Raw genomic sequence first — 60,068 nt, 5'->3', positions numbered from 1 at the left:
AAACCCGGTCCTCTCCTGTCTTCGTGACTGCCCGGTGCGCCTCATCTCCTCTCTCGATCCTCTTGTATGCGATACGGATAAATGAGCAAATTAACCGCCAAAAGGAGCACTCCAGAAAGTTCCCCGCCGACGCAGGCAAGGACAAGTCTCCTGGGCCGCCTTTGGCTTAGAGCCGCCTTCACGTGAGGCAGGGACTTCTGGGTAATGGAGTTGGACCCAGGTAGCCAGAAGAGAGTGGTTTGCCACTCTCTGAGGAAAGGAGGCTGTAAATAGGGGTGGCTTGGAGGGAAGCTCAGTATTCCACTTTCCAGCAAGGTCAGTTTGAAATATCTGTAAGACCACACATTGTGTCACATAGGCACTTTCACCCATGTCTGAACATTAGGAGAGGGTTCATGCCTGAGTATATAAATTTAGGAGTTGTTAGTGCATGCTTTTATTCCAAGTCATGATACCAACAAAAGAATGAGAATAGATGGAGAAAGGAAAGGACGGGTAAACCCCGAACCAATCATTAACTAGTGGCAGACAAGAAACCAACAAAGTCATGTTAGGAATTCTAACATTCCTTCTAGAATTATATTGCCCAAAGTCTTGGAAGTCAACCTCAGTGACTTCTTGTTTTCTTCTCATGACAATGAAAATCAGGTAATAAAATCCAGCTTCTAATGTGTAGAGAATACATGCGGTTATGAAAATGGAACTCAAGAGATTTAATTTTTTTATTATTATTATTGGGGAAGGGGAACAGGACTTTATTGGGGAACAGTGTGTACTTCCAGGACTTTTTTTCCAAGTCAAGTTGTTGTCCTTTCAGTCTTAGTTGTGGAGGGCGCAGCTCAGCTCCAGGTCCAGTTGCCGTTTCTAGGGGGCACTGCCCACCATCCTTTGCGGGAATCGAGGATTTGAACTGGCAACCTTGTGGTTGAGAGCCCACTGGCCCATGTGGGAATCGAACTGGAAGCCTTCGGAGTTAGGAGCATAGAGCTCTAACTGCCTGAGCCACCAGGCCAGCCCCAAGAGATTTAATTTTTAAATTGGAGAAATGCATAGTGACAGGATTTTAATTGAATCAAGGATTAAGGTGGAGTTAATTTCCTAGAAGATGCTGCTGCTCATAAAAGGAGGTTGTAGACAAATTCTGCTTAATTAGCGCATAAGGAACAATGTCATCCATCATTGGAGACAGTAATTTGCCCATATTGAAAGAGAGACATAATTCTCCTTTTCACATGTGGTAAACCCTTTGGTTAAATGAAATTATTTTGAGTTGGGACATAAAACAGATATTAAAGCTAAGATTTTTATATTTTCTGCGTCATGGGAGGCAGAATGTCTAAAATCAGTGCAGGTGAGGAAAGCTATATACCTATTGGAGAACTTTGAAATCCCTACTGTAAAGCATGTCAGAGTTTTCATTATTTGAATACATATCATCTACTAGTCAATGTTGAGGCACTAGTTTGACTTTTCTTTCCTTCTCTACTGTCCAAAATGTGCCCACTGATGAGTTTATCCAACACCAGAAATTAGTAATATTGCATGTGTATGCACTAATTATTAGGAATTTCCAGGTGTTTAATTGAAATATTAAGTCAAGAGAACTGATAGAGAGGATGAAGCTAGAAAGCAGAGATGTGAACACTGAAGGTGTGGGTGAAAAACCATGAGCCAATGTCTCATAACATTTCAATGATAGCTCTGCAGGGCTGGGGCTGTGCATCCGAGAGTGGAGTGGCTGAATTATTTATATTTAATGAGTGAGTCTGGTCATCACAGAGACGTGCTCCTGCATCTGCTGGACAGTTCACATTGAGAATGTATAGAATATGGTGGTGGGAGTAATATTACTGGGGGAAACTCCATGTTTTTAGTCAAGAGACAGTGTGGTTATGATGCCTGCCATGAGCAGAATACATGTTTGAGCTCTCAGCTGAGTCTAGATGTTTACTCTGGTACAGTCAGCTAATCAGGAATGGAGCAACTGCCACATGAAAGAAAGTTAGAACACTCCCTAAATTGCTGCAAGCCGAGGATGTGATTTCATAAGAGGTGATGCTACATTTATTATTTGAGATGATTTATTCTGATGCAATCAGATGACACATCACTGTCATCTAGACACATCACTGACACTAGAGGTGCTAGTGAAATCATTTGAGAATTGGGTGGCACTGATGTGCAGTGAGACATTTTATCTAGAAGACAGCTGCATGTTGGATGTCAATAGAAACTGAATCTGGGTTGATCAGGGTCCTGTTTTATAAATGGCATACTCCTGAAAACATGGGAAATAGAAGGTTGAGTCTAGGAACCACTGTGACAGGTGGGAGGTTATGCACCACTGGGATGGTTATCGGCAGGAAGTAGTCACTAGTGTTCAAAGAGAAAACCAGTCACCAACCCTGGTGGCCAGGAGAAGCATCATTTTGGGCCCCTCTCATGGGAAAAAGTTCTACAAGAAATAAAGATTCTACACAATTACATACCAACTTCACAACTATAAAGACCTGGTACAAAATGATTCAGCTTTTATTAATTAGCATCTTGCATTTTAAAAGAGAAGAAACAAAAGGCAGATGAGATAGTGGAGCCAGGGGAGCTCTCTGAACAAACACAAAGGTACAGGGTGGAAAGGGCTCAGGAAGCCATTTGAGTAGATGGAGGGAGCACCCTCCGAGAGTGGGCTCGAACCCAGGAGTGCTGCAGGATATGGGCCAAAGGCAGCCGCTCCGAGGGCTGGTATCTGAGAAGCTTGCCGATCAAGTCCTGGGCCCCCAAAGGTATTGATGGAGGAAACCTTAGATCAACCTAATGAGGCCAGAAAAGAAGAGGAGTATGGTTAATTTCTGTTCCACGTTCTCTCTGTTTTTGAATCCCATCAAGGCAATGTTTTCAACCTCTGTGTGTGCCTCAGGCTCTGCAGGCCCACCAGCCACCACTGACTGGCTCCCCCATGAATTCTCAGAATGTGGCCATCTCACCTTAAGGATGCGTCTGTAGGTCTCAGAATAGGAGGTGCTCTCGAAGGGTGGATTTCCCACCAGCAGCTCGTAGCAGAGCACCCCAATGCACCACAGATCCACCTTCTCATTGTATGTTCTCCCCTCAATCATTTCTGGGGGCAAGTAGTCCAGAGTCCCACACATTGTCTTTCTCCTAGAGGAGGGCAGAGAAGTGAGCACTGCGCAGAGATCCAGAGCAAGTGAAACCCTTCTTCCCCAGCCTCTAGTGAGATGGGAGACCTAGGAAGTCCTGAGAAGTCCCCTCCCCAGCATGGACTTTGGAAACACCAAATTTTAATATTTGGCATGGACTTTGGAAACACCAAATTTTAATATGGATCAAGGTTCAGACAAAGCAAGTAGTGGGACCTACCATTTCCATACTTTAGAATTATTCATACGGAAGGGAGGGAGGGAGGGACGGAGAAGGAAGGAAGGAAGGAAGGAAGGAAGGAAGGAAGGAAGGAAGGAAGGAAGGAAGGAAGGAAGGAAGGAAGAAAGGAAAACTAGAATTATTCATACAATTATTTAACTCATGATCCAGGGTGTTTTCACAAGAATATTCTGGGCATCAAGAAAGATCAAGTAAATGGATTATGGTTTATTCATACAGTAAACTTCCTGGAATTACAGAGCAATGGTTGTTTATTTACATGGAAACTGGTTGGTAACATTAACAGAGATCAAAAAATGTATGGTTGAACCGCATTCTTTCAGTCTCCAAACAAATATTAAATATGTGCATTTGAAAAAGGCAGTACAGTTACGTGCTACTTAATGATGTGGACAGATGCATCTGAAAAATGCATCATTAAGCAATTTCATCATTGTCCAAACATCATAGTGCACTTACACACACCTAGATGGTCTAGCCTACTACACACCTAGGCTTTGTGGTACAGCCTATTCTCCTAAGCTACAAACCTGTACAATATCTTACTATACTGAATATTGTAGGCGATTGTAACACAATGGTATTTGTGTATCTAAACATAAAAAAGATAAAAGATAAAAACAATGGCACACCTGTACAGGGCACTTACCATGTGTGGAGCTTGCAGGAGTGGAAGTTGCTCTGGGTGAGTCAGTGAGTGAGTGGTGAGTGAATGTGAAAGCCTAGGACATTACTATACACTACTGTAGGCTTTATAAACACTGTACACTTAGTGGGGCCACTCACCAGTCAGCCAATATTCTATTGTTCCTTTGCTATTTTAAAAAGGAAAAAAAAAAGATAGTCTCTTGACTTCCACAATTCTGCTGATGTGTGAGTAGCGTAATGCCTGGCTCCCAATCAAATTTATTTTGTCTTTTTATGAGAATGACCTGTCCTCATCTATACACGTATGTTTGGATGGAGTACTTGAAAATGTAGAGTAGGCATTATAATTACCATATGGATATCATCTCTGTGACTTTGAAGTAAAAAGTAGAATAAGTTATACTGTACTCTGCATTAGATAAAATACTGTACACAGGCTACACTAAAGTTAGTTTTTAAATATTTTTCTTTAATATTAAGTTAACCTTAGGGTACTGTAATTTTTTTACTTTATAAACTTAATTTTTTACAACTTTTTGACTGTTGTAATACCACTTAGCTAAAAACACAAACACATTGTATAGCTGTACAAAAATATTTTCTTTATATCCTTGTTCTATAGTTTTTTCTATTTTTAAATTTTTTTTATATTATTCTTTTTCAACTTTTTTCTTAAAAACTAAGACACAAACACACACATTAGCCTAGGCCTACACAGAGTCAGGTTGATCAGCATCACTGACTTCCACGTCCACATCTTGTCCCACTGGAAGGGGCAATAACACATGTGGAGCTGTTGTCTGTGGTAACAATGCTTTCTTCTGGAACGCCTCCTGAAGGACTTGCCTGAGGCTCTTCTTGAGGTGTCCCTCTTTTCTGCAATATGTCCTTAATTTATTTCATCATAGGTTTTTTTGCTTAATTTCATCATAGGTGATGAAATTTCATCATAGGCGATTTGCTTAATCTATTTCATCATAGATTTGCTCGTAAGCAGACAATACACCATGAATATCCCTTTCTATTAATGAAAACCTTTTGGTGTTGGGATCCATGTTTTCAGATTTTTTAAGGAGCTTGTTGAGGTCTGCAAAACCTTCTGCTAAATGCTTCACTGTGAGTCTTCTTGGTTCTTCTTTTGCTTCCCCTGCAGTTTCCTTTGTCCTTGCCTCCTCTTCAGCTATGCGTTCCTGTCCAATTCCAACAACTCCTCATTAGTCAGTCCCTCAGGAACCACCTCTAGGAGCTCCCCAATGTCACCTTCATCCACACCCAGGTTAAAGTCCTGGGTTTGCCGTCTCAACCACAGCCTTGTTGATTTTTGCAACCTCCTCACCCTTGGCAAATCCTTTGAAGTCATGGACAACCTCCTGACTGTCTTCTTGGGACTACGTCTGATGCCATTATACACTCCTTGGTGACATCACCCCAAGCCCAAGCAAGGTTCTTGATGCAGTCATAGATGCTGTAGTCCTTCTAGAACTGCATCAGTATAGTATAGTAAATATATAAACCAGTAACATAGTCATTTACTATAATTATCAAGTATTATGTATGGTACATAATTATATGTGCTGTACTTTTAGATGACTGGCAGTGCGGTAAGCTTGTTTACACCAGCATCACTACAAACACGTGAGTAATGCGTTGTGCTGGAACATTATGTTGGCTACATCACTAAGCGATAGGAAGTTTTCAGCTCCATTATAATCTTATGGGACCACCGTCATATATGTGATCCATCATGACCAAAATGTCGTTAGGTAGCACATGACTGTATTCAAACACCAACTCAGGTTTGTATCTGGGTCTTACATATGGAACGTATTAAATTGGATCATTCCTAACCAGCACCCAGGGCCCATCCCACCACCAGCTCACCTACCTCAGCGAGGGGGTGTGCACAGACCAGCCAAAGTCTGCAATCTTCACCTCACCCCTGAACCCCAGCAGCAGGTTCTCCGGCTTAATATCCCTGTGAATCACCTTATTCTCATGGCAGTAAGTCAGAGCATCTGCTAACTCCTCCATTATCTGTGTGAGCAAAGAAAAAGCAGTCTGAAGTCAAAGCCTGTCACAACTACCTGATGTAAAATACTCATCATACATTTTATAACTGTTGTGGAATCTTTTATTTCCTCGTTACCAACTTCATTGCCTCCTTAATAGTACCATGACTATTGGTGGGGGAAGATTTCCTCTTCCCCGTTTTTATTGTTTAATATATATGTATATATATTTATATATATTTATTGAAGAATATTGGGGAAGAGTGTGTTTTTCCAGGACCCATCAGCTCCAAGTCAAGTCATTGTTCTTCAGCCTAGTTTGGAGGGCGCAGCTCAGCTCCAAGTCCAGTTGCCGTTTTCAATCTTAGTTGCAGGGGGCACAGCCCACCATCCCATGCAGGAATTGAACCGGCAACCTTGTTGTTAAGAGCTCGCACACCAGGCCGCCCAGTGGCTCAGGTGGTTGGAGAACCGTGCTCCTAATGCGGAGGTCACCGGTTACCAGTTCGATTCCCACATGGGCCAGTGAGCTGTGCCTTCAGCTGGAGGCATGAGTGGCTGGCAGCTGGGGAGAGCTGCTGGAGTTGGGGGGGTGGGAGGGGGAAAGGAGCTCGCGCTCTAACCAAATGAACCATCTGACCGCCCCCCTCCTCCCCGTTTTATGTGGTCTTATAGGATGAATGCTAAAGTGGACACATGCTCCCTTTTGCCATAGCACAGCAAGTAGCCAGACACAGGACCTATGCTGAGCCAATCAGATGATCTTCCACAGGACTTGAGACCTGAGGACATGATACGAAAACAGGAGAAAAATTGGAAGATCATTCATTCTGGCAGTAGGATGACCCAACTATTCCTGCCGGGATGATTGTTGCTCTGCTCCCCCATGTGGAGCCCTCTAGAAACCTCTTGTTTCCTATTTCTAAGCCAGATTCCACTCATTTATTCAGCCAACTCCCTCATAGCCTTTCAATATGTTTCTTTGCATAAGGCAATGGAGTTATCTTCTATGCTTGCAACCAAAGAATCCAAACTTAGACACACTACTTATTAATATTCTGGGGGCAATGAGGATATCCAAATGTGAAATTGTAAGATATATATATGTCATTATATAAATTTTACAGAATAAAATTCAGAGATAAAGAAAAAAGTAATCTGGACACTTATGACAGCCGCAAGCAGTGACCACCCCCCCTACCAGCCCACAGTAAACTCATGGACCCCAGAGCCCCCAGTCCCCCCACACCTCACCGTGGCTGTACGTTGTTCATCCAATGTGTGGCTCTTTTGCAGCTCCTTGTAGAGCTCACCCCGTGGAGCATATTCCAGAATCAAGTACACGCGGTGTGCATCGTGGAAGTAGTTGTACAGACGTAGGATATTGGGGTGTCTGGAGGAGAGATGGAGGAAAAGTCAGACTCCTCCCTGAGGCCAAATTCATGATGTTATTACAAGTGATTGGTCACACAAGAAGCAAATTGTGCTGGGACCAGAATAATAACAGCCTGAGGAAGGAGTGCATAAGGGGAGAACAGGGAATAGGCATTTGGTGTGTGACACAGGGAGCTTTACCTGGTGTAATGTAATGAATTGAAGAGAAAAATCTTCAAGTTGGAAGCAACGGCCTATTTGGGGTTAGTATTGGGGGAAATGCTGGGTTTAGATGTCAAAGATGGAAGAGGATACAGAAGAACAAGAGTTAAGAACCAGTGTGGGAATCTCATGCAGACTGTCCTTACTGTAGATGCGACTGTATTTCAATTTCTCTGCGCAGCTGGTGCTCCAGTCCTTCCTTCTCTAGCTGGGACTTGAAGAGGACTTTCAGGGCCACAATGAAATGGCTTTCCTTGAGCCGAGCCAGGTACACATTCCCAAATTTTCCCTTGCCCAGAGGACGCCCGATTTCAAAGTCATCAATTGTGAGGCACCGCCTGACAGGAGAGGAAGAAAAAAGCTTCAGTTTGGGAGTTACCGTAGGTGGAGGGGGAGAGTCAAGAACCGCAAACGCTCACCTTCCTCTTCTACTTTAACCCCCCCTCCCCCTTTCCCTTTCCTTTCTCAAGGACCCTATCAGGGTCTGTGGTCAGTAGCTCTCAGTCCCATGAGCCAACACTTCACATGCAGCTTGCTCTTCATCCCTCCGTCCCACTTCCATTCCTTTCCCAGATACAAAGTCAAAGGCACTCACGAAGTGGGCACGCTGGGCAGCGTTTGACCCTCTGCAGCTGCTGAAAAAGAAGAGCTGTCAACATTTCCTTCTGTGTACCCCCCACTCCCCAGAACAGATACCAGGCCTTTCTTCTCAACCCTCTTCCTCTGTTCCTGGTTCTTGTGCCTCTTACCTGTGGGCTGAGCAACGCCCGAATTAACCACAGCTGGTGGGTGACTCATGAATAGAAAAGATGGTGGCGAGAGGACGTCTTCCTGAGGCCGGTCCCGGTGATCCTGAAAAGCGTTGCTTCCGCGGCGGCCTCGCTGCACAGCCTGGAGATCCCTCAACAACTCAACGCCCGAAACACCCGCGGAGTCTGAAGAAATGCGCAGCAACGCTGGCCCGGCCTTTCATAGTACGCGCCCCGACCCGGTTGGCTGACAGGTAGTTCTTTACCGATTCCCATTGGTTGCAATTTCTGAGGCTTAGTCTGCGTGTCCAATAGAAGAGACAGAAATGGGAGCTTCCGTTCCGGAGGACTGAGGGCTATGGGCCAATGAGGCGGCAGCCAACGGAGACCAGAAGGAGGTGGGACCTGGGGTGGAAGTAGGGGTGGGCTGGACGCTGGAAGGGAAAGCCCAGAACGGTGCGCAGAGGCTATGATGGAAACGGTGCTGAATAAATAATAACGTACATAAATGCATGAGTGAGTGAACACATTCAGGACGCACATGTGAATGAACATAAACCAACCATAGAAAGCTGCTGGGGTACCTTGGGCAGTTGGAAAACTCCAAAACTATGTGCGCGCCCAAATGCCCCCTGCTTGGCGTGTGTTTCCAGTTCAGGCCACTACCCAGGATGCTACTCAATCATGCAAATATGTGAGGGCCCTACCCCAACAGGCAGTTATCACAGGGTTTTGATCTGAACAGTAATGTGACCTGATTCATGTGTTAAAGACAGCCTGGGTGCTGCATGGAAATCATAGCGTATAGAAGGGCCAAGAGAGGAGGAAGGAGGGATCTGTTAGGAAGTTCTTACTGCTTTCCATATGTGTGAGGATAATGGCTTAAACTAACATAATGACAGGGGAGGTGGTTTATCACAAATTACAATTGATCAAAGAGCATGAGTAATCAAATTAGTACAAAACTATGGATAACGACTTTATAGGATGAATTGGGTGTTTCTTTAAATCTATCCATACCCCATACTGCCTCTTTCAAATGTTAGCCATATTCTTGATAATACTGTGGTGTATCTTACAAGTACATGCTCAGGCGAACATGATTGTTTTGCTGTAACAGAGCCTAGGCCAAGTACCAGGGGTGAAGGCTGGACTGTGCAGGAAACTCTTAACTGAACAGGTTTCTCAAATGCTACACATTGCAAAGAAAGGCCTTGCACTTGACCAGCTCCAGGAAAACTTCTTTTCTTTTTTTCTGAAGTTTCTTTTTTTTTTTTTTACAGTGTGTCTATATATATATGTGTGTGTGTGTATATATATATATATATGTATATATATAGTTTGTTTGTTTGTTTCAAGCCATTGTTTCTCAGTCTAGTTGTGTAGGACACAGCTCCCTGGCCCATGCTGGTATTGTGAGCCTTGTGCTCCCCCCCATCCCCCACCCCTGCCCAGGCAGTCAGTCGCCAGTCATCGGTCAGCCACTCACAGCAGCTCATGGCAGTTCTCACCGGCTGCCGGCCACTCACCCTGGCTGCCGGCCACTCATGCTGGCCACCAGCCACTCATGGCAGTACACGGTAGCCCATAGCAGCACACAGCAGCCAGTGGCAGCTCACACCAACCTCCAGCTGCTCCCAGCAGCCCAGCTCCACGGAGAGCTGTTGTTCACAATCCTAGCGGTAGACGGCGCAGCTCACAGGCTCATGTGGGAATTGAACTGGCGACCTCAGCGTTAGGAGCTCGGTGCTCCAACCACCTGAATTACCGGGCTGGCCCTGAAAACTTATTTCTGATTCCTTGAAATATCTTGCGTCGTAAGAGTGATTTTTCTGCCTGAGTGTATCAGCCCCACTCTATCAGTTTGACCAGATAATTCATGCTAACGTGTGACTCATGGTGAATGGTGGGCTTTGTATACTTGAGGGCCTGGACTACATTTTAATCTTCACCTTCTGTAGATATTGGAGACAACGTCCATGGTCAGTCACGCAGGAATTGCATGCCTCAATAAAACACAATCGTGGACACCAAAGCTTGGGTGAGCTTCCCTCACTGGTGATACTTGAACATATCACACATCTTTGCTGCAGGAACTGAGTCCCTATATGACTGACTGGGAGGGAACACCTGGAAGCTTGTGCTTGGTGTCTCATGGACTTTGCCCTACATGTCTTTTCCTTTTGGTGAGCTTGATCTGTGTTCTTGTAATAAACTGTAAATGTGAGTAGAACAGCTTTTCCTGAGTCTTGTGAGTCCTTCTAGCAAATCATCCTACAGGTGGTCTTAGGGACCAAAGAACCATGAAGGGTTCTCTGAAAAAAAAACATTATGACCCAGATGGATATTCTGGTAAAGGCCTCCCTGAGGGATAAGTGCTCACTCACTGGCCTAACTACATAAGGAAGAGCCCTGTGGCAGGTGGGAAAATAGGAAAAGAGAGAAGAAAGAGTTGTACAAGAGAAACAGTAGTAAATTAGGCACGTCCAACACCAGGTAAGGCTCCAGGGATTGGCCATGGTATGAACTTGAGTTTTCTCCCAAGAATTAAAGGAAGTCATGAAACACTTTAAGGGTTTAAAGTGTCATTTGGGATGTGGGGAAGTGAAGTGCACCATCTAATCTGAGCTGCCATCTCTGGCTTCAATGTGGAGAATGGACTGAAGAGAAAGTATGGATAAGCTTGTAAGGTGAGGCAGAAGTGGAGGTGATAGATGATGGCAATATGGTCTAGAAAGTAAATGGTGGATTAGAGATAAGGGGACTGACTTAAAAGGCATTTGAGGTAAAATTGGCAACTGTTTCTGACTGGGTTGAGGACACAGAGGTGACCATGCTGAGTCAGGGACTTCTATCCTCAGTAAGTAAACACTGCCATGTAGCACTGAGAAAACACTCAGTGTGTCAGAATCAGGGAGAAGTGGGAGACGTTTTATGAATCCAAGTCATGTGGATATGGAATTACCTTTGAAACATCCACATGGAAACAGCAAGAAGACAATCGGCAATTCAGGTCTAGAGCTCCAAGGAGAAGTCAGGACTCAAGAAATAAATTTCAATTTCATTCAAAGTAAGGAAGATAACTGGAACCAAGAATGTATTATAGATAGGACCTGGGGAAGAGACCGCAGAGTGAGAGAGAAAAGGGCCTGAGGAAAGTCTTTAGAAATTTCAAAATTGAATGGCTGGCTAGAGGTGGATGAGTCAGCAAGGAAGGAAAAAAGAGAGAGAAAGGAGAGAGAAAACCAGGAGGGTGATACTATAGAACCAAGATAAATGTGTATTTCAAGAATGGAGTGGTCAATGGGATCCAGTTCAGTCTTGAGCACAAGCCAAGTACTTAAACTTCATAAATTTGGGAGTCACTGCTTACCTTGGTCAGAGTGGTGTGCAGGGTGGCATTGTAGCAAGGAGGTACACAAGGCAGGGAGGTTTGGGAAACGGAAGAATAGAGTAAGAGGTAAGTGTGAAGTGGAAATACTGCACAAAGTGGCAAACAGGCCGAGGGGCTCCTCACTTCAAAGCAGAGGAGAAAGAGACAAAGTTAACAGTTGGAGAAGCTGAGATGTAGGAAAGATCATAGTAGTCATGTCTGACACTCAAGCCAATGTGCCAGGGCAAGTCAGAAAGGGTGAGGGACAAAAGAGCGCTCAGATGAAAAATAGGCTTCTAGGTGCCTGAGATGACAGGTAAGGCAAATGTCAGGTTGACACTCTAGATAGGGAGAAAGGGTAGTGATGGCTTAAGTGTGACTCCAGGGTTCAAGGACACAGTGAAAAGGGAGCATTTCAAATGTGAGAACTCATTCCTGAAAGCAGGGACATGGAATGGAACTAGGAAGAGCCAGAGTAGTCAGCAGAAATGTTGAAAGATGACACAGCTGCCAATGCCTTAAAGGATAAGGAAAGAGAGTGAAGATTTGTGTGAGGATAATCAAGAAAACAATGATGCAGGCAGGACTGGGAGACAGCACACAGAAAGGCATTCTTCCTTTAAACCTCAGAAAATTGGAGAAATGACACAGGGAGAATATCTGAAGTTGTCACTAATGATTTTGCAGCCCTCACTTAGCTATGCTTGGTCCTGGTCAGAAGTGTGGGGCTCTGAGAGGGGCATGGGAAACCATCTTTCTAAAATATGACCCCCACAGGAAATAACAGGTCTAACACTGGTCCTGGAATTCCTGATTTCCGCTTACCCGCCTGTACAGCCCCTTGGCATGGATCCTTTCTATCCAGGGCTTATTCCAACTCCAAGATCACATCTGGCCGGGTGTGTTAACACCATTGTTTGGAAATGACATTGGACCTGGCTGGTTTGATTTGCTGAATTCTTGATTTATCTCCTTAATGCTTACAGGGGTGTTTTAAAATGTAGGTCAGGAGACAATTACCATTGAAGAAACACTCAGTTCCCCTAAGAGGGCATGCCGTGTTCTACACAGAAGCACCAGGGCAGGGTCAAGAGGTAGGAGAGGGCGGGCAAAGACTGCAATGCCACTCTTGCTATAAGGAGTGGGCAAAGTGAGGTAAGCAGGCTAAGCAGGTTTAGGATTCGCTACTTTGAGTAACTTCAGTGGGTTCCAGAGTGTAGGAACTGCCCTTAGTTGCCTGGTACCTGGTGCTGTGTGAGAACTTGATAAAGGCAGCAGGTGAGGAGTGTGGGCTCTAGAGCAGTTGCTTTGCTTGTGAAAGGCACAATGACAGGGTGCGGGAGGGGAGCTGAACGGAACGGTCCTTTGTTAGCACTAGTAATTAGCTAGCCCTGGTCTCTGCAGGATCAGCAAGGTCCCAACCTCAAAAACTTCAGAATAAAAACACATAGATAGCCACAATAAAGGGTAGCAGAGTCGACAGGAATGTTCTACTCATCCAGCAGGGAAAAAAATGCTGAGAGAGGCAAATTAAGCCGCCCATTTACAATTTAGCTGAGACCATTCCATTGTGAGATGCGTAACATACCTGTGAGCAAACAGATTACAAATCTTGAACCCTCAAAACACAAGGATGACATCACTGAGGATTCCGGGGGTACCCCAGCTTCCCACACCTGAGACAGGGAAGGTGGTCTGGGCCGGAAGGTGAGTACAAAGGGGAGCTGCACATACTCCCAGAGAGTAGGTTCCCGTAGGTCTCCAGCATAATGTCCCTGTAGAGGGCCCTCCTAGCCAGGGCCACCTGCTCCCACACCCTCCAAGTGACACTCACACACTGATCTGTGAACATGACTAAGCCTGCAGTAACACACTCCTGAATCTCAAGCACTGAACGATGCATGTAGTTTTTAGTTCTCTGTAAGCCAATGGCTAAGATTATTAACAGTGGAAACAAAGAGATGAGAAATTGTTGACATTATCTGCTATGGAAACATACAGCATTGATCTGGCCTTTACATCTTTATAAAGGTGAACAATGAGCATGTGTATTCACATAAAACTAATCACATATATATTAGGTATACACATTTATATAGTACACATATGTGGCCCTAAGTGGTACATATACACATTTATTAAGAAGAGGCAAGGCTTTTTTCCACCAGATTTTCTCTGTACTGTCATCACTAAATTAAATCCTGGCTATTTTGGAAGAAGTCCTACTGTGACTGTGTTTTGTTACAATGGTTATACTTATATATAAGCCTTCACCTCAAAGTTATGACTCGAATGAGGAGTGGCTCAGTGCACCCAAGCTTTGTGTGTAAACAATGTGCTTATGCTGAATACCTGCTATCCTTCTGGAGGTGTGGAATTTGCTATGTGCTAGAAAGAGTGCCTCCTAAAATCCCTAGGCACGGAGTCTCCAATAAACTTCCCTAACATATTTCAATCCATTGTCATAATTTTTTTTTTTTTTTTTTTTTTTTAAGGATGGCGCAGCTCACAGTGGCCCATGCAGGGATCGAACTGGCAACCTTTGTGTTATTAGCACCATGCTCCAACCAACTGAGCTAACTGGCCACCTCCCATTGTCATAATTCTTAATGGAGCTTAAATTAAGCACGTCCTTTGAGACTTCCCTGAGACAGGACTATTGAAGATTGTAGCTAGTTTCCTCTGGACTTCAGTCTTTATGCCTTTTCCCTTGCCTGAGTTTGCTTTGATTCCTGTTGCTGTAATAAATCATAGCAGTCTTCCTAGCAAATCATCAAACCTGGGGTAGTCTTGACTTCTGACACAATCATTCATTATGACTTGTAGTCTTATAGATCTGGACATAAAAGCCCATGAAGAATATCTTTGCAGTCCACGTGTCATGTACTCTACTAACTATTCACATGGCTTTGTGTCAGCACTCTGTGAGGGATCCAACATTAGAATAAAAATACACTGCTGTGTGCGGCCATTCACTAAAACACATACATAAGGAGTGTCTACTAAGGGTTAAAAAGAAAAGATAAAATGAACAAAATGAAAGTGACTAGATGCAGGATGATGAAAGAAAAATGACTATGGGTGTCATTCTGGCTTGGACAACATGACAGAAGATAATGGGATTAACAAACATGTTTTTCAGGCACCCCAAACCACAACGCCAAAAACCAAACGCATGCCTTAGCCCTTCTTTACCCCCCAGCCCAGCCTCAAACCCAGACATTGTCTGTATTTTCTACACAGTTTATGCAGCCATGAAAAAGAGTGACTTTGATTTACCTCACTCAACCTAAAGGGCTGGCCACAATGTATTGTGAAATGAGAAAAGTAATTTGCAGATAAGCATGGTTTGATCTATTTTAGTAAAATGAATAGTGAGTTTTGTAAAAAAAGCATTTGACAGTTGAGGCAGAATTATAACAATATTCAATATGGCACTCTGTGTATGAAGAAGAAACACTCAGAACAATTATATTAAGAAGGAGGAATGTAAAGGAACCTAGTGGAACTAAGGTTTCTACACATCAAAATGCTAAGTTGCTGATAAAGTTAGACTGTAATGAGTTACGTTTGTACAATATTTAGAGTAACCACTAAAAGAACTTAGGCACAAACTTAAAAAACATTATAGATAAGTCAAATGCAATTCTAAAAAATATTGAAGAAACCCACAGGAAGGTAAAAATAGAAAACAAAACAGAAAAGCACCCAAGAAAAAAAAAACCATCAACCAGAAAACAACAGAGAAACAATATACAAGAAACACAAAAAAGTCAAATCATAAAATGGTACACTTAAGCACTAACGTATCAATTACTTTAAATTGAAATGTTCTAAATCCACAAATTAAGAGAAAGTGGCAAGATGGATAAGAAGCGTGACCTGACTATATGCTGTCATTAGAAACTTACTTTAAATGTAACGATATCTATAAGGTTGAAAATAAAACAATAGAAAAATATAAACCATGCAAACATTAATCAAAACACGCAGAACTGACTACATTAATACTAGATAAAGTATGCTTCAAAGGCAAGGAAATGAACAGAAGTAAAAATAGATACCAAATAATGATAAAAGGGTCACTACATCGCAATGGCACAGAGATGTTAAATGTATACGCACCAAACAGAGCTTCAAAATACATGAAGTAAAACTTAATAGAAATTAAAGGAGGAACAGGGGCCGGCCAGGTGGCTCAAGTGGTTGGAACGCCGTGCTCCTAACACCGAGGTCACAGGGCCAGTGAGCTGCACCCTCTACAACTAAGACTGTGAACAGCTCTCCCTGGAGCGCTGCCGTGAGCAGCCAGCGTGAGCCGCCATGAGCTGCTGTGAGCAACCGACCAACTGGCGACCGACTACCTCAGCTGGGGGGAGCACAAAGCTCATAATACCAGCATGGGGCAGGGAGCTGTGTCTTACACAAGTAGACTGAGAAACAATGGCTTGAACCAGAATGCAGGGGGAGGTAGAAGGGGGGAAAAATATTGGCCACTATCATCACATTAACAAAAAAGGAGAAAAAGACAATTCCACAATTATACTAGAGGATAATAGAGGACTTCAACACCCCTCTTTCAGCTACTGACAGAAATAGTACCGTGTTTCCCTAAAAATAAGACCTAGCTGGACAATCAGCTCTAATGCATCTTTTGGAGCAAAAATTAATATAAGAGTCAGTCTAACTTTACTATAATATAGGACTAGGTCTATAATATGATATAAGGCTAGGTCTTATATTAATTTTTGGACCAAAACATGCATTAGAGCTGATTGTCCAGCTAGGTCTTATTTTCGGGGAAACACGGTAGACAAAAAAATCAGTAAGGATTTAGAAAATCTGACCACCACCATCAATAGGATCCTGCAGACATTTACAGAAACCTGATTTAATGAGAGCAGAACACATTCTTTTCAAGCAGCCATACAGAACATTCAAGAACATAAACCATATCCTGGGTCATAAAAAAAAAACTTCAACAAATTTAAACAGTCAAGCCAAATGCAAAATAAAGTAGAAATCAAAAACAAAAAGACAGCATGAAATACTACCAACATTAGGAAATAAAATATTAAACTTCTAAATAATCCATGGACTACAGAGGAAGTCTCTAAAGGAATCAAGAAATACTCAGAACTGAGTAAGTTGTAATTAAAACTTATGGAATGAAGCTATGAAGGAAATTTACAGTTGACCCTTCAACACAGGTTTGGATTGCATGGGTCCACTCATATGCAGAAACTTGCCTTATTCAAGGGCCAACTGTATTTTTTGATCTGTAGTTGGGAATCCGTGTATGTAGAGGGGTACTAGTTTTATGTGGATTTTCAACTGTGTGTGTGGGGGGGTCAGTGCCCCTAATCCCTGCATTGTTCAAGGATCAACTGTACTTAATGCCTACATTAGAAAGGAAAAAAACGTTTCACATCAATAATGTCAACACCCATCTCAAAAAATACAAATGGCAAAATATAACCAAAGCAAAGTACAATCAAGGATATAATAAAGATCAGAAATTAGTGGAATTAAAAAATGATATAAAGTACTGGTTCTTCAAAATGATCAATAAAATTGATAAATGTCTAAGAAGATTGACACATTTCCAAAATCAGGAATAAAATGGGATATAAGTACAGATCTTGCTGCCATTAAAAAGATAAAAAATACTGTGTTTCCCCCAAAATAAGACCTAGCCAGACAATCAGTTCTAATGCGTCTTTTGGAGCAAAAATTAATATAAGACCCAGTCTTATATAATTTTATTAATAAATATAGTATATTAATTTTATTAATATATTAATTTTTGCTCCAAAAGACGCATTAGAACTGATTGGCTGGCTAGGTCTTATTTTCGAGGAAACACGGTACTTCAAATAAGTCTACAAAATAGAAATTTAAATGGAACAATTACTTGAAAAGAACAAACTATCCAATTTATCCAATATGAAATAGGTACTCTCAGTAGTTCCATACTTACCAAAACCAATACTCTCAGTAGTTCCATACTTACCAAAACCAATGACAGTTTTTAAAAAAACAATGAAAACTACACATTATCACTCAAGAAATTAGAAAACTTGCTCAATAAAATATAATCAAATGGAATGCTTTAATATAGTATGTAAAAAGAATCATACTCCACAACTAAATGGGGTTTATTCCAAGAATGCAAGGCTAGTTCAATATTCACAACACAATTAATGCAATGCCATCATATCAACAGGCCATACAGGGAAAAATCAGATGATGTCAATTAATGGAGATAAAGTATTTAACAAAATCCAATACTCATAACAAAAGAAAAAATCTCAGATTAGGAATAGAAGGAAACTTTCTAAATTTGATAAGAAAACTCTATGAAAACAACTTATAACTATCATCGTACTTAATGATGAAAAACTGAGTGTTTCCCCCAATATCAGAAACCAATCAAGGATATCATTCCTTATTACTCCTATTCAACATCCTACTGGAAATCCTAGCTAGTGTAGTAAGACAAGAAAAGGAAATAAGAGGTATAGAAATTGGGAAGCAAGAAATAAAACTCTATTTGCAGCTGTCTTTTCTGGGTAGAAAATCCCAAGGATTCTATCCAAACAAATGGCCAATAATAACTGAGTTCAGGTTGTGGATACCAGAACAATTACATTTCTGTGTAACAGCAAAGATCATGTGGAAAACTAAAGTTTAAAAAACTATTCCATTTACTATCACTCAAAAAAAAAAAAAAAAAAAGGAAAGAAAACAAAAACCTAGGTACAAATCCTAACAAAATTTATCAGAACCAGTATATTGAAACTTTTAAAATTCTAATGAAATAAGTGAAGAATTACTTAAGTAAATGCAATTATATCATGTTTGTGTTCATCACGCCAATTATCAAATTGATGTACAGATTTAAATCAATTTCTATCAAAATGAGAGCAAGATTTATTTTTGTAAGACTAGACAAACTTATGCTAAGATTCATATGAAAAGTCAAAGGAATTAAGAAAGCTAAGTCAATTTTAAATAATAAAGAGAAATGAATCACTTTACACACTTCAAAGATTTACATTACAGCTACAGAAAACAATACATTGGGATTAAGATGTATTAGGTTTTAAAATCCCATAAAGAATGTTTTTTAATAACCAAAGCCTTAATAGTCCTAACTCATACAATAGAATATGCCCATTCATATGTGTATCCTTAGCTCCTTAAATATCTGCCCTCAACCATCTAAATCTCGTGACGCTGGACAACAATGAATGTATACAAGACACATAAAGGGTCAAGGCCCTTTACCCCTGAGACAACATTCCCCTTGCCCCAAGTAAGTAATCCGTGACAAAGTGCCATAGTCTTGACAAAGAAATCTCATTGCATTTTCTCTTCTAAGTCTCCTTGATTAAAAAAATTTCCTGAGATAACACTGCAGTGTAAACTAAGTAGAAATATGTATGTGAAGGTTCTCCTTGGTGCACAGTAAGACTAGTGTCTCCCTCATGGTTGAATTCTCAGATGCAGACTAAGGCTCTAGGCTGGGTCAATTTCTGAAATGTACCTTCACATGACAAGTAATGATCCGCAACAAAAGGCTTTCTCACAATGAAGATACTTGTGGAGTTTCTCTTTGGTATGTACAATCAGATGCTGTGGTAGATGTTTTCTCTGGCAAAACATTTTCCTCCGTGGTTACATTCAAAAAGTCTTTCCCCAAAAGGAGTTCTCGGAGAGTGACTGCAGTCTGCCCACTTGTGAAGGGTCTTCCCACTTCTGTTACACTGACAGGGTTTCTCCCAGAATGCATCCTTTGATGCTGACTCAGGGATGAGCTGCGACTAAAGGCCTTTCCACACTCATTGCACTTATAGGGCTTCTCTCCAGTGTGGATGATGGCGTGTCGAATGAGGTTTGTGCTCCAACAAAAGGATTTCCCACACTCCATGCATTCATAGGGCTTCTCTCCACTGTGAATCCGCTGGTGCCTTGTGAGGCCTGACCTGCGGTTGAAGGCCTTCCCACACTCACTGCACTCATAGGGCTTCTCCCCCGTGTGAATGCTGAAATGTCGAATGAGATCTTTCCTAGTGCTGAAGGCTTTCCCACATTCTTTGCACTCAAACGGTTTTTCTCCAGTGTGGGCCCTTTTATGTAAGATAAAAGTGGAACAGTGGGTGAAGGCCCTTCCACACTCAGTGCATACAAAAGGCTTTTCTCCCGTGTGTATCCGCTGGTGTCTCTTGAGGTACGACCTGTGGTTGAAGGCCTTCCCACACTCAAGGCACTCAAAAGGCTTCTCCCCCGTGTGGATGACGTAGTGGTGAATGAGGGCTGCACTCTCACAGAAGGCTTTCCCACACTCACTACACTCATAGGGCTTCTCCCCCGTGTGAGTCTGCTGGTGCCACATGAGGTATGATTTATGTTTGAAGACCTTGCCACATTCGAAGCATTCATAGGGATTCTCACCACTGTGGATGATGTGATGTCGAAGAAATCCTGGCCTATGTCGAAAAACTTGCCCACATTCTTTGCACACAAAGGGTTTTTCTCCAGTGTGTCTCCTCTTATGCAGGACAAAATTGGAGCGGTGGGTGAAGGCCTTTCCACATTCATTGCACTTATAGGGCTTCTCGCCACTGTGAATCCGCTGGTGTTGTGTAAGGTATGACTTGCGGTTGAAGGCCTTCCCACACTCCATGCACTCATAAGGCCTCTCTCCCGTGTGGATCATGTGGTGTTGAAGGAGGTGTGTGCTCTTAATAAACGTTTTCCCACACTCTGTGCATTCATAGGGCTTCACTCCTGAGTGAATCTTTTCATGTCCAGCAAGAAGGTGTTTCTTATTAAAAACTTTCCCACATTCATTGCATTTAAAGATATTTTCCTCTTCCTGAACCATGGGATCTTTACCTGATTTATGTGAGTCATGGTCAAGAACAGCACGTCCTGGAGAGACTGGCTCCTGTACAATCCTTGAACACACACCATAAGCTGTCCTTAAGCAGCCATGTTCAGGGTTCCCAGGGAGTTTCTCCTTCTGGAGGTCTATTCCTGATGTCAAGTGTCCTCTCTTCAATTCCGATGGCCCATTCCGATCCTTGGTTTGGTCCACCTGGGACTCCCCTGGAACTTTTTGTGTTACTTGTTCCTGAAGTAAGGCTCCCTCAGACAGGACTGGCTCACAACTGGTAAGTTCTGTGGTCTTCAATTTCTCTTTGTCACCTGAAATACAATACAGTACACAACAGGACCTGTTAGTAATCTCAACACATAACAAAATCAGCATCTCAGTGAAAAAAATGAAAATGAAAACAGTGCCTCTGTGCCTGGTATGTTTTGCTACCTCTGAATCCCAGGACTGCAATTTTTGTCCTGGTTCCTGGACTGTTGACACCGTGAAAATGGAAACCCAGGGGAATGGCTGGATGAGAGGACAGTGGATCTGGAGTAGAGACACTGCCACAATTCCAGACTGGACATGGCTAGAAAGAATAACGATGCTGTGTGTTGCATGTGTTGCAAGTTTCCTCTGAACAAGGACATCCCACTTGCTACAAGAACACTAGGAAAGGGCACCTAATGCAGCCCCAGTGGAAGACAGGAGTGTTTAATGCAAAATTAACATCCTCACAGAGAAGTGTGATCTTTGTCCCAATGCAAGGAAAGAACCTCTAAATTTTGGGTATTTCCAGAGTGTCTTTGTTATTCATGGTGAGCCCCAAGAAATACACCTGCTAGTTAATGACAAAAGATAACTCGTTATGGGCCCCTAGATAGTTTATGCTAAGGAGATGACTCAGGGTAAGATCTGGCCACATCAGAAAGACCAACCATGTAATTAGAAAGTCTTGGGGCTTTGAGCCACAAGATATCATCTGGGCCCCAGCAATGGGAAGGAGGGCTGCAGACTGAGTCCCACTCACAAAGACTGGATCAAGTGTACTTATGTGATGAAGTCTCAATGAAAACCTGGATACAGAGGCTCTGGTGAGCTTCTTGGGTGGGCAATACTCCATGCACGTTAATGTGAGGAGGTAACGAGCTGCTGAGGATACAGGGGCTTTGTGTTTGGAACACTTCCAGCCCCACATTCCACATCTCTTCTAATTTGTATACTTTGTCTATAATAAATACGATAGTGTGTATAATAGGTTTTAGAGCATTTTCTGAGTCTTTCTAGCAAATCATCAAACCCAAGTGTGGTTTTAGGAAATCCCTGAACTTGTAGCTGGTGTCAGAAGACCTGGGTAGACATGGCAGTCATGAGTTCTGTGTCCTTAACCTTGAGTTTGGCTAACTCTGTGAAGGCAGAGGAGGCACAGCAGCTTGGTCGTAGAAAGACAGAATATATATAGTAAAAGGAGCTGGAAAAATTGGTGACACTCTGCGAATGACCAAATCACATTCCTATCTCACACTGTACTCAAATGCTACTTCAGATCAAAGAGCTAAATGTCAAATGCTAAGTTTTAAAACTTTGAGAGTAAACAAGAATATCTTTTTGATATTGGGGATAAAGCAAGATTTTTATGCAAGACAAAAAATCATTAATCATATAAGAAATATCAAAAATTAGACTACACTAAAATAAGAACCTCTCTTCAACAAAATATACTTTAAAGAGTGAAAATAAAATTTAAAAACAGAAAATTGTATCTGTAGCATCTACCGTGTTTTTCCGAAAATAAGACCTAGCCGGACAATTAGCTCTAATGCATCTTTTAGAGCAAAAATTAATGTAACACCCAGTCTTATTTTACTATAAGTAGAATATGTAAGTAAAATAGTGTAATAGTACATAAGTAAAATAATAGTAAAATAAGACCACGTCTTATATAAGACTGGGTATAACATAACATAACATAATACCAGATATAGTATAATATAATGTAATGCAATATAATGTAATAAACATAACATAACATAATATAAAATACAATACCAGGTCTTATATTAATTTTTTGCTCCAAAGGACGCATTAGAGCTGATTGTCTGGCTAGGTCTTATTTTCAGGGACACATGGTATAAAACTGATAAAAGCATCAGGAATGTACAAAGAATCCCTACAAATTAAAAAAGCAAACACGTCAATAGAAAAACAGGCATTTATCATTAAATGACATTTCAAAGACAAAACACAGATTGGTGAACAATCCAATAAGATGCTAAAGACAACGAGATACAATTAAGTGTCTACTTGAGAAGCAAAAATTAAGGAGCCTTAGACTATCAAAGAGTGGACAGAATATTATCAATAGAAAGTCCTATTCTTATTGGGAGAATTGTGAACTGGTATAGCCCCTTGAGAAAACAATGGCAATTACTGTGTAAACTTGGAAATTTTCACAGCCTGTCATCCAATCACCACTCCAAGAAACATCATGGACACCCCTAACCATGCACAAGGTGACCAGTAAGTATGACTGCTCTTGGCAACTGTTTATGAGTGAAAGGATGCAGAAAGTTAAACATCCCAAAGAGTGAATGAATACAATGTGAGACAGAAGCGTTTTTTAATTTGTTTTCTTCAATGTAAGGACCTGAGCATATTTTTATGTTGAGTAGAAAAAGGATGAAGTTACAAAAAAACCATATAAGCGAAGATTATGAGAAAAGAATTTCCCTGAAAAGGTGTGATCTGAACTCTGGTTCATGGTCAGGACCAAGACCTCACCAACAGATGAAAGGAGAAGTCACAGACACACGAGTAAATGAACGTGTCAGGGTGAGGCTCAGGCACAGGAGGAGGTGGTAGTCTTTTCTTTCAACGTGGAAACTGGCTGACACGTCTTGTTGACACCCTGAGACATGTGTGGGAAGGGGGCATTGTCTGGATGACTGGACGCAGGCATGGCTGGAGGTGGAGCTACGTATGTTGTTCACTGAGGCAGAGTCCAGTCTCTGTGAAGGCAAAACCTTCACTGAAACTTGGTGGGAGGAGCGAGCCAGGCATGCTGACATGGAGTGCCTTTGAGACTTTCAAGTGGAGATTTAGGACTGAGGAAAGGGCAGAAGGCTTGGAATAGTCCTGAGGGGCTAATTATGGGCTACGAACAGACACTCACAGGCTGACTGAGCAGCCCAAGGGACCAATAGAGGGGAGAGAACATGGCACTGCAGTGGCACCAATCTCCACATATCATGGCCCAATACCCCCAGCAGCCCAGATGTGGGGCAAAGAAGGTCAAATATCACCTTAAGGTTTTTCTCAACAGGAGGTGCAGGAAGACATAGGGAGAGGGAGTGCCTGTGTTTCTGGCTGATGCTCAGAGGATGGGTGGATGGAGAAGGGGGATAGGCAGAGTAGATCTGGAGAGAATAACTGGGAGAGGAAGAAAGACCCCTCTCCTCAGAGTTCAGAGGGAAATGTGAGCTACATCACTCACTAGGACTAACAGGACATGAAAAGTACCAACAACTTACTTTTCATGAACCACTTCCTATGGCTCAGACACAGTGCTAAGCAGTTTTATGCATAAATGCTTGATGTGCTTACAGCCCCAAACAACCCCATGACACAGAAACCCTGATTACCAGCATCTTCCAGGAACACACTGAGTGTAGCAGACAACACTCATCAAACCCTGAGCTCCTCACACTGGACACACAGCTTCACCACACTTCCACACACCCAAGTGTGCCTGAATGCCTAGTTCTCGTCAGGGGGATGTGAGGGGAACCCGATGTTTGTGGGAGTAGGTGTGACATTCCCCCTTCCTCTCTCCATTCTCCTCTGCCAGCTGCAGGATGTCAGGACACGTGAAAGCCACACGTTGATGACAGAAAAGACCTGGGTCCCCGAATAACTGTGTGGTACACAGCTCCCCGCTGACTCACATGGACCCACCCCAGGGGGAGTGAGGGAAACAGTTTCCATATGCTGAGCACTGAGATTCTGGAGTTGTCTGATCTGGTAGCTACTTTTAGCTTATACGAACACACAGCGAGATCCTGTAACTTCACTGTGACCACAGAGCTGGGAGTCGGCAAGTCAGGCTTTGAGCCTAAGACAGATCTTAGCTCACACACCTCTGTCCTCCATGAGGTCAGAGGGCCCACGGATCAAAGGGCTCCATGGCTTCCAAACCACCAGACAGGCCACAAGAAGCTTCCCCAGGGATCCATGACAGTGGTCTCCTCGAGGTCTCAAGCCTGCAGGGTCTCCCACTTGCCCATATCTTGGCTCCTACCTGGACAGGTGCTTTGCGAGAGGTCTTTCTTCACTGTCCATAGCTCCTGCTCCAGGTGGTAGATCAGCTCAGGTCTGGGAATAGGACACCCTGTTCATGGAGAAAGAGCACATAAGGATTTCTGTGAAAAGAAATAAAACCTGTCAGTCTAGTCAGGGAGTTCAGGATGTGGACAACACCTCAGAATGGAGCTGCTCCCATCCACGCAAAATGCTGACACGCGACCTGGAAAGCAAGAGATCAAACACTGTCGTTGGGATCATAAACCACAGAGAGTGATGCTGGATGTGTAAGCAGCACCCACTCCCTTTGATTCCATCGCATGGAATTCCAGGTCTCTTTAGCTGTCTCCGTGAGACCCAGAGGATCCGACCCCCTTCTTACAGAGGGTCCTCTCTAATTAATCCAAGTAAGTGGGTCTCCACCGCCTGTGTGTCAACAACTCCTGGGGTGTCTGGTTCACATCCAGCTGAAAGCAAACCTCCGCAAGTGAGGCCCAGGAAACAGATTTAAAAGCCTCTCCAGATGATCTGGCATCAAGGGAGGGTTAAAATCCCTGGTGTCCACAACTTGCAGGTGGCCTCCTCAGTGACCAGTAGTTTGAGGTAGGCAGTGAACTACACAAGCCACTCTGTGGGGAGAAAATGTCACTGCAGGATGGCTGAGTGAGGGGACCTGCAGCTCCGCTTGCTCCTGCAGCATTCTGGGACTTCTGTGAGAGAATCTGTTTAAGTACCCAGACCAAGAACAGGAAACAAAGACACAGACACTGAGTCGGCACCCACCAAGCCAGGATCCAGCCCCACTTAACACTTCTTAGGAGATAGGAAATTGCCTTCAGGATGAAGACTGAGCTGGTTTGTCACATGCAGTCAAGCACAAATGCAGGGTCTGTGAGAAGTCAGTGAAAGGCACCAGAAGCAGCCTCTGGGAGATCGTGAACCACAGCCGAGGGTCCATCAGTTGTCACTAAACAAATGTTCACTCATGTCTGCCATGTGCCCAGCACAGGGCTCAGTGACGGAGCAGTGGGAAGGTGAACAAGACTGTCCTTTTGCGCTGTCAGAAATCATTCTCCGTGTGACCTCAGGGCCTTTGCACGTCAGCCTTCTACCTGGAAAGCTGTTCTGACTCCCACCTAGCTCCTTCTAGCTAACTCTAACTCTTTGGATCTCAGCTCAAATGTCACTTTCTAAGAAGACTTCATTGAAGTGTGGCTCCTGGGTCCAGGTGCTTTGTAACATTTATATAGTGTAACCATATCCCCAGGACTGTGCTAAGCAGTTTAAATGCATTATGTGCCTTAAAATCGAAATGAATTTATGGAATAATATCAGTAATGGTATGTGCCTTCAACAATCTACCTTTATTTTTATACCCTAAGCAGTTTTGAAGGAGTGTGCCTTGGTTTTAAAACTGTGGTTATCTAGGTCTGCAAGGACAACAATTGCCTAGTTAGCACTTTATCTGGAAGACCGATCTCCTCAGTCTTTTTTTTTTTTTTAAAGATTTTATTGGGGAAGGGGAACGGGACTTTATTGGGGAACAGTGTGTACTTCCAGGACTTTATTCCAAGTCAAGTTGTTGTCCTTTCAACCTTAGTTGTGGAGGGTGCCGTTCAGCTTCAAGTTGTTGTCCTTTCAATCTTAGTTGTGGAGGGTGCAGCTAAGCTCCAGGTTCGGTTGCCGTTGCTAGTTGCAGGGGGCACAGCCCACCATCCCTTGCAGGAGTTGAGGAGTCGAACCGGCAACCTTGTGGTTGAGAGGACGCGCTCCAACCAACTGAGCCATCCGGGAGCTCAGCAGCAGCTCAGCTCAAGGTGCCGTGTTCAATTTTAGTTGCAGGGGGCAATGCCCACCATCCCTTGCAGGACTGGAGGAATTGAAAAGGCAACCTTGTGGTTGAGAGACCACTGGCCCATGTGGGAATCGAACTGGCAGCCTTCGGAGTTAGGAGCATGGAGCTCTAACTGCCTGAGCCACCAGGCCGGCCCCTCAGTCTGTTTTTCCATTGTCAACAGACCAAGTCTCTGGGCTGGTGATGCCAGGGGCAAGCAGGATACGTAGCTGGGTAACTGGCTTTTGCAGCAGGCTGAAGTTCCCCCCAGAGACTATGTTGGGATACAAGCATGACCAACTGAGCCAACAACTCCGCAGGCAGTGGCTGCTGAGGGGAGTCACCCTTCCTCCCCATCCTGCAGGACTGATCGCACTGGCCTGTCCTGTTAAGAGGGTGTCCCTGGAGAAGAGTCTAGACACTGGTCCCTGGTAGGGTACAGGGATCCACTGGCAACGTGGCGTGGGGTGCCCCCCTCACAGATGCATGGCACAGAAGAGGCTTAAACTGCTTCATGGGCAAAACTTGTCACTGTCGCTTTCCTTATGCTCTTGCATTTGCCCCAGGAACCCTGTAAGGTATAAGGAATCCCATCCTTGGAGACTGGTAGTTCAATGTATAATGAAAAAGTAAAATAACAAGAGTAGGAAATGTCTTGTTCCTGGTCCCCTTTAAGACACCTGAGAAGGTCTGTCAATTCATTTGCAATTGTACAGCCCACTGGCCAATGGGTCTTTCAGCATTCTAAGTAAGAGTCTCCTCTCTAAAACCAAACAATCACACAGTCAGGATGCCAGTGCTGCCACCACTGTTCCTCTAGATGTAAGTCTAGCCCCTCTGAGGTTGTTTGGGACTCCCTAAAAACGGAGGCCTCCACTCACAGCAGAGACCACTTGCAACTCCCAGGAGCTTATGAGGTAAACACCCAAATAAAAGGAAGGCCCAGAGCCAGACCATGTTGTTCGGAATAATACCCGGTAGCAACGAGGGCAAAGGCCTCCTGGGGGGATGGCTGTCTGCTCACCCTCTTCTTGGACAACATCCCATCACTCACCGCCCTGACAACTGGCCTGTAGGGGACGCTTGAGCTGAGCAGGCTGGCTCAGTCAGATTCCTCTCTGGAATGTGAAATAAGAACCACAGACAGGCCAGTCTGTGCTGGGCACTGGGGTGAGAGATCCCGGGAAGTATGGGTTTGGGTGGCCATTCCTGCCTCAGGGAGCCCAGCAGCAAAGTAAGAAAAAGAAACAATATAAACGTGCAAAGAAGTAGAGACAAGGAATCTGGGGCCACAGAGAGCCGAGACCGAGGTGGCCATCACAAACTTGCTGAGTAAAAGCCATTGTGTATAGAGTGACACGAAAAGACCCAGAGAGAAGCCAGGAGAGGAGACCCAGGAGCCAAGACGTAGTCCTGGTCGTCCCCAGTTCCTATACCAGTCTCTCATTGGGCCCGACTGGACATCCTGCCTTTGGGTTCTACAGAACACCCCCATTTCCTTCCACCACTTTCTAGGTGCCAGAGGGAAATTGTTTCTTGCTCAAGAGAGACCAGGAGACCAGGCAGGAAGAAATGAGTTTAGAAAATGACTGAACCTGGTGGTAGGATGGAGGGAGGGCTCCTGGGGCCTTCTTGACCAGCCAAGATAGAGCCAGAAGGCAGAATGAAGGAGGTGGCAGGTGTCCCCCATGGCAGAGTGGGGAGGACTTACCCAGAGACACGAGAAGTCCACAGTTTTCCAGCATCACCTCCTGGTACAGGATCTTCTGGGCCGGGTCCAGGTGCCCCCACTCCTCCTGGGTGAAAGTCACCGCCACATCCTCAAAGGTCACAGACACCTGGAATGTGAAATAGAGGTAACAGAGTTGGCCTCCTGGATACTGCATGCAATCAGAGCTCACTCTGCATCATGGCCCTAGCTATCAAGGCCCTAGCTATCAAGGCCCTCATCATCAAACACCTCCTGAGGGACGAGCTCCACGCTGGGCTCACGAGCAAGGTAGACAATGCTTTGGACATAACAGCGTAAAAGAGAAGCCTCCTATGTGGAATCCATTGAAAAGTCACTCAAGACAGTGCAAACGAAGTATAGACTATGAGATGCAGACAGTAAGGACTCTAAGATGTCAGAGGACTGAGGAAACAAGGACAATGACACCAATAATGGTAACAACAGCAATACCTGAATCTTACTGATCCTACAACTGCCTGCCAAATGCTGAGGGCTTCACATCCTGGTTAAAGTGACTAATAATCTCCAGTTCTTTAGTCTCTCGTGGTTTGCATTCAAACTCTTGAAACCTGACACTGGCCAACTGTGTTACCTTGGAGACATAACTTCATTTCCCTGAGTCTCAATACAATAATAGTCTCACTTCACCAATAACAGTTGTGAGATGTAGATAGAAATTATTCAATGCTCAGTGTGCTTTGGGATTTTCATTCATTCTCCAACAGTGCCTTAGGCAAACATCTCATCACCTCCATGCCACGATGAATGACCTGAGGATAAGAGAGTTCCACCAGTTCTCCCAAAGTCTCATGTGTTACAAACTAGAGACAAGATTTTAGCGCAGGTTACTCTCTACAAGGGTGTAATAGAGTAACCCGGCATGTCTCCGTTATTGAAGTAAATACACAGTAAGGAGGCTGTCAAGCATTTTCACCAGTTTTTGCTGTTAAATCAGTTCCTGTCACCCCTAAAAATACATCTGTGAACATGGACAGAGAAGCAGAGCCTCACCAGTGACTTCACAGGAGAGGCACCTAAAAGGGTGGCACCTACCTGGGTACTTGCAGGACCTGAACCAGCTCCCCACAACCCCTGGGTCTCCCAGACTCCCAGGGAGATTCCACAATGAATCACTAGTCTTTTTCCTTCCTGAATCCTAAGGGCATTTATCGGTGAGACCAAAATACTTCAGGACCAAGGACCACAAATAGCTAAGGATAACACAGGCTGTGGCCATGAGAAGAAGTCTTTGACTGCCCATAGTCTATCCTGCCTGATGGGTGGGGCACCCGGCACACTGTCACCCTCCCAACACAAGTCTCAGCAGCCGGGGGAACCATGACAACCTCACAGGCCCTCTTGGGCCTCCTTAAACAACCACTATGCCTCGCCTTTGTCCATGCACTTCTCTGCCTGGAAATGCCCTCTCCTCTAACCCTTATGTCCAAGATCACCTGTTGGAAGGAGGACAGGTGGGTTAAAGAGGATCCATTAAGAACGCAGTGGGGGTTGAGATTTATTCTAATTATGACGGAACCCCTGGAAAAGGCGTCATCCATTCTTTCAACAACTTAGCATCTATCAGAGGCCCAACATCGTTTAGTACTGGGGACAAACGAAGTGGCAATTCAACGCCACCGGCCAAAACACAAGACATCTGCGAAGACAAACCAGTGGATGTCTTGGTTCCCAGTCCCGTGGGAAACTGTGTCCACCCACAACGAGAAGCAGAAATTCCGAAATCCTTGTCCACTCACCTGTGTCTGGTGGTGGGTCGGCGACATCGCCATCATGAGACCCTGAAGGTCGAGCACCCGGGCGACCTCTACTGATCGTCGCTCTCCGAGCCGCAGTGTCCTCAGCGGAAAGGGCGAACAACACCCAGGGGGCAGCCCTTGGCGACTACGGGGATGAACGGCGGGTGCACAAGCCCCGGGGAGGCCGCGGCCTGGAGGACGACCTGGCGACACACCCGTTATGGGGAGTCGAGGCCCGTACACAGGCTCGGAGGTGATTCCTACCCGCTTCCCCTGCTCGGAAAGGAGAGCCGACCAAATGTCTGAGAAGAGGCGCTGGCACACTGTTCGACCAGTCGGGAGTCTGGAACCGAACTGCAGAGGCAAATGGCGTCCGCTGTGCAAAACCCGGAAGTCCCGCCCACGCACGTAAGCCGTCAGAATCGTCCCTGTCCTGGGCCGTTATTGGCCAGCGGCCGCCTCACACACACACGATGCACAGCCTTCTGGGTAGTGTAGTCTCCCACCCCAACATCCGACGACGCCAGCAGTGCCTTTACCAGGAAGTTTTCCTCTGCCTAAAAAAAGGTGCATGAGCCACCGGCCGGGAGAAATCGAGGCTTAGAAGTCACGGACGTTCGCCCAGTTCACTGCAAATGTAAAGGTACATGGTCGGGCCCTCGGCTCGCCTGGTGACTTGCCCATACCCGTTATCTGTTTCCTGCATCCTCTTGGGGGTAGACAGACGAAAGAGTAGCTTAAGAAGCCTCCTGAGGAGTGCGCCGGAAGTCCCGCCTCCATACGTTGTGCACGTGTGCACTCCCTTGGGCCTTGTTGGATCCAGAACCTCCTTTATCTTATGAATGAACTTCTAAGTCACGCAGTTGGCCCAGATCACCCTAAGAGGGGATTTGCCATACTTTGAGGTGGGGAGGCCGCAAGGGGAGGAAGCCTGGAGGAAAACTCAGGACTCCCGTTTCCAGCATGATCAATTTGAAATGTCTGAAACCACAAAGTGTCACAGGCATTTCAACCTATGACTGAATATTAGCTGGAGCCTGGATATATAATTTGGGGGTTATTGTCGTGCAGGGTGGCCTGCGGGGTCTCTGGTCCCGCTCCCCACATAAGAACACAGGACATGGTGAGGCCAAAAAGGAACACCCACGGAGCCGTAAGTAGGGGAGTCATACCACTATACTCTCCCTGGCGGCTGGGTTGGAGACACAGGAACCAGGAGCAACACAATTCTCAACCCTCACTGCGCCGCTTGCAGGCTCAGCCACCATCTTCTTGCTAGCCCCCATTTTCTGCTAGCGTAGCCATGGCAGTTATATTCGTGGCCAATGGTTCACTGGTTACGGCTGACGGCCAGCTAGCCACAGCTGATGGCCATTTGATCACAGTCGATGGCCATTTACTACCTGAGCCAGCACCTTTCTATGTGAGGCTGAGAGCCTGGAAACTGCTTTTTGGGGCTCCGTCCCCACACTCCACCCCTACAGGCTCTCGCCTCACAATCTACGCGACAAGCGTCTTCCGCGAGGGGCCCTGTGCGAGGAGCCTGAAGGTGAATGCTATTTCCTGGACACAGCCAAGCTCTCTGGTCACAGCCAGGGTTTCTCAGGGCACCACCAGTACTTCTGGGCACAGCCAGACTTCCTGGGCTTCTTAGGGTACCACCAGTCTCCCCGGGCACAGCCAGGATTTCTCAGGGCACCACCAGTACTTCTGGGCACAGCCAGACTTCCTGGGCTTCTTAGGGTACCACTAGTCTCCCTGGGCACAGCGAGGGCCTCTCAGGACATTGCCACTCTCTCTGGACACAGCCAGACTTCCTGGACTCAGCCAGGGCTCTCACGGCACTGCCACTCTCTCTGGGCACAGCCAGACTTCCTGGACTCAGCCAGGGCTCTCAGGGCACTGCCACTCTCTCTTTGGCCCCCCAGGGTACCGTGCTGGAACAACAACAGCTCACAGTCAAGGTGCTTACATATTCTCGATGGCGGCCAGTCAAGACACAAAAGCAAACATCCGCCAGTTCCACTACATGGTGGTATGTTCCCAAACAGTCAAGTGGTCCATTAAATTAAGAATGGAAGGCAATTCCCCATAGTCCATAGTCATTCGCCAGGGCTGTTCTGGGGGTGAGGGATGACCTTGACCTCACCCTCAGCTCCCACGGAGGACTCAGCAAGCATTTCCTCCTGGGACTACAAGTCCTGCATCTGGGCTGCCTCAGCAAGCACTTCCCAGGTCACAGGGCCGCAACGACCTTCGCTCTCTCTGGCCTCTGCTGGTTGGGGAACCGTCCACGTCTTCCCACCCCTCCACGGGTGTCCAGTTCTCAGGCAGCTGCTCCTCCTGGTCTTCCTGAGACTGAGTGTTCATACGCACAAACTGCTCCACTGCCCTTCGGAGGGCTTTGGTCGGCAAAACTGCTCGCGAAACTGCTCGCGAAACTGAGCTTTTATACGTGTAAACTGCTCCAGTATATTCCAGAGAGTTTCGGCTGACACCATACCCTGCTCACTGCGCCATTTGTCATGCGGGGGACTCTGCTCGCTGGACCAGTTGTCACGCGGGGCGGCCTGCGGGGTCTCTGGTCCCACTCCCCACACAAGAACGCAGGATATGGCTAGGCCAAAAATGAAAACCCACGGAGCCATAGGTGGGGGAGTCACATCACTATACTCTCGCTGGCGGCTGGGTTGGAGACACAGGAAACAGGAGCCACACAATTCTCAACCCTCACTGCGCCGCTTCTTGCTAGCCCCCATTTTCTGCTAGCATACCCACGGCAGTTATATTCGTGGCCAATGGCTCACTGGTTACAGCTGATGGCCAACTAGCCACAGCTGATGGCCATTTGATCACAGTTGATGGCCATCTACTACCTGAGCCAGCACCTTTCTATATGAGGCTGAGAGCCTGGAAACTGCTTTTTGGGGCTCTGTCCCCACAGTTATCTTACACTATTATTTCAAGTCATGATACTAGATGAGACCATCAAGGGAATGAGTGTAGACTGGAGAGGAGAATGAACAGAGCATGAGCCCTGGACCAACCACATTTCATTAAGTCGTTGACGACAAGAAACCAAGAAACTCATGTTAAGGGTTTTAATGTCCACCCAGAGGTATATTAAACAATCTTAGAGGTCGATGGCCGTGGTGGGTTTCCCACACTGTGGAGCTTAGAGAATAAAATGAATCTTTCATGATTTGGGGATGCAGAGGGATTGAGAAATGGAATCGGGGAGTGCAAAAAAATGCCCTTAAGCGATTTAATATTTTTAAGGTGAGAGAGAAGTATGGTGACAGGACGTTAATTAGGTCAAGGAATGAAGAATTCTGCAAAGAACTAGTAGGATAGACATATTTTATAAATATTTATGTGTATGTGTACGTACATACATGCACTTATGTATACAAGTATACATATCTATGTACATATTGTTAAGGTCCAGAATCGTCCCCCCTCAGACAGACAGAGGTCACACACGATAATGCAAGTCACACAGCGAGGTTTATTTCCAGCCAGCTGGGGTCCGAGTCTCTGCCCGACGCAGCAGGTTTTAACAAGGACCCCAAACACTTAAAGCCAAGGGTTTATATAGCATTTTCAAGGCACTCAGTAATTTTCCATAGCTTCAGAGAGTACAAGATAAACTACAGGACTTACATAGCTTCAAGGAATATAAGATTAACTACAGGACAAGGAGTATAAGATAAGCTACAGGACTTCTGGTCTCCGTGCTGCAACTGCCCACATCCTGGAATTTATAATTAGGTTGTTTCAAGCTAGGGGCTGTTAACCCTGACCTTAAAATAGCAGTTCTCATGCTAACGGTCTCTTACATTTTGCCCCCCGTTTGTTGTTCATAATGAGGAATCTTGCTCATGTACGGGCCAGCCGTAGAGGTCCTCGGGGCGGGCACTCTCTCATACTGTTGTCTTAGGACCATGAGCTGGACGGTATTAACATGATCTTTCACAAAATTAATAAGCTTGTTCAATATGCAAGGGCCAAAGGTTAAAATAAGCACAAGCAAGATAACCGGGCCCACTAAGGTAGATACTAAGGTGGTGAACCAGGGGGATCTGTTAAACCAGGCCTCAAACCAGTTCTCCTGAGCTTCCCTTTCCCGTTTTCTCTTAGCTAACCCTTCTCTCACCTTTGCCATGGATTCTTTTACTACACCAGTATGGTCAGCATAAAAACAACATTCTTCCCCTAGCGTGACACACAGTCCCCCTTGTTGGAGGAACAACAAATCAAGTCCTCTTCTATTCTGGAGTACTACCTCAGATAGGGAGGTGAGTGACTTCTCTAAATGACTAATCGAGGTTTCTAGTCTTTCTATATCCTCATCTATGACCGCCCTTAGGGAGGTCATTCCTGATTGTTGAGTAGCCAGGTCCCGGCTCAACTATGCCGGTCCCGGCTCCGGCTATTCCCAAACTGAACAGGATGGCAATGGTTAGTGCAGTGATGGGCTCTCTTTTACTTCTCGTACTTGTGTCACCATCCCAATGCGAATACATACTCTCCTCAGGGTGATAGAGGATGCGGGGCAGCACAGTTACTAGGACACAGAATTCATTGGCGGCATTAAAGACCGAGGTAGATAGGCACGGGGTGAGGCCAGTCTTTGAACATATCCACCATCCATCAGTTCTGGGGATTAACCACTTAGTGTCACTTTACCAACTAGGGGAGCCGTCTATGGAGGCACATAAACTTTGTTTAGCCTGGGGCACTTTCCCTAGACAGGTCCTATTGCCGCTCACTAGTTGCAGGGTTAAGCCAATTTTACGATCCCCCCATGAACACTGAGAGGGGTTCTTACCGTTAGAGGCGTTGTAGGTGGCATTAAGTCCTATTGCCTCATAGAACGGGGGCTTTACATCATAGCACAGCCAACAGGAGGTTGTGAGGTGAGGACTGGTGGCATTAAGGGTTTCGTATACAGTGCGCACCAGTTTCCGCAATGAGTCTTCGGTTGCCTGCATAGCAGGTGTCGAAAGAGTTACAGAGGTCTTTGGCTGGGTTCCCGCGATCCTTCCTGCAGTGTCCTTATCCCTTGATATACCTGGGTTATTGGTAGGGACGAGAGGGGCCAGTACCTTATTTGGACCTACCTGTGTGCTGATCGTTTCGATCTATAGTCGAATAGTTAGGAGACCGCTGGGGTGGGGGCCTATCCATGCCCAACGGCCTATATCTAATTGGAACCCCCAAGTTAATCCTGATAACCAACCACGCTCTTTTCGTGCCGCGTCTTGGTTAAATTGGACATGTACCTGGGGTACCTGGTTGTGGGGGTCCCTAAAGGAGAATTTGACTAGATCCCTGTTCCCAACGTCCCACTGTCGGGGCCCGTCATTGGAGGTGACACAACTCCAACTACCACAATAGTAGCGGTCTGGGCCGCCACAGGTTTTCCAATTGTTTCTTAGGTTCCCTGGGCAGGCCCAAAACCCTTGTGCACTATGTCCTTGAGAGGTGTCGATTACGGCCCGCTTGGACCTGACTGAGTAGTCATACTGCCGTCCACGTTTAGAGCCGAAAATGTCACGCAGGTCGAAAAACAAGTCTGGCCACCACGTATTGACTGGGGCAGTATGTGTAGTGCTATTAAGGGTTGTTTGGGTCTGTCCGTCCGTTAGGATCCATGTTAGCTTATGGGGTTGGTGTGGATTGATCCCCGCGTGGCTCTTCTCCCAGATGTTGAGCAGAGTTAGGGCTAGCAGCCATTTCATCGTTGGCTGAGGCAGGGGGCTTGACGCTTCCCCGAGGTAGGGAGAGCTGCAGCTTCAGAGGGTTATCAGGGTGTCGCCGCACGGTCCACTCCTCAGCTTGTGTCTGCTCCAGCTGGTTGGCTCGGCGCATGTGAGAGTGATGGACCCAAGGCCCGATGCCGTCAACCTTTAAGGCAGTGGGGGTAACCAGAATAACCACATAAGGACCTTTCCATCTTTCCTCCAGTGTCTGGGACCTGTGTCTCCTTACCCATACCCAATCCCCCGGAACGATGCCATGTTCCGGGTTTGGTGCGTCCTTAATTTCATACAGGGAATGCACTAGGGGCCATATCTCATGCTGGACCCCCTGCAGGGCCTTTAAACTGGCCAGATAACTTGGGGCCACATTGGGGTCATGATCTGGTAGAGTACGAACAATAATGGGGGGTGGTGCCCCATACAGAATTTCGAAAGGTGTCAAACCATGTACATATGGTGAGTTCCAGACCCGGAAGATGGCATAGGGTAAGAGGGTCACCCAGTCCCCGCCAGTCTCGATGGCTAGTTTGGACAAGGTCTCCTTTAGAGTCCGATTCATTCTCTCTACCTGCCCTGAGCTCTGGGGATTATATTCACAATGTAACTTCCAATTGGTCCCTATCGCTCGGGCTAGTCCCTGTAGGACGTTACTGATGAAAGCTGGGCCGTTATCGGAGCCTAAAACCTCGGGGACCCCATATCTGGGAATAATTTCTTCTAGTAATGCCTTAGCAACAACCTGGGCAGTCTCCCGTTTCGTGGGGAAGGCTTCCACCCAGCCTGAAAATGTGTCAGCCATTACTAACAAGTACTTATACCCACACCTCCCAGGCTTTACCTCAGTAAAATCCACTTCCCAACTCCGTCCCGGCGCTCTTCCCCGTACCCTCGTACCTGTATGTTGGGGTCCTTTCCTACTGGGTTTCATAGCCTGGCACCCAACGCACTGATCTACGATCTCTTGGATCTGAGCTGCTTGTCGGGGAAACCGGAGGCGGGCGGACTCGAGAATCGTCAGCAACTTCTTTTTTCCTAAGTGGGTGGCTTGATGCAGGTTGGAAAGAAGAAACAGTCCTAGCTGTGCCGGCAGTATCAATCTTCCTTTTGTATCCCGATGCCACCCCTGCTGATCAGACTCCGGGCAGTGGTGGCTCTGGATCCATCGCAGGTCTTCCGGAGTGTAGTCAGGTTGCGGGGGCAGGCGAGGGAGCTCGGGTGTGGGCAGGGTGAGTGCTAAAGCTGATGAAGCTACTGCCGCTGTTTTGGCGGCTTCATCCGCTCGCCGGTTTCCTTCAGCTTCCGGGGTCCGGGCAGACTGGTGCCCGGGGACGTGGACAACTGCAACTGTCCGGGGCATTTGCACGGCCATCAGCAGTCTTCGTACCTCAGGGAGATTGCTCAGAACCTTTCCTTCCGCTGTAACAAAGCCTCTTTCCCGGTAGATAGCGCCATGCACATGGACAGTGCCAAAGGCGTAGCGGCTATCGGTGTAGACAGTCACTCGTCTCCCTTCGGCCCGTTCCAGTGCCTCCACCAGCGCCATCAGTTCGGCCTTCTGGGCTGAGGTCCCCGGGGAAAGCGAGGCACTCCAAATGATGTTCCCGCCTTGGTCTACCACCGCTGCGCCTGCCCTCCGCACACCATCTATAATGAAGCTGCTTCCATCAGTGTACCATACCAACTCACTGTTGGGTAGTGTGGCGTCCTGGAGGTCGGGGCGCACCTAGGTGACTTCTGCCATGATCTCTTGGCAATCATGCAGGGGAGCTCCCAGATCCGGGGTTGGCAGCAGGGTGGCTGGATTCAGAGCGGTGGGTTCAGCGAAGATGATCCGGGGTGCATCTAGCAAGAGTCCTTGGTAATGGGTTAGGCGGGCATTGGTCATCCACCTACCAGGGGGGTATTTCAGGACCCCCTCGATCGCATGGGGGGTCACCACCTTCAGATGTTGCCCAAAAGTGAGTTTATCGGCATCCTTCACCATTAGGGCTACTGCCGCAATGATCCTTAAGCACGGGGGCCATCCTGCTGCAACTGGATCTAGCTTCTTGGATAAATAGGCAACCGGACGTTTCCAGGGCCCCAGACGCTGCATTAGCACTCCTTTTGCTATTCCCCTTCTCTCATCAACAAAGAGAGTGAAGGGCTTCAGGGGGTCTGGCAATGCCAGGGCCGGGGCTCTCAAGAGAGTGACCTTGAGTTCATCATAGGCCTTCTGTTGGCCTGACCCCCAGGCCCAAGGGACCTTATCCTTGGTTGCCTCATACAGAGGTTTCGCTATTTCAGCATACCCCAGAATCCACAGCCGGCAGTAGCCTGTCGTCCCTAAAAACTCACAGACCTCTCGGGCTGAGGTCGGGACTGGAAGTCTAAGAATAGTCTCTTTCATGGCCTCTGTCAGCCATCTGGTTCCTTCTTTCAGCTTATACCCCAGGTAGGTGACTGTTTGCCTGCATATTTGAGCCTTCTTTGCACTGGCCCGATAGCCCAACTGCCCCAGCTCCTGGAGGAGGTCTCCAGTGGCCTGTTGGCATTCGGCCTCGGAAGGGGCCGCCAGAAGCAAGTTATCTACGTACTGCAGGAGCGTAACTGAATTATGGCTCTGGCGAAACGAGTCCAAATCCTGATTTAGGGCTTCATTAAACAGAGTTGGAGAGTTTTTGAAGCCTTGCGGTAGTCTAGTCCAGGTCAGCTGCCCGGGGGTTCCCATATTGCCATCATGCCATTCGAAGGCAAAAATGTGTTGGCTGCTGGGTGCCAGGGCTATGCTAAAAAAAGCATCCTTTAGGTCTAAGGTAGTATACCAGACATGTGAAGGGGGCAAGTGACTTAGCAAGGTATAAGGGTTAGGGACCGTGGGGTGGATGTCTTCGACCCTCTTATTCACTTCCTTCAGGTCCTGGACTGGCCTATAATCTTTCCCCCCGTTTTCTTAACGGGGAGAAGTGGGGTGTTCCAGGCAGAATGGCAAGGTTTCAGTATTCCAGCTTCCAGTAGACGGTTAATGTGTGGGGCAATCCCTTTCCGCGCCTCTGCACACATGGGGTACTGGCGGATCCGGATAGGCTGGGCCAAGGCTTTAAGTTCCACCACTACTGGTGCTCGGTGGGCCGCCTGGCCCACACCCGCTATTTCCGCCCACGCCTGAGGGTACGTTTTAAGCCAATAATCTATATCACGGGGCCATTCTGTAGAGGGAGGGTTGTAGGGGTTGTCTTGCAGGGCGAACAGGCGATGTTCGTCCGCAAGAGACAGGGTCGAGATATGGAGGGGCTGTCCCTGGCCATCCAATACCTTGATGCCATCCGGCTCAAAGTGGATCTGGGCCCTAATCTTAGTCAGGAGATCGCGCCCCAATAAGGGGGCAGGACATTCAGGGATAACCAGGAAGGAGTGGGTCACTTGGTGGCGGCCTAAGTCCACTTGGCGCCTACTGGCCTACTGGTCCACCGATAAGCCTTGGACCCAGTTGCCCCTTGCACCAAACTGGTTTTCTGAGATAAGGGCCCCGTAGGCTTGTTCAAAACTGAGTACTGGGCTCCTGTGTCTACCATGAATTTTACTGGCTTCCCCTCCACATACGCAGTTACCCAAGACTCGGGTAACTAACTAGTCACTGTCCCCTAGTCACTGTCCATTCCCGCCAGCAGAACCCGTGCGTCTTGCCCGGTTTGGCCCTGGCGCTTGGGGCACTCCCTCTTTCAATGTCCATATTCTTTGCAGTTTGCACACTGTCCCCTATCCAGTCGGGGCCGCGGTCTCCATGGTCGGGCTGGTCCGGCTGGACTCGGTCCCGCCCTGACTGTGCTTTGCACGCCTGCCAACAAGATCCTGGCCATCTCCCTCTGCTGCCTCCTGTTTTCCCTACTCTGTTGCTCTCTGTCTTCCTTCCTGATTCGTTCCTGTAATTCCTGATTTTCTTTCCTAATTCTATCCTCCCTTTCTGCGGGAGTCTCTCGAGTGTTGAAGACTCTCTCTGCTACTTTCATCAAATCCCGAATGGACGTCTCTCCCAGTCCCTCCTGTTTATACAATTTCTTCCTAATATCTGGGGCAGCCTGGTTTATAAAGGACATAATTACAGCCGACTGGTTCTCCTCTGCCAGGGGGTCCATCGGGGTGTACTGTCTAAGCATCATAGAGGCATTCTAAAAACACGGCCGGGCTTTCATTTTCCCCTTGCATTATAGCCTTTACCTTGGCCAAATTGGTGGGGCGGCGTGCTGCCGCTCGGTGACCTGCCATAAGAGTCTGGCGGTAGACTCGGAGACGCTCCCTACCTTCTGCGTTCTCAAAGTCCCAATCCGGTCTATTCAGGGGAAAGCGCTCGTCCATCAGGTTCGGCAAGGTCGTTGGTCGCCCGTTGTCGCCGGGGACATTCTTTCTGGCCTCGGTGAGGATCTGCTCGCGCTCCTCGGTGGTGAATAAGGTCTTAAGAAGCTGCTGGCAATCATCCCAAGTGGGACTGTGTGTGTGCATGACAGACTCGAACAGGTCAGTTAGGCCTTTCGGGTCCTCAGAAAAAGGAGGGTTTTGGGCCTTCCAGTTGTACAGATCACTGCTTGAAAAGGGCCAGTACTGGTATGCTCGCTCCCCATCTGGACCAGTCCCTCCTAGTGCTCGCACGGGGAGAATCGGCGCCCCAGCGGAGGTGGAGGAGGACGGTTCCTCCTCCGGGGTTTCTTCCGGCGTCTACGAGGCCTCAATCCCCTCGCCAGTCCTTGAGCTGGGGTAGGGGTACCCGGGGAGGGGGAGCCGTCGGGGAGGCGGTTGAGTGAGGCAGCTCGGAAGGGGCAGCAGCCTCAGGCTGGAGTGGCGCCACAGGCGCGGAAGGAGGGGGGTCTCTTCCAGATCTAGGTCTATCAGGGAGGGATATATGTGTGCCCCTTCCTGCAGGATGGGTCCCTGGGTCGGCTTCTCCGGGGGTTTCGGGCCGGCGGTGGGCACCGCCGGCTGGCGGGAGGGTCCCGAAACGGTCAGGACCTTAAGGGGGAGGGGCGGACCTTCCGGCTTTTCGGGGATAAAGGGTTGAAGCCAGGAGGGAGGACTCTCTACTAAAGCTTGCCACATCAAAATATAGGGATATTGGTCTGGATGGTGCCGATTAATAATACCTCGGACCTTCTTAATAATGTCTAGGGAAAAAGTCCCCTGGGGGGGCCAGCCCACATTAAAAGTAGGCCATTCTGCAGAGCAGAAGGTATCAAACTTACCTTTCTTCACTTCCACGCCATGATTACGAGCCTTGGCGCGGATTTCAGGAAAGTGGTTCAGGAGAAGGGTCTTAGGTGTTACCTGAGCCTGTCCCATAATGGTCACAAAGAGAAACCAAGAAAAGACAAAAGAAAGGACAAAAGACACAGTGCCAGCAAATACACAACTTCGCACGGGACTCTTCAACACTCACCGGTCGGTCAACCACACCACATCCACAGGCGCTGTTTCAATCACACCACGCTCAGGATCCTTGCCCGTCCAAATGGCGTCCGCCGTCACTGGGCCACCTTCTCGTCGGGGACGTCTCCCACGACTTCCAGTAATGGAGCCTCCAGGGTCGTAACCCGCACTTTCCTTCCCGTGAGAATTCTCAATTGGGACCGGGCAGAGACCTGTTTCAGTCTCTCCGGTCAAGGACCTGTTTCAGTCCTCTCCTCTCGGAGGTGGCCAAACCTCCTTCCGTGGTTCCCTATGTAAACCTCGGTATTGGGAGTTGTCTGTTTCCCTGGGGAGGGGGGCATCCCGGACGAGCCCCCAAATGTTAAGGTCCGGAATTGTCCCCCCTCAGACAGACAGAGGTCACGCACGATAATGCAAGTCACACAGCGAGGTTTATTTCCAGCCAGCTGGGGTCCGAGTCTCTGCCCGACGCAGCAGGTTTTAACAAGGACCCCAAACACTTAAAGCCAAGGGTTTATATAGCATTTTCAAGGCACTCAGTAATTTTCCATAGCTTCAGAGAGTACAAGATAAACTACAGGACTTACATAGCTTCGAGGAGTATAAGATTAACTACAGGACAAGGAGTATAAGATAAGCTACAGGACTTCTGGTCTCCGTGCTGCAACTGCCCACATCCTGGAATTTACAATTAGGTTGTTTCAAGCTAGGGGCTGTTAACCCTGACCTTAAAATAGCAGTTCTCATGCTAACGGTCTCTTACAATACATGCATATGTATACACATAAAAATCACATATATAGTATATATGTGGGAGATTTATTTCAAGGAATTGGCTTATGCGATTGTGGGTCTGGCAAATCCAAATCCATAGGGTAGAAGGCAGTTTGGAAACTCTCCAGCTAGACCTAATGTTGCAGTCGTGAGGCTGAATTTCTTCCTTAGGGCACTCTTACTTTTTCTCCTAAGGTCTTTCAATTGATTGGATAAAGCCCACCTATGTCATCAAAATAAAATCTTTTTGCTTAAAGTCAATTTATTGTAGATGTTAAGTATACCTACAAAATACCTGCAAAGCAACACCTAGGTTAGTTTTGATTCAATAATTGGGTGGTACAGCCTAGCCACCTTTACACATAAAACTAGCCATCATATTCTGCCCTTTGTCAATTTGGCACCCATACACACCTTCTTAAACCATATTTCATCTCCAAGTAAAGATAGTAAAAGAGATGTACTTTTATCTAACCAGATCAAACCTGGTATTGATCCATTGTTACGATAGATCATATTACATGTGATAGATTACATATGATGTAGTATGATCCATTTGGATCTATTGATCTAATGTTAAATTATCTGATGTTGAAATTGCATGCCTGCACTTGTGGCTAACAAAGAAATTTGATTGGGGCTTTATACCTTTGAGAAAAGAACAATAAATATTAGATAGCCATCCACGTTAGGCAGGAAAATCAATCAGAACAACAGAACTTTCAGAGGTTAGGGGTTATTTTTCCAGCTCATCGTCTACATAACTTCTTTGTAAGCATTTGCTTGTGCAAAGCTTGAGGACTCTAACTACATCTGATTTCCTTGCAGCTACCAGGAAATAGGAAATACTTTCTGCCTCTCATCTTTCAGACTGCTTTTTCAGAAGTTTAAAGGGCATATAGTTTTGAAGAAAAATGTGGACACCCTTCATGTGCTGGTCTGGAAATATCTCTAGGATATAGTGTTAAGTAAAAATATCTAAAGTTCAAGACTGAATATGCTGTGCTACCTTTTGGCTTTCTTTTTCCATATATATACACATATATGTATGTATATGTATATATGTATGTATCTATGTATTTTATATATGTACTTTATATATATATATACTTTTTATTTGTAAATAATTTCAAAATTACAGAAAAGTTTGAAGAAAAGCACAAAGAAACTCTGTACCCTTGACACAGATTTGTCCATTAACATTTTGTCATATTTGCTTTATCATTCTCATTCTCCTCTGGCGAACTAGTGACATTTTGAGTCTCCTGGAATTATATCAGTTCAGAGCCAGTGTTCAGTAGTTTCTAAAAGGTCTGATTTTATCCTTTTCCACCATGTACAGTTATCCTGATAAAAGATCCCTTTGGGGAGAGCTGGGAGAAAGAGTAATGGTATAAATTTTCTGTCGTGTCTGGGGTCCTTCGTCAAGGGGACCTGGCCTCTGTTAGGTCAGCTACGGGCATGGTCAAAGTGGCCAGGAGCCAAAAATACCCCTCTGCCAAGTCAGACCCGTCCCCAGGAGCCAAGTCATGCCCCTCTGCCAAGTCTGACCCCTCCTCGCATGACAGAGACTGAGGCCCCTGGTGTTTCCCAGAAAAGGCAGCAGACCGCTTGTGGGATGATAAGCAACTCTGGACACAGCCCCTCGCGCCCGATCTGCACTGGGGGGCCTGCTCATCTGCCACCTCACTCAGCCAACCCCCACGCCAAAAATCGCATATATGCCTCCCTCCCTCTACCCTGGGCGCGACTTCGCCGGCCCCCATCTGCGGACGGTGAACCTCGCCCGGGAGCGCAGAATAAAGCACTCACTTTCCTCAACCCTCCTGACTAGCCTCATTATCTCGCCGCAAGCCTTGCAGCCTCCCCTTCATAGAAGAGGTTCTGAGTCTGTAAACGGGCTCTGGTCTGGGAATTGATTGACCATTCAGGACTCTCTGTTTTTATGATTTGAGTTAGATTTTGTTCACTTAACCTAGGACTTTTCTGTTATACAGATAAAGTAAGGATATATACGTAATAGTAGTCTCCCTATATATTGCACTTATAGGAACACCATGATTAACTAGCCAGTGCTATAGGGCTGCGCACCTCAGGCTATCCTGATTGCTGCTATGACTGTTGTCCATCATGGTAGCCATACCACCTTGCATTTGTCAGTTGAGTGCTGCCAGTTGGCCCCTGCTACCCTAGGATCCAATTACTCCTATTGCACTTAGGTTTTCCAATTCCTACTGTAAGATTTGGCCTACAGAAAAGAGGGGATCATGGAGCTCTTCAAGGATGCTGGGGCTCCCCTTACAATTTTATGTCTCAAAGTTTGGGTAAAAGGTATGTCTTATGGAGCCACCTGGTGTGGGTGAGTAGATTTAAATGACAAATCCACTCTAACATTCAAATATCCCTCAGCCATTAAACCATGGAAGTTTGGGCATTTCCAATTCACTCACCTTGGGCCATGTTTTGGTCTGCAGTTTAGCCAACCAACCAACCAACCAACCAAGCAAACAGAGCCATAAGGTCATAAGGTTAGGTGAGAATCTCTTCTTTGTGAGCCCATTCCAATATATTCATCCCGGTCCAACTTTATGTTTCTTCCTCCATTATCCCACATCCTTAGTATCTGTTCCCACACATATTCTCCAGAAAACTCAAGTAGTTCTTCTGAAGTTTAATACACTTCCTCATGGGTCACACTTTGTACCTCCCATTTAGGGGTCTGCTGGGACTTCAGTATGGTCTAAAAGCAGTGAGGAGTAGTAGGGGGGGGGGTTCCTGAGGAAGATCAGCATTGTCTTTAACGGCAACTGCCTCAGGGAACTGGAATGCCATACTGTTTCCTCAGGCAATGCAGTGTTGATTCCCTCAGAGTGGAAAGGCGGATACCACTGGGGTGGGGAGGTAGCTTCCACTGTGGAAGGAGACACCTTTACCATTGGCAAAGAAAACTTCAGAATATAGGGTCTCAGTGTCCCCATTTTCATCAAGTTCTTCCCACACATCCCATCCCTACTTACACGATCCCAATATTTCCAGTTAATACCCTCACTTTTATAGTGGATACCCTGTGAGGCTGGGAGCCCAACTGTTTTGTAAGTCAATCACAGGTTGAGGTTTTGTATTTGATTTTCAGCAATTTCAGCCTTGTGTTTACAGGAGATAAGAGTCTCCTTCAGGGCACACAGAGAAGCTCTTAGGTCACTTATGGGGTGTGTGATTTGGGAATTCAAATCCCTGAACTAATCCTTTTCTTTCGTGCCTTTGTCTAGCAACACTAGAAGTAACCAACCAACACCATTGTATTCCTTAGTTTTCCAAAAATGTTTTGAAAGTGTCATATACAGAGTCATTTAACTCCTTGCTTCTTACAAGTGGTTGATTAGATTCAATGGAGATATTTTGTGTATCTTTATAAACGGTTCATGTTACGAATGCCCTCTTGACTACTGGAAGTAGAGCAATTAGCATTTAAAACTCATCCTTCATATACCGGGGTGCCAAAAAAATGTATACAAGTGGACACTTTGGTCAATGTTGCTCAAGCAGTAGTTCGTCATAATCAGAAGTGTCTAGATGCTGATGGTAACCACCTTGAGCACCTCATGTAATTGCAGAAGTCAGACGTGACTTGTATTCATCTTTTGTTATTGGTATATATTGAGTATTACAATTTTAATACAGTTTTCCTTTCTTAAAATGTGTATACATTTTTTGGCACCCTGTGTATGTATATGCATATGCATGTATATATGTATGTATTCAGAAGAAAAATTTAAGACAATATGCACAATTGGGCAAAGAGTCATCATCTGATGAGACTCAGTAAATACAGTCATCCCTCAGTATCCTTAGGGGATTGGCTTCACAACCTCTGAAGATACCAAAATCTGAGGATGCTTAAGTCCCACATAGAATATGATTTAGTATTCGCATACACCTATGCATATCCTTCTGTATACTTTAAGTCATCTCTAGGTTACTTATAACACATAATGCAACGTAAATGCTAAGTAAATAATTCTCATACTATATTGTTTAGAGAATAATGACAAGTATATACATGTAAATCTGAAATCTGATTTTATTTCATCATCTGATGAAACTCAATGATATGTGAAATGTATGAATAAATGAATGTTCATCTATTTTTCTATTTGGTTGTATGTCTTATTCTTAATTAATTATAGGAGATTTTATGTATTCCCAATACTGTTTAATTTACACAGGTGCTATGTAATCCTGTAGAAAAATCAGAAAATTAAACTAAACCAGACTGCAAAATTGAAGGGTGTCGGGGGGAAGTACTTACAATCTCATTCTCTAGAAATGATGAGTTTGAGTTGCAAATGGAAAATAAAATAAAGACAAGGATTCTTTGGAATAAATGAGCAAGTCATGATGCAACAGCTTGTCATTAGAATATTTTTTTAAACACCAGTCTTTTTGAAAATCGTTGGCCTTCATGTAAAGTAAAATTGCTAAAATCTGCATCTTGTCCTGAGTCAGATATGTTTCTGTTAAAATCCTTACTATTTTATTGGGAATTGGAAGCTATAATGGAGGTTTATTAAAATTTATTTTAAACAATATCTTCTTTTTTTTCTTTCCTTTTCTTTTCTTCTTACTTTTTTATTCATACTCATGTTCACTGGAAATTCTAGCATTCCCCTTTCTTCATTGTTTTCCTCCCATGAGAAAAACATTCTTTAGTTGACTCTGAATTTGATGACAATTCTAATCTAACAATGGCAATGTTGGATACTGGATCATTTTTAGTAGTGGGAATACTGTTTTTCTAGTCAAAATTATAAATGCTCCTTATGATTTTCGATCAATTTCTGCACTCATTTTTTTCTTCTTTTCCTGAACATTGTACTAGTTGGCTTTTTAGATGCCATATATTTAAAAAATTTTTAGTATAAATTTAATATATGTATTTTAAAATAAATACAATATTTAATTGGAGCAAATGTAATATATATAAATATTTCAGTTATATTCATTAACTTAAGTCATACAAATTATATTTAACACCCAAATGGGTGTACATAAAAATTTGTATCAAAATTAGAAATATTAATAAATACAAACAGCAGAAAACTGTGCTCTAGGTTTCCATACAAATTAAGTGAAAAAAATTTCATAACATAACAATTTATTACTGTTTTAAGTGAATTAAAAGGGAAGGTTTGTTGTTAAGTAGGTTATTTTCCTGTTTTTCCAGAGAATGTTTGATATTTGATCAAATTATTTGTTAAAAGTCAAATACATCAACAAATAAAATTTGTATGTCTTACCTAATTGCTCTTAAAACTATTTTTTAAATCACACAAAGGTATATGTGTAATAAAACTTTCCATTTTATCTTACAGTACTGTGGGTTATAGCTATAAACAATCAGAAGGACTTGTCATTTTCCCTCAAGACCGATCAGTGACCTTAAGATTGCAAGAGAGAACCTTTCATTCCTTACACAGGAAACCCTCACTTGCATAACTCCTGCCAGTGCAGGGGAGGATCCTGTTTTTATTTACAATTTTTATATTTTTGTAAACGTGAACTTCTTGCAATTCATTTTTGCTTTTTAAATATTGCATAAATTATTATTTATTTTGATCACAGAATTTTTAGCATCCCCTCAAATATTGCTCCCGAGGTGAGAGCCTCACTTGCCTTACTCTAATCCTGGTACTAATTTAAAGAACTCTTTTAATTTATTAAGAAAAGGTCATCACTTCGAAAGATAAATGAAGCGCATGAAAAAACAATTTTAAAAAGAATAAATAGGTATATAATAAACATCGAGAAAACAATGTGTATACAAGATAGCACTCAAAAATACTGTTGTGATGTTTTAGGTAGAGGTTGGTATAAGTTATTAAATTTCTATTAACAGAAGAAAAATCCTATCTAGTCCTTCCTAGACTCTATCATTTCCTTCTAAGAAATGACAGAATTAGTCAAACTGGAACTTTAGGATCACCACTAATGACTAAATAAATGGGAGGGGCTGATCATACAACTTAATGGGAGGGGCTGGTCATATAAAACCAGCCTCAATCAGCCACTGTCTCCTGGTTGAAAGCTTCAAGACTATTACAACATGGCCCAAAACAACTCTCCAAACAGTAAGTTTTCCACGCACCTGACTGTGGTTTTAGTTGGTGGGGAAGAAAATTGGGTTGAATATCTAGCGGGATTGACAGAAGCTGTGGGTTTTCCATTTTTTAAACTTTTAAAATTATTGTAGTGGGGGAAATCCAGTTTCTCTCACGTGATATGAAAATAAGCTGTTTTCTGTGCATTTGAACATTGAGAATTTCATAAAATGCAGACATTCAAGAAATAAGACAAAATCTTTCTTCAGGAAGGAAGATGGGAGGAAAGAACAGATGGGGAAAAGGAAAAAGAGAGAGATACACTCAAAGGAAGAAACTGGAAGGCATCAAAAAGTTCAGAGACCAGAATGTCTTTGGAATCAAAGTCACTTCCATATTTCCTTCTTGACTCCAGTTTTTCATAATGTCCATCTAAGCAGGCTGGAAATCCTGTTGGCTTTAATGTGTAAACATTTTAGGAAGCTGATCATTTCTCAGTCCACTCCTACCATTGTCACTCTGGGTTTTCGAAAGGTCCACCTAACTGATCTGTCTGCTTCAACCTTGCCCCTCATTCAATTTATTTTCAACACGGTAGCCTAAGTGATCTTATTAAACCGATCAACTAGATCATGTCTTTTATCTATTGAAAACTCTTCTGTGACTTCCCACAGTACTGGGAGGAAAAGGCACATGGCCCCACAATACCCCCACCCTGAAGGCCTTGAACCTCATCTGCTCCTGCTTTGTTCCCTCTTCAGGCTTTCTAGCCTTCTTGCTGTAGTTGAATAGGCCAGGCAGGCCCCCATTTGCTACCCCCAATTCCTGCAATATTCCTCTCCCAAATGTCCACGTTGCTCCCTCTCTAATCTCCTTCAGGTCTTTGCTTAGCTGGATCCCACTGAGATCTTCTCTAACTACCGTATTTTGCCATGTATAATGCACACTTTTTGCCCAAGTTTGTAAGGGAAAAATAAGGATGTGCATTATACATGGGTAGTACGAATTCTGTAGCTATATAATTTTTTTTTAATTGGTGTACATTGGGGAACAGTGTGTTTTTCCAGGACCCATCAGCTTCATGTCAAGTTGTTTTCAATCTAGTTATGAGGGTGCGCAGCTCGTTGGCCCATGTGGGAATCGAACCGGCGGCTTTGGTGTTATAATCACTGCGTTCTAACCACTGAGCAAACCAGCCACCCTATAAATGTTTTTAATTCTTTTATTTATGCTTATCAGTTAAAAGTGTAACTCTAGAAATCAATAACGATATCCGTATGCAAAATAATACCCTGGAATACGATAATTGGTTTTGTTGAACTTAGAACAATGAAGAGTTCTTAGCCTTCTACCATGTTTCCCTGAAAATAAGACCTCGCCAGACCATCAGCTCTAATGCATCTTTTGTAGCAAAAATTAATATAAGACCCAGTCTTATTTTAATATAAGACTGGGTATAATATAATATAATGTAACAATATAATATCATACCGGGTCTTATATTAATTTTTGCTCCAAAAGATGCATTAGAGCTGATGGTCCAGCTAGGTCTTATCTTCAGGGAAACACGGTATGATGCTTAAATATCATAAATTTGTTACCGGTATATAAAATTTCTTGTATCTTGTAACTGTTCTTGTGTTTTGTAATTATTTGTTACATAAAATTTCTTGTACCATAATGTGTTAAAAATAAATGCTGAAATTCCTTTATAATACAAAAATCAAGTACCTAAATGTAAACAAATAAAAATTTGAATTAAAAAATTAAAACGAAAGATTTTTTTTCCCCCTGAAAGTTTGGGCCAAAAACGTGGATGCGCCTCATACACAGGCACATTATACACGGCAACATACGGTAACTTCACTTAAAATTGTGATCTTACCTAGTCTGAGCATTCTCTCCTTTCCCCACCGCCTTCTTTTTTTTTTTTTTTTTTTTCCATGGAAACATTTACCATCTGACACTGTATATTTCGTTTGTTTGCTTTTCATCTCCTGATTCTCCATGAGGTCAGGGATATCCTGTCTATTTTGTTCACAGTGCCTAGAGTAAGGTCTGGCTTTTAATCGATGCTCTAGAAATATTTTTTTGAACAATTAAAATTAGATGAAAATATTTTAGCTCATCCTACCAGAACTTGCCTGGTAGTCCGGTGGGTAAATGTTTGTCCAGTGAAGAAAGGTGAAAAAATTCAAGCTTTCATAGGAAAATTAGAATTTTGGGAAATGTGAACCTGTCACTGGGAGCTTGACAATATCCTAATACTTGAAAGACTTTTCTGATGAAATCAGTGGTAAATTTAATGAATGTGATTTCTTGGTACTGTGTAATGTCAATTTTTGGAAGATGTACAGAATTCAATAAACTTATTTTAAATCAATAACTGAGGTTACAAAATCATGCATGGATTTAAAAATCCATTCAAAATGCATTTCAAATGCATTTTTCTTCATATAACACAGAATGAAAAAGTTCACTGAAATGGTTTCAGACTCCGTGTGGCAACTAACATTTAAGAAAGTTGAAGAAGAGAAAGGCAAATAACGTATTATTTCACTTACATGTGAAATCTAAAAAAAACAAAACGGGGCTGGCCCGGTGTCTCAGGCAGTTGGAGCTCCGCACTCCTAACTCCGAAGGCTGCTGGTTCGATTCCCACTTGGGCCAGTGGGCTCTCAACCACAAGGTTGCCGGTTCAACTCCTCAAGTCCCACAAGGGATGGTGGGCAGTGCACCCTGCAACTAAGATTGAACAGGCACCTTGAGCTGAGTTGCCACTGCCTGAGCTCCCAGATGACTCAGTTGGAGCGTGGGCTCTCAACCACAAGGTTGCCAGTTCGATTTCTCACCTCCCACCAAGGGATGGTGGGCTGCACTCCCTGCAACTAGCAACTAGCAACGGCAACTGGACCTGGATCTGCACCCTCCACAACCAAAACTGAAAGGACAACAACTTGAAGCTGAATGGCACCCTCCACAACTAAGATTGAAGGGACAACAACTTGACTTGGAAAAAAGTCCTGGAAGTACACACTGTTCCCCAATTAAAAATAATAATAATAATAATAATAATAATAATAATAAACAAACAAAACAGAAACAGACCCACAGGTAAAGAAAGAACAAGCTGATGGTTGCCAAAGGGGAGGGGGACGGAGAGATGGGTGAAAAGAAAAAAAAAGTTGAAGAAACTTGCTGTTTTAGTGGATTTTCAAAAGAGAATAGCTACAATTATCTGAAAGGCTGTTGAAATAAAACTCTCTTTTCAAGTATACATCTGTCTGAGGCTGGATTTGCTTTATATTCTTCAACCAAAAGAACATCACAACAGACCAAACCTAGAAGCAGATCCGAAAATCCAGTCCTCTAATAAGCTAGACATCAAATAGATATTCTCCTTTTAATTGTTACTAAGGTAAAACCAAAGTTCTTTGGGTATTCATTATATTTTAAGAGTACAAATGGAGCTTGAGGCCAAAATAATTAAGAATTTGTGAGCTAGGGATATTTTCTAGAGAAAAAAAATTGTGAAACAATTTTCAAGCTTCTTTTTGTTATCTGGTCCTCAGTCGCAGACAATTGAGTTAATTATACTCCTTAAGTGTGACGTTCTATTGTGGATATGATCAAAGCCAATCTGTTTTATACAAGCTTTATTTTTATCCACTTTATTTTCCCAACCACTCCTGTTCCTTCTCCACCTTGTCCGTAGGCATCCATCCATTCTAGTGTATTACATGTCCTTTGGTTATATATGTCTATTTAGATATGTGTGTCCTTGATAAGTACACAGCATTTTTTTGGTGTGATATATTTTATTTAGATTAGATGATCTTTATTGAATAACTTGTTTTCCTCTAATTTTTTTTATCAAGAAATAACATTCAATAAAATGCATAAATCTTAAGTATGCAGTTTGATTAATTTTTATGTGTTCACCCATATCGGCATATGCATTTTTAATTTATAGAAATAATATTGCACTACATAAACCTCATTCTACATCTTTCTTGACCTAATACTATACTTTTGGGACCTATTATCTTTCTTCTTTGTCATTTTTTTTCCTCATTGTTTTGGTCTTATGCCTAAAGTTTCATCACGGGCATCTACCACACTTTGCTTTTCCATTCTCCTGGTGATGGGCATCTAGGCTGCTTCAGTTGTTACTACAAACAGCATTCTGAAAAATACATCTTGGAGATCTGGGTCAGAAATGGATTACAACGTTACAATTACTTACTATACATAATTTTAACAAGCATAGCCTGATTGTCCTACAGATGATCTAGAATAAATTACATTCTAGCCAGCTCTCCAGAAGGGTTCTGATCTCCCGACTCTACCCCCATCACTGCAGCATCTGACTTCCATCTGCTTTTCTAACTTTTGGACTGAAGTCTTCAATTATGGTGTCTTTAGTTCCAGCAGTTTTTCCCATTATACATTTTGGTATGTTATTTAAGTCACCCTTTTCTATCTCAGTATAACATAGGTTTGCTTCTACATTATCTTTCATTTATTTTTAATTTTCACCTGTCTTTAATTTGTCATTTATATTATATATCATATATTGTGTGACCCAGGTTCATTTTCCTTCATATAGTAAGCCTTTTTTTTTTTTAACCCAACACCACCTTTTCCCTCTGATTTTGGAGGCTATAACTATCCCAAGTTCTCACATATAACAGGCCTGTTTCTTGGCTTTCTGTTGGGTTCCATTTGTCTAATTTGTCTAATTGTCTGTTTCTGCATCATAGGAAAAAATTTTGTTTTACTACTCTATTGTTTTATGTGGATGAGTAAATCTATCATCTTGATCCTTCTTTAACAAAATATCTTACCTACTTTGTGGGCTTTTATTCTCCCTGTACATCTCAGGTTGCCCAGAAAATACTATTGGTTTTCTCCTCAAAAAACATAATCCTAGTCCAATCATGAGAAAAATATCAGATAAACCCCAATGAGGGTCTACAAAATGTCTGCTCAGTACTCTTCAAAATTATCAAGGTTGGGGCGGCCGGTTAGCTGGTGGTTAGAGCACAATGCTCGTAACACCAGGGTTGCTGGTTCGATCCCAGCATGGGCCAGTGTGAGCTGCACACTCCACAACTAGATTGAAACAACTACTTGACTTGGAGCTGATGGGTCCTGGAAAAACACACTTAAAATAAATAAAAGTTTAAAAAAAAACCTTAAAAAAAATTATCAAGGTCATCAAAAACAAAGGAAGTGTGAGAACCTGTCAGAGCCCAAAGGAACCTAAGGAGATATGATGACCAAATATGTTTTGTACCCTGGATAGGATCCTAGAATAGAAAAAAGGATACTAGGTCAAAACTAAAATAAATCTGAATAAAGTATGGACTTTAGTACTAATAATGTATCAATAATGTATCAATATTTAGTACTAATAATGTATCAATTACTTGCGATAAATGTACTATACTAAAATAAGATGTTAAATAAGGGAAACTGGGTGTGGAATACATGGGCACTCCCCATACTATCTTTGTAACTTCTGTAAATCAAAACACATTCTAGGATGGCTGGATGGCTCACTTGGTTGGAGTGAGAGCTCTTAATAACAGGGTTGCGGGTTTGACTCCCACATGGACCAGTGAGCTGCACCCTCCACAACTAGACTGAAGGACAATGACTTGACTTGGAACTGATGGGCCCTGGAAAAACACACTATTCCCCAACATTCCCCAATTTAAAATAATGTTTACTTTACAGAGCTTACTGGTATTTTTATTGGGAAATGTGGTTCCCTATTGAAAGATACTTAAAATGTTCTCTACAACCAACACTATGGTGGTGAATATTCATTTGCATTATCCATATGCACATGTGTCAAATCTTATAGGGTGTAGACACAGTAGAGGAACTGCCAAGCTGCACCTCATGCCAAGCTCTGTGCCCTGGAGCCAGAGGTGAACTAGATCTTGATACAGCTCTCAAGGAGCCTTTTGTATATGGGGATAAAACATGAATCCTGGGTTGAAGAGATAGATCTTAATTTTATCTCTTTGCTTCCCTTGTTTATCTTTCATCTTTCTCTAGCTCTCTCATCTTCTCCTCCCCACCCAGCCTCTACCTGTCAGTGTCCCAGGAACTACTAACTTGCTTGTCCCCTCTCCCATGCCCTAGGTCTTAAGAGTGGGTACAGTCAAGGACCTATGAGCTGAAAAATGAAGGCATAAGATGGGTGGGGTCCTGTGAGGATTTTAAACCCAAGACCAACCTCAGAACAGATCATTTTGCCATCAGAAAAATTCTATCACAGACTATTGGAACTTCTCTCTAAGCCATCATTTCTCTTAGTTTCTGATTAAAAGTGTATTGGTTTGGAGTGGGGGCAATTATTTTGCAGTTTTTAGGTAGTTTTAAGGGGTTTTAGCTTTTCTTTGCAGGGGGCAGAGTTTTTCAGTAATTCAAACTTTCAACAAATGTTGGAGTAAATATTATTGTGCCATGCGTAGTTGTCCAGGGCTTATAAGGGACCTGTGCTTGGTTTAATGCTTTGCTTTTGCTATCTTGAAATTGTTAACAAATGTTGAACAAGAGATCCAGCATTTTTATTAGAATATAATTTCATTGGAATATTTGCACTGGGTCCCAGAAATCATGTAGGGGTTCCTAATTCTGTTCACTAGGAGTTTCATAGTGAACAAAACAGACAAACATGTCTTGTGGAGCTTCATACCAGACGGAAAAGTCAGAAACAGGTAAACATGTAAAAGATTTCAGAGGGAGAGAAGACCAGTGAAGAAAATAAGACAGGGTGAAGCCAGAGAGCATGGCATGGAGTGTGGGTGATCTTGGACTGGCGGGACAGGCAAGGACTCTGCGTGTCCAAGCTGAGACCTGAGGAATGTGAAGGAGAGAGCTAGTCCATCATTGTGAGAGGGAGAGCATTGTGGAAAGAGAGGAGCAAGCACTAAGCTCTGAAGTAGGAAGAAGTTGGCCTGGTTGGGGGAAAGAAAGAAGTTAGGCATGGTGGCTGGAGTACACACTTATTCTAGGTGTAAAGCCAATTAGATCACCGTATGTGATGAGGTCAAAGAAACAGGTAGGGGCCTGGTTGACTAGTGAGATTCAAGAGAGTAAAAGGGTGATGTTAAAGTTAACCCTTCCCCTTTCAATGAAGTACAATAGACCAGGAGGTAGTGGATTGGTATGCAATTGCAGATTTAGGCTTTCAGGAGGAACAAACATTCAAAGATCAAACCAAAAACCACCCTGGTGGACTGGGAATACAAAGGAATTCTTTATTTTGCTGAAGGAATGTAATGGGTAGCCACAGCTGTAGTTTTTACTGGATCTTCCCTTTGCATAAACGTGGAGTTTGACTTTCAGAGAATGACCTTAAATATTGCAAAACTGTACCAGAGGTAATAAATAAGATTGAACTTATTTTTTTATGAGGTGTCAGTCGAAGCGACTCAGTACCTTAAAGTCTCCTGTACCTATGCGTTCAGCTGTTGTACTTCCAGCTGAACCTCTGGCATCCCCAGTAACTTTTCTTCTGATCTCAGTTTACTAAGTTTAATTTTGTTACAAAGTCATATGTTCTAAAAGTGAATACCCAAGTTTTCCAGATTTGGCAAATTCAAAGTGTCCCATATCTAAAATCATGTAATGTGGTATTTATTCCCTATTTGAAGATTGTACTGAAAGTATGGAATTCCTTTTTCAGTTAATTTTGTTCTCCCCATAGTGTTTTTAAAAAATATTTTGGGAACTAATCCTGTGTGTCTGCTATTGACAGCAATGGACTTCAAAATGAATCAATATGCATCAAGGAATTTAAATCAGAAACATTGAAAGGGGATTAATGGTGTCTGTATCACATATTCTTCATTTGTAGGGGTTCAAATATTTATCATTTTAATGACGTTGCATGCATTTTCTTTATTCTTGTTGTTCTTGATCCATATGAAGAGAACACATCAATTTTTCATGGTTTTTGAAAATAGAAGACCTTGACTCCCCAGTCAAGGCATTCAGATGAGCTGCAGAAGTTCAATAATCACCCTGGTGTGTTTAAGAGCTTTATAATTGCATGAGATTTCTTCCTAGTGGGTTCTGGTGGGTTCTACATGAAGAGGAAATGAGACAGTAGCTTGAACCTGAAGTTTCAATGTACGCGCATATAAGCTGACCTGTTAAATGCTTCTTCTCTCCTAATCTTTCCACAGAGACCACAGCAAGGAATCAAAGACGAAGCCGCACCAAATTCACAGAAGACCAGTTGAATATCCTCATCAAAGCATTCAATCAAACACCTTACCCAGGTTATGCTACCAAACAAAAGCTTGCTTTAGAAATCAACACTGAAGAGTCTAGAATCCAAGTAAGTTACAAGTTCTATATCACCAAGACAGAAGCAGAAATCAAGGTTTGGGGACCATTAATTGAACACATACTACGTGCCAGTGTGCTGAGGGCTTTGTGTGGAAATTCATGATCAACACACAGAATGAACTCATAAGGATGTTGCTCTTAGTCTCACTTCACGAATGTGCACACAGCATGAAAATTCACAGGAATAGGGAGGAACTGTGTAGGTACACGTTCAGAGAAGAGGAAATGCTTGAGCTGGTTATCTTTTTAATGTATTGAAGTAACATCAGCTAATAACATCATATAAATTTCAGCTGTACAACTTTATAATACAAAATCTGTATGCTCCATTGTGTGCTCACCACCCAAAGTCTAGTCTCCTTCCGTCATCGTATATTTGACTTCCTTTCCTCTCTTTTTCCGCCCTCTACCCCTCTGGTAACCAGCATACTGTTGTCCATGTCTATGAGTTTGTTTGTTTTGTTTGTTGCTTTCTGTTTTATATCCAACAAAGTTATCCTTTGAACTGGTTCTTAAATGCATAATAATCACAGCATCTGTTTATTAACATAAAAATATAATTATAGCAAATCATGTCGGGACCAGACTGTGAAGGGGCTAAATACCACTCCTTGACCTAAGACTTAGTTGAATGGGACAGGTATCAGTAATAATCCTGAGCTTAGGCCTGATGAGAATGACTCCCTTTGGAGAAAGGCAGTGATGGAGCTGAGATGACATAGACATGTTTAATTCTCTCGTTTTCTTTCCTCACTTAGATTTGGTTTCAGAATCGAAGAGCTAGGCACCAAGTTCAGGAAAGATTAGAACATGAGAAGGACTTAGAAGCAAGCCAAGACCAAGATCACCCTGAAGAGAAGATTCATGGTAAATAACCTGCTCCAGTCCCATTCTCCAGCAGAGACTCTTGGGTGTCCATGAACCTCTCTTTAGTAGTGGAGCCAACTACTACTCTGAATGGGAAAAGAAAGTTCTCTCCCTCAGGGCCTCCTGGTCAGAGTCTTCTCCTGGCAAAGGGTTCAACATAGCTCCTGATGGCCCCTGAGAATTCTTCCCCACGTGATCCATGGGCTTTCTAAGAATTTCCCCTTCATACCCTCTTGCCATGGAAGTCCAGCAACCCAGCCATATACTGCGTTTCCTCTAGAAGCATTCTCCTGGAATGGGCTGGGACAAGGCCCTCTCAAGGAAAGGCAATAGGTCCAAATTAGATGGAGACCGTGGGACATAGTTGGGTTCCTTGTTTGAATATGTAAACATCTCTGAAATGTTCCTTGACCCACAATCTTACACCAATCGCAGGTAGAGAAGATAGACGGTGTCGTACCAGCTATACTTCCTCCCAATTACACACCCTCATCACAGCCTTTACAAACAACCCTTATCCTGGGATTGATTCCAGAGAGCAACTTGCTAAGCAAATTGGGGTTCCAGAGTCAAGAGTCCAAGTAAGTGGTAATGAATTTGACTGTTCCCTCTCCTAGGGGTGTAGATGTATGGGAAGGGAAGCCACGCTGGCCTTGAGCTGTTCATCAGCATGCCAGGCACATGCCGACTCCAAGGCCTTTCATAAGGCGTTTTCTACGTCTGGTAGGTTCTAAGCCCAGGAACTCACATGGTCTGCAACTCACATGGTCTGCTCTCTCCACCCCCTTCAGTTCTTTTCTTTTTTTAAAGATTTTATTGGGGAAGGAGAACAGGACTTTATTGGGAAACAGTGTGTACTTCTAGGACTTTTTCCAAGTCAAGTTGTTGTCCTTTCAATCTTAGTTGTGGTAGCTCAGCTCCAGGTCCAGTTGCCATTGCTAGTTGCAGGGGGCGCAGCCCACCATCCCTTGCAGGGGTTGAACCTGCAACCTTGTGGTTGAAAGGACACACTCCAACCAACTGAGCCATCTGGGAGCTCAGCGGCAGCTCAGCTCAAGGTGCTGTGTTCAGTCTTAGTTGCAGGGGGCGGAGTTCAGTTCTTTTCTGTTGTAGTCAATGTTGTATTTCTTGTGCTTTGAACAGTGCCTGGCACATGACACTCAATAAGAACTTATTGAATGAAGGAAGGAAGGAATATTACTTCACACTGAATACGAGCCAGGTACTTGACTGAAGTCTTTCTATCATATCCTTCAGCCTTTTTAATTATCCCGAGGTTCAAATTATGTATCTACTTTAGAGATTTAACATTTAGCTCATCCAAAAAACAAACGAACAAACAAAACGAAACAGAAACAAACTCACAGAACTGAGAACAAACTGATGGTTGCCAGAGGGGAGGGGTGGGGGATGGGCAGAAAAGGGGAAGAGGATTAAGAACCACAAACGTCCAGTTATAAAATAAGTCATGGGGATATAAAGTACAGCATAGGGAATATAATCAATACTATCGTGATAAGTGTACGGTGACCTACTGCGGTGATCACTTTGTAAATAAATGTTGAATCACTATGTTGTACACCAGAAACTAATAGAATATTGTATGTCAACTATAATTAAAAATAAAATTGAATTTAAAAAAGCCATAATCTAAATAAAGAAAAACAAATACCCAAAAAAACCATTTAGCTCAGAGAAATGTAGCAGCCTACCTAAGGATTCATTGCTGCTGAATCCTAAAATGGAATATAATTCTGCCAGTGGTGTGTGGGGGGGGTGGGTCTGTGTTCAATATATAAATATGAGTGTAAAATTATATTATTATGTATAGTATATATAACATATACATTTAATATGCATATGTATTTATAATTTATGGGTGCAAGCATGGATAGCAATGAATTATGTCTTGTGGGACAAAAAAATGTATGCTGCGTCATGTAAAAAAATAGACATTTTTGAGAAAAAGATGGAAAGGATTCCAGGCACAGGGAAGAGCGTGGTACTTTAGGGAGAGACCAGCACTTGTAAGGATGGGATTATGGGGACTTTCAGGATATGAAACCCATCACTTGATCATGAAGGTCCTAGGTGCGAGGTTCAGAAATTTGAGCTTTGGGGTGACCAGTTAGCTCAGTTGATTAGAGCGCGGTACTCTTAACAACAGGGTTGCCGGTTTGATCCCCACATGGGCCAGTGTGAGCTGCACCCTCCACAACTAGATTGAAACAACTACTTGACTTGGAGCTGGTGGGTCCTGGAAAAACACACTTAAATAAGTGAAAAAAGTTTAAAAAAATTTTTTGAGCTTTATCTTCAGAACTGGTAAATGTTCCTACATGTCATATGGAATATCAATTATTTTGGAATTGGGCCTAAAATGAACCATCTCTCTCTTCCCTTTTCCTTTTGGAAAAAAGCAATGGTGAGGCTTGCATGACATCAGTTGCTTTAATGAATTTTCTGTTTTATCCACTTAGATTTGGTTTCAAAATCGAAGATCTAGATTCCATG

General features: G+C 44.0%; 4 protein-coding genes across 5 annotated transcripts in view; 1 reads left to right on the top strand and 3 right to left on the bottom strand.

The window, feature by feature from the left end:
- Positions 1-2,511: 2,511 nt before the first annotated feature.
- AURKC (aurora kinase C) lies at positions 2,512-8,592 on the bottom strand. Of its 2 annotated transcripts, none has more exons than XM_033127796.1 (7): positions 8,402-8,592; positions 8,248-8,287; positions 7,799-7,990; positions 7,311-7,449; positions 5,933-6,081; positions 2,985-3,159; positions 2,512-2,811 (listed from the first exon to the last, which is right to left on the bottom strand). In XM_033127796.1, exons 1-7 carry the CDS (start codon positions 8,448-8,450, stop codon positions 2,641-2,643), a joined length of 915 nt encoding a protein of 304 aa, XP_032983687.1. In that variant the 5' UTR covers positions 8,451-8,592; the 3' UTR covers positions 2,512-2,640. The 2 variants fall into 2 exon arrangements, with proteins under 2 accessions (XP_032983687.1, XP_032983688.1); XM_033127797.1 differs by having other exon boundaries at positions 8,248-8,284.
- A 9,281-nt stretch (positions 8,593-17,873) lies between these two features.
- LOC117034587 (zinc finger protein 264) lies at positions 17,874-30,651 on the bottom strand. The gene is made up of 4 exons (XM_033127717.1): positions 30,281-30,651; positions 28,503-28,629; positions 24,956-25,045; positions 17,874-20,987 (listed from the first exon to the last, which is right to left on the bottom strand). Exons 1-4 carry the CDS (start codon positions 30,314-30,316, stop codon positions 19,363-19,365), a joined length of 1,878 nt encoding a protein of 625 aa, XP_032983608.1. The 5' UTR covers positions 30,317-30,651; the 3' UTR covers positions 17,874-19,362.
- LOC117035448 (uncharacterized) lies at positions 30,382-40,554 on the bottom strand (the record flags this gene model as incomplete). The annotated part of the gene is given in 6 exon segments (XM_033129308.1): positions 30,382-30,483; positions 30,545-30,656; positions 36,744-38,967; positions 38,970-39,486; positions 39,489-40,176; positions 40,178-40,554. Coding segments are annotated over 6 exon segments (4,020 nt in total), but the record flags the coding sequence as incomplete, so codon positions are not given.
- Positions 40,555-55,005: 14,451 nt separating this feature from the next.
- The window catches only part of DUXA (double homeobox A), a 7,230-nt gene continuing 2,167 nt past the window's right edge, over positions 55,006-60,068 (top strand). The window contains exons 1-5 of the mRNA XM_033129307.1: positions 55,006-55,048; positions 56,522-56,676; positions 57,446-57,554; positions 57,990-58,135; positions 60,035-60,068. The exon at positions 60,035-60,068 is cut by the window's right edge and continues 81 nt beyond it. Coding sequence (XP_032985198.1) covers positions 55,006-55,048; positions 56,522-56,676; positions 57,446-57,554; positions 57,990-58,135; positions 60,035-60,068 — 487 coding nt within the window. The remainder of the gene's footprint in view (positions 55,049-56,521; positions 56,677-57,445; positions 57,555-57,989; positions 58,136-60,034) is intronic.

Source organism: Rhinolophus ferrumequinum, chromosome 15 (genome assembly GCF_004115265.2).
Source record: "Rhinolophus ferrumequinum isolate MPI-CBG mRhiFer1 chromosome 15, mRhiFer1_v1.p, whole genome shotgun sequence".
Classification (NCBI taxonomy): domain Eukaryota; kingdom Metazoa; phylum Chordata; class Mammalia; order Chiroptera; family Rhinolophidae; genus Rhinolophus; species Rhinolophus ferrumequinum.
Note: the sequence above shows the minus strand (reverse complement) of the source record. Positions and strands in the feature narration are given on the sequence as shown.

Bases quoted from the DNA above. Each gene is read 5' to 3' on its own strand.
- AURKC (XM_033127796.1), bottom strand. From the start codon at position 8,450: ATGAGTCACCCACCAGCTGTGGTTAATTCGGGCGTTGCTCAGCCCACA. The intron at 7,991-8,247 runs GTGAGTGCCTTT...CTCTCCTGTCAG, and splicing joins CTGCCCAGCGTGCCCACTTC to GCGGTGCCTCACAATTGATG. The intron at 2,812-2,984 runs GTGAGATGGCCA...TGGCCTCATTAG, and splicing joins CCTACAGACGCATCCTTAAG to GTTGATCTAAGGTTTCCTCC.
- LOC117034587 (XM_033127717.1), bottom strand. From the start codon at position 30,316: ATGATGGCGATGTCGCCGACCCACCACCAGACACAG. The intron at 25,046-28,502 runs GTAAGTCCTCCC...CTCCATGAACAG, and splicing joins TGGACTTCTCGTGTCTCTGG to GGTGTCCTATTCCCAGACCT. The intron at 20,988-24,955 runs GTAGGAGCCAAG...ATTGTATTTCAG, and splicing joins CTCGCAAAGCACCTGTCCAG to GTGACAAAGAGAAATTGAAG.